The sequence below is a fragment of the Apteryx mantelli genome, chromosome 10 (genome assembly GCF_036417845.1).
Source record: "Apteryx mantelli isolate bAptMan1 chromosome 10, bAptMan1.hap1, whole genome shotgun sequence".
NCBI classification, from domain to species: domain Eukaryota; kingdom Metazoa; phylum Chordata; class Aves; order Apterygiformes; family Apterygidae; genus Apteryx; species Apteryx mantelli.
Window position 1 is genome coordinate 4,366,910 of NC_089987.1, and position 70,771 is coordinate 4,437,680.

The 70,771-nt window shown below is 44.4% G+C and overlaps 3 protein-coding genes across 4 annotated transcripts in view; 1 reads left to right on the plus strand and 2 right to left on the minus strand.

Moving 5' to 3' along the window:
- Window positions 1-13,706: 13,706 nt before the first annotated feature.
- MEAK7 (MTOR associated protein, eak-7 homolog) lies at window positions 13,707-29,238 on the plus strand. Of its 2 annotated transcripts, none has more exons than XM_067302417.1 (8): window positions 13,707-13,807; window positions 15,627-15,817; window positions 20,867-21,097; window positions 22,054-22,198; window positions 22,689-23,129; window positions 24,426-24,544; window positions 25,767-25,946; window positions 27,243-29,238. In XM_067302417.1, exons 2-8 carry the CDS (start codon window positions 15,650-15,652, stop codon window positions 27,366-27,368), a joined length of 1,410 nt encoding a protein of 469 aa, XP_067158518.1. In that variant the 5' UTR covers window positions 13,707-13,807; window positions 15,627-15,649; the 3' UTR covers window positions 27,369-29,238. The 2 variants fall into 2 exon arrangements, with proteins under 2 accessions (XP_067158518.1, XP_067158519.1); XM_067302418.1 differs by lacking the exon at window positions 13,707-13,807 and adding an exon at window positions 14,181-14,190.
- Window positions 29,239-29,297: 59 nt separating this feature from the next.
- ATP2C2 (ATPase secretory pathway Ca2+ transporting 2) lies at window positions 29,298-60,175 on the minus strand. Its single transcript, XM_067302416.1, has 27 exons — window positions 60,074-60,175; window positions 51,024-51,134; window positions 50,026-50,142; window positions 48,700-48,789; window positions 48,587-48,622; window positions 48,437-48,498; window positions 47,142-47,250; window positions 46,913-47,062; window positions 46,731-46,799; window positions 45,980-46,055; window positions 45,663-45,729; window positions 44,192-44,316; window positions 41,964-42,061; window positions 41,672-41,773; window positions 40,664-40,753; window positions 39,512-39,613; window positions 38,765-38,921; window positions 36,859-37,029; window positions 35,836-35,933; window positions 35,695-35,745; window positions 35,014-35,180; window positions 34,280-34,348; window positions 34,081-34,197; window positions 33,251-33,398; window positions 32,229-32,324; window positions 31,757-31,898; window positions 29,298-31,048 (listed from the first exon to the last, which is right to left on the minus strand). Exons 1-27 carry the CDS (start codon window positions 60,173-60,175, stop codon window positions 30,936-30,938), a joined length of 2,835 nt encoding a protein of 944 aa, XP_067158517.1. The 3' UTR covers window positions 29,298-30,935.
- A 5,833-nt stretch (window positions 60,176-66,008) lies between these two features.
- The window catches only part of WFDC1 (WAP four-disulfide core domain 1), a 17,935-nt gene continuing 13,172 nt past the window's right edge, over window positions 66,009-70,771 (minus strand). Inside the window, exons 6-7 of the mRNA XM_013957408.2 lie at window positions 69,753-69,827; window positions 66,009-68,732 (exon numbers count right to left, since the gene is read on the minus strand). Of these exons, the coding sequence (XP_013812862.1) occupies window positions 69,769-69,827 (59 nt within the window). The 3' untranslated portion in view covers window positions 66,009-68,732; window positions 69,753-69,768. The remainder of the gene's footprint in view (window positions 68,733-69,752; window positions 69,828-70,771) is intronic.

Sequence of the window (70,771 nt, forward strand, 5' to 3'; positions counted from 1 at the left end):
CAAATTAGCACAAAATCAATGATTGATTTGGGTGAGCAATATCCCAAGTATTTCAAATGCCATTGTTCAAAAGTATCTGTCTGTGATAAAACATTCTCATTTTAATCTTAATAAACTAAGAGACTATTTACAGTTTCCCTTGTACTAGAAGTAGGAGTTAAAAACCATGTGTCCCAACCAGCCAAATGATAATAATAATTTCCCACATTTAATTAAAAAAGATGAGATTGGTTTATTTAAACTGGCACTTGAAGTAAGCAATTAAGTGCTTCACTAAATAGGACTATGTTGTAAATCTGGCTTTTCATTACATGTACAGTTCCTAGCACAATAGGTCTCTAGTACCAGACAGGCGCTTGCAGGCATTGCTTTAATAAAAAGATGCTGTTTAAGAATATCGTGATGTATTTCCACTGTCTCTGGGGGACTTACATTAATACAGCCTATGATCTGTCCTTATTACACAGCATTAAATATGCAATTAATTGGCAATCTGTAGTGGGTTACGGAAATACTGGAGACAGGGATGTGTCACTGTATTTTTCAGCAGCAGCTACTGCAATTTCCTACGTTTGGGACACTGAATTTACAAGAACGCATCTCTCTCTCAGGTAGGTCTTCTCAGTGAGAATTTCCATTTCCTTTTGACATCACAGGCAACAGCTCAAGATGCAGCACAAAGCAGCTGTGAGATAACACAATATTGCCCCAGCAGACATTTCTTTGTGATCAGACACACAATAGGATGTGTGGGCTGAACGCTCCCTCAAGAAATGAAAATGCAATCAATTGACTTAGTTAATATTTTGCTCTGTGGGAAAAAACTCCATCAGCCTGTCTGGAGCTTCATTAATCTGTGGCACCGCGTTAGCTGCTGCAGCCTAAGCACGGGAAAGCTGCTGCACGTCGTCTTCTCCCCTACGCTCCCTAGCAAGCTGGCAGTGGGGGGCTCTTAACTTTTCAAAGCCTCCTCCTCCTCCAGCGCCACTGAGGAGATGCGGTTACAAAGCACAAAATAAAAGCGTCCCTGAGACTTCTGGGAGATACAGAGCTGACATATCTGAAACTGCGTCACAGCACACATTACTGCCACTGGGGCCTGGGGCCACCAGGAGGGAAAGCTCTCCTGGAAGCTGAATCCAGACAACATCTAGAGGAGGCCAGGGGACCTCGGCAAAACATCACAGACTAGGGTAGGGGTTTTGAACAACACACCACTCTCTCAGGAACTTCTCCTTAAGACATTCAAATAAGATACTGTGCACAAAGACTGTCAATATAATCTTTTTATTTAGGGGACTAGTAGGAAAATGTATGGGGAGCTCCTTCTGTTCCTGATTTTTTCAGCCATTTTGAATCTACTAGAACATGTTACTAGAACAGTTACGATGAGCAGTGTCTATGCAGCAAACAGAGGGGGAGACCACAGAAATAACCCTCCCACTGTATCACACTTCAAGGCAAATTCACACAGTTCCTCTTCCATAGTAGCAGTAAGAATTGCTGTTCTTTAGACTACCTAAGTGGGTGTAGAAAAAAGATGACCTTCAAATAATATTCACACTATATAGCTGCTCTTCCTCCATGGCCTCATGACTTCTATTTCGCCCCCCAACATAAATACACAAGAAGGCTACTAAGATGCATGGATAAGAGTTATATCCTTCTTGTTTGTCTTGGCGTACAATTCCCTAATAGTGAATAGCATACTGCTTTTTCTACACACTCAGCGAGTATCAAAATTCTTGTGAAGGTTTACAAATGCCTATTTGCATACACCACAGTACAGCAAAGTAACAAAATACTCATGTGAACTGCATCCCCTGCTTTAGGCATTTTCACTTTATGTAACTTAAGATATGCATCTGACTGTAAAATAAAATAGCATCCTATTCTTTCAGCTAGATCTAAGCCTTCTACTGATCCTCTACCTCTTTGGCACTTGCCACTCTCATTTATTTTCAAATTGATGATCATGCACCCTTTACATTTCCATCAACAGACCCACATGCACCCAGTGAATCTCCAAATTGCTTTTGCCATGTGTTAGCATTAATAATAAATGAAACCAGCTGACTGTTCCAAGTGACCTACTATCATGTCAGGGCAGAGATGAACCAGAGAGAAGATATCATTCATTTCTGAACCTCGAATTTCAGTATCAAGGTTCAACACCAAAGCACCATCAGCAACATAAATCTTTTTCTCTCAAGAGATCTATTTCTTCTGAGAGGTGTCCAGAACAGTCCCATGGCCTGTAAAGCAGATTTTACCACGCTCGGGGCTTTATAAACATAAACTATCATGTTCTCCTTCAGTATGTGACATTTCTCAGGGCTTTCTTGACATTTAAGTACCATCCAGGCACTTAATAATAGTCAGAAGGAGAAAGAGAATGGAAAAAGGAAAGATATATTAGCATGAAGGATTAAGGGAAATGAATATGTATAGAAAAAAAAAGAATAACATGCTGGGATACAAAGGGATGCCACAGAGCAGAGTAGGAGCGACTGTGTTCATTAGGTGTTGATATAATGGGTTTAAATAAAATTGAATAAAATCCAATTTAAATGCTAGAATAAAAAGACTTGAATGATCAGCTAGGGAATAGAATGGGTTTCTACCTCTGAGAGGTCAGATCATTGGCTGACCGACAACAGCTGCAGATGGTCTGACAGCAGAAGCCTGCAAAAAATAAAAAATTACAGGGTTAGTTCAAATCTGATGGTTCCTTTAAATCCCATTCTTTGCTTCCATTCCTATTCTTCCAGCATAAGAGTTATCTTCTAACACAAACAAAGAGCACTTATCACAGATGTCATACCAGGGTTGATATCTTACTAATTTTTACCATGTCTCAAATTATGTTAGCTTCTATGTGTGTGATCCTAAGACAGTACTACACAATTTTACAAGAATAATTAATACTTCAGCAACCAGAGAATATATTCTCCCACTGAGAAAAAGCAAACAAACAAATGAATGACAGCTCATAAATTTATTCCATGTCATGAGAAAAGCTTTACTGAAGAGCGCACTACAGAGCTTATTATCAGCCTCCTATTAATGTAAGGCTCCCTGCTTTCAAGATTATTTAAGGATGACTAACTCCATGTTATATATATTTCCTCTAAACTCGCCCTAGGCTACATGAAAAACAAGAATTTTTAACTATTTGAGGGAATTTTCAAACAGTGACACAAACAAAATGTAGTTCAACCAAATACTTCCTTAGGATGCAATATCACATCAAGTTGTGCCACAAAAAATGAAACAAATCCAAACCTGTAAAAATCATTTCTTTTCCCATGCCCTGGCATATAAAAAGCATGGAAGTGTTTGTGATGTGATGGCAATTTAGAGAAGCAAAGGTTAATATCTGAAAAGTTAAAAATGCAACACACAATAACATGTTACAGCATGTTCAATTAACAACCTTTGTGTCTATTTTCTATCTCCTCACTTTAGTCAAAGCGCAAATTCACTGCTCTTATAAATTTACAGAAGGCAAGAGCTTTCCTAACGGTCATACTGCATCCACAGGATCAGTACATTTTCAAGCAAATGACTCACTTTTTTAATCCCCTAGATCATAACAGTAGTGCCCAGAAAACAAGTGCATTTATATTGTTTCTACTTGGCTGCATAACTACAAATTGTACTGCTATGACTTCATCCTCACCAAGGGACTCACTGCTCCAGCAGCCTGATCATCACGTTTCAGTCATGACCAAAGGGAAAACCTGTGCATGGTTATTTAAGACGACCACCGAAACGCTTTTGCGTTGTGTCTGATATCGATTCACTCTTAACTGTGCTTGGCTTTCAATGATGCTTATAGGCAATTTCATCCTACCATGAGGCACGTTAGGCATTGCTTAGTTAGGGACAAAGCGTTCTTTGTTTAGGATTCAACGATTAGCCTCTAAGACAAGTTACAGATGTGATCTCTCTGCACGGGTTAGAATGGTGTGTTTTTTCATCAAAACACTTGTTCCTGCATTCTGCCTTGATGGGGAATATCTAACCTACACTTGGATGTTCCACCCCAAAAGAAGGGTTGGAAATTTCAGCATTCCCATTAAACACTTGCAGCAGCTCTGCACTAGTTCAAGGAACAGCTAGATGATCTGTCCCCCTGTCCTGTCTCAAATGTATTTCAGATTAGGATGTCATTACACAATGATACCTTTCTATATGGCTTCATAATGTCTTTTACTCTCCAACACTAGCATAAATTATGAGGAACTCTGTGGTAAGCAAAAAAGGAACGTTTCACCTGCAATCTTCATGAACTGCACATTTGGAGGTACCTATGAACCAGAAAGATGCAGGTATCTGGGTGATTCTCCTCTGCAAGGAATGGGAACCAAGACCCTCTCCAGGACTTTCTAAGGAGAAAAAAAAAGGATAAAAAAGTCGCAGAATTTCATGGACTACCGGCAGCCCTCTATCTCCTTTTTGCATAGAAATGTTAATAGTGCAAGAAAACACTAAAGAGATTATGGAAGAGCAGCTGTGGATTATTTATTTGCTACCCATAGTCTCAGACTCGCTGTATCAGATTGACATAATATGGCTGATCAGTGATTAGTTTATCAAAGAGACAGTCTTGGGAACTCAATACTAAAAATGGGTCTACTGAGGGGAAAAACAGATGAGAGTCCATTTCAAACAATAAAGAGCATTCAGTACCAACTCATCTATGAATTTACTATATAAATACACCAGCTCGATCTTCTTTGTTTGGTTATTGTCCTACATGGCAACGGAGTGTAATTTGGGGGCTGCTGGATCAGTTTGTAAGTGCATAACAGTGCGGCCCATGAATGCTTTTCCTGGAGCTACATACGCCCTGGACTTTTTGCATATGAAAAAGCTGACTCAAGCCTGTGGCAAGTCTGAAGGACACTCTTCTCACACATTCCTCGCTCACATTCCAAAAAAACCGCCTGAAGTTTCTGGTTTCAGGTCTGCAGATTTGCCTTCAAGACAATTGCTTTGCTTGCCCACCACACTGTTATGGGGAGGGGACAGCAACTCTTTCCCACCCAAGATGAAGAGAGGGGAGGAACAGCATCAAAAAATCAGACCTGTTGCCATGGAAACCAGAACAAGGGTTTTGGAGGCCAAACTAGATGTATTTATAAATCCTGGGAAAATCCTGTCCGTTTATAACAATACCTTAAGTGGCAAATGTCTTTATTTTGGGAAGTCAGATACCTAAGAGCTCAACAAATGCTGCAGTGTAAAGAAGCACGTAATTATTTTCTGTAATACAAGAAGATCTCATCAGACTCAGAGGCACTTGTGTTTGAGAGAGAGAGGCAGAAAGACAGTAGTAGCCATAGAAACAGCCTGTTCTTCCTGAGTGGCATAAAGCACCGTGTAACAGGCAGCTTCGGTGGTGGCCTCACACTCGCGCCAGGAAGGGCTGCGCGGCTGCTTTGGCGCGGGAGGTGGTTTCTGGTACACCTCAAGCTGCTGGAGTCCGGCACGTCTCATGTTGTCTAGCTGCACCGCTTGGCAGTGCACTACTTCCCAACAGAGCAGCCTAAAGGAGAGGGGCTCCTTGCACCGAACAAGAATAAAAGGTGGCTCCAGGGTTACCTGTAAGGACAATGCTATTTTTCCCCTGTTTTGTTACAATGCATATCACAAAAGCACTTAAGCAAAATCAGCGCCTTTGTGCCCTGCACTCTTCAAATACTTGCATGGGCAATCTCCGCCACAGCAAGCTTGCGGTGCGACTCAAAGAGACAAAGAGAAGAGATACAAGAGAAGAACCAGCACGCCTGAGGCCATACAGCAAGACAAGGACAGACCCAGTTCTCCCATCTCTTATTTCAATGCCTTATTTTACTTCCCTGGAGGCCCACAACCTCTAGCAGACAGGGTTTCACTGCTTCACCTTCCTTCCTCCCACCCTTTGTATCTCCTCATCTTGCACTGGGCAGCTGCCAGCCCATCCTAAAGCCTGGGCAGAACATGTCGGTTTGGACGCTGATCGGTGACATACCTCCTGTTTAATGTTGGAAATCACCACTTCCAGCTGCAACTTGAGCCCTGTCTGGGGAAATGCATGCTCTGAGTCAGCTCTAGGAGCAGGTGACTTACACTGCACTCTTTCAAAGGTATCACACCACTTTGGTGTAATTCTGATCTCAGTGGTACATTAGTCAGTATAAAAGCACGTTATGCCCCTTGCTTGTGTAATACATAATAGGGCCCAAGCTGTAAAAAGCCAGTCTGACCTTCAAGACTGCTCATTATGCTGCAGAGAATGGCTGGATTTATGGTTTAAGATCATTTGTTGTTAATGATGGTTTCATTCAAATAGAGCAGGTCCGTATAACTTGAAAACAGGAAATAAAGAGACAGCTGGTATGTTTTGCTCTGGAAAGCATCTGCGAGAGACAGATCTGCCACACTTGTTCTGTGAAGGTCCTGGACTACCCACACATGGGATAAAAAGAGAAGGTGGAAGCAATTTACTGTCCCACCTTCCTCCCAGGGCCTATGCTGCCCCAGCAGAGACAGCTGGACCACACAGAAAGCTGACCCAAAAGCAGTTTTTTATAGCCCAATGCTTTGAAATAAACTGTAATCAATTTGGGGTAACCTGGCAATGCTGAAGAACGCAGGAACGTGGCTGCATACTACTGAAGCAACGAGAACAGCAACCTCTGGGAAAGGGATGAGGCAGGAACTGCTTCTGCTCTCTCACTCTTATCTGGTATCTCACCTTTTACCAGATACTCTTGCAGCAGAGATCACAGAAGTGAGCAATCAGTGACAGCTGAGTGCTCCAATAATCTGCACTGGTTTGGCAAGTAATGCTCTGCACCATAATTTCATCCCATCAAGGGCACTTCTTTGCTCAGTGAAAGGTAAGCCAAGGATTTAGGACTCTGTTGGACTATGTTTGGAAATACACACTCCACTTGAACCCGGACAGAAATATGGGAAGCAGTCAAAAGATCAGCTACATTGGAAAATAAACTACATTGCACAAAAAGAAAATTAAGAGATAAAATCGAGCCCACATGGTAGAAATGAGGCTAGCGGTAATGGAAAAAAAACTGCAAATAACAATAAAATGTGTGCAATACTAGTTGCACAAACACTTTAAAAAGGCAAGATTTATTTAATGGCTCTTAAAATCTCACAAGCCCTGATCATGTTTCCATCACTTCTTTTCAAAACCTAAGAGTTCATCATGCAGCAGATGACAAAACACCGGTTTCTTGTTACATGTGGGTGTAAATACTCTACAGTGCCAAGAAACACAGCTGCCCTCCTGAAAAAAGACTTCTTTCACTAGTAACTACAAATCTAAGATGTTTGTAAGGGTTTTTCTCCCACTGTTTGAAAAAAGAGAGAGAGTCTGTGCGTCTAACAGAGGTGAACAGGGGTGAAAATGGGTTCAAGAATGTTACAGAGTTCTCCCATCTCCTACTCAAACACTTTCCATTTGCTGAATATAATGCTCTAAAATTGGTTTATTTCCTCACTGTATTTCCACCTTATTGTCTCCTCTGGCGTTAACACTTCCAGGGTTTTGGACCAGTAGATGAAACAGCCTGAGCCCAAGACCACTCATGATCACACACCGTGTGTGTGAAACTATGTTCCTATCCAGTTCCAAAAATCTGGGCCGCAGTGCTACTATGCATAGAGTTCTCTGTATTATAACAGATGAAATGCAGGCTCTGTTCTGAGGAAATCGGACCTTCTGTTTCCATCGAGAGCAAACAGATACTCTGCTTTTCATCCTGAAGTAGTGTAAATGGAAACAGCTACAGTTATGAATTGCAAGACTCTGTAGGAAACTTCCTCATCAGAACAAAAACCCTCAACAAATTCTAGAGGCGAAAAAAAAAGACTGTTTATATTCAGGCAGAGACAGAGTCCATTTGACTCTTTTTATCAATTACATTTGTAGATGCTTGCTCTGTTCCCCTACAGGTTTCTATTAAACACTGATTATAACTCTTTGTAAACAATATGAAAGAGTTAGTTAATGTAGTGAGCAATCTGGTGTATTTCATTCAAACTAGGCCTGGGCTAAGCAGAAAATAAACAGAAGTGGTTGTTTATAGTTTCTAAGCATCATAGATTGCATATTTCATGGAAAAGGTTCCCCTGTTAAGGATGATTTGCCTTGTTAAATTTACTCTAGTTTATACAAAGATTATAGCAGATGGTTTCTTAAAGTATAAGATCGCATACTCCAACCTGGGTCACAGGCCTTGTGATGAAATAAGTTATAAATACTACAACTATGTTAAAAGTGTGTTAACATGGCCAATGTAAGTATTAAAAACTGGAAATTGGGAAATGCCAGAGTTCCAGGTGGTTCACCAGCTAGTCTTGTCACTGGATGGACCTAGGGAACTTGAAGGCATTTGCCTTCAGAAAACTCAGGAAGAGAGACATCAAGCTATTGTGTTATTCATATTTACACAACTGAGAAATGTCAATGGACATGCACCATTACAGCTGAGCTGTCTTTTTCCCCCACCTTTTTAAATAAACAAATAAACAAAAAAAATTGATCATTTTTATCTCTATCTTTAGGATTCACAGCTATGGCACTTAAATGTCTATGTTTCTGAGCACACCCTCACTTCATCCCTTTTTAAGACCCACTCCTACCATGCAGACTCATGAGAATAGACTCTCTAGTGCTGCTCCAGTGACTTAAAAGGAGATAGCCTAGGCATGTGTTCGATCAAAAAAAGATCAGACTGCACGGAGATATAGTTGTGGCTTAACGTTACTTTTGTCCTTTCTGCGGGACTTTGCCATGCGCAGCCTAGACAGCGTAAGGGAAATGGCTTGCATCCTTTATCGTACTTCGGTATCATTAACGCCTGTACTGAAATACTTCCTTCCAAACACAAGGCTGTGAAAATGGTTATAGCGAACTATAAGCCCATCAATTTATACACAAAGATCCTGTAAGTATCAGTCTGGATTTTTTACAGAACTGTTTGGTCATACTTGCTGAATTACAAATAATAATGTATAGCACTTTTCTAGTGCTTGTGCCGTGCAAACTTCTAGTCCTCTCAAAATCCTAGAGAACAATGAGACAAAGGAGAGTTAAAGTTACTTGCTCAAGGCAACATGTGCTGCATATAATCACATCTACTGCAATTCTACTGATTTCCTATTAGATCAAACAACTGGAAACACAGTAAATGTTGACCAGTTGATGAGCGTGACACCAGTGATACAAGTTAGATTTACACCAGACTAATGAAAAAACCTGCCTATCTCATATGATTTTTATTAATAGAGAACTAAGTGAGAGACCCCCCTCCTATCCCCCCAAAACCTCTTTGTGATTCCTCCCAGAGAGGACTTCAGCAAGGTATCCTGCCAGATTCTCTCTGCTAAGCGAACAGGCTATGACATGAGGGGTTTATCCCATCGGAGGTACCTTTTCTAAGATGCTACATATTGCCATTTTTACTCACAATCAGAATCACCTCTACAGTGCACCCTTTTCTCTCCTTCCCTTTATAAAAGGGAGTTGGCTACTAACAGGCAGAGGTTTTTGTAAAGAGAAGTGCAAAGGCTCTTGCAAAACCCAGAACTTCCTTTATGACTACCTAAGGATGCAGTTCTGATTACAGTGAGACTTTTTTTAGCCATAAATGGCAATCTCATAAAAACAGGAGACAAATCAGGTAAGTAACTGCAAGGCTGCGGCTGTCACAGAGGAGCCAATTAAATGCAGAGTTGAACAATACATTTATAAAAGAGCATCAGTGTAAAGGTTTAGACTATACCTTTTATAGTCAAAGAAATTTTGTGCTGAGCTCATGCTACAAGATGATCAGTGGGCTGAGCCTACAGCTAGTTTCATCACATGACAACATTTTTGCAGGGTTTAATTTACAGTGACTGTAGGTGGTTTGTAAAAATGCAGTATATAACCAAAATAGTAAATACAGAGCCAAACGGCATTAAAAAGAGGTACAATGACTGTTGTGTTTACTAGACCCCAAAACATGAACAAGGTTCGTTTATAATTTAACTCCACTGTCTTCAAGAGATCAAGTTTGACTTCTTTTGCAAGTGCCAAAGTTCTCCAATATAATTTAACTAAGATACTGAGTAATAACTGAGAAGTTAAAAGCACCAAATGCATTTCTTCCATGTGATTTAAAATACCGCTCCTTCTGACTAAGGGTTGGAAGAGAGCTTTGAAGATGTAGCCCGACGTCCTGTTTGGAAGTAAAGTCCCAGTCTCCCCTTCCTGAACAGAAACCTTGTTGAAAAGTGCCGCTGATGGGATATCATCACTCCCGGGAGCTCGCAGAATTTCCCTGATGCCTGTGGCCTGAGGGCTGTTTCTGGGCTTGATGCACGCATTAATGCAGCTAATAAGTTTTTTGGAACAGAAATCACCTATATCTCTCCATCTGCATAGTCTATGCCACAACGGGGTCCCATTCTCAGCTGATCTTTAGTAACAAAAAAGCCAACAATGAAATGTGTTACCACATTAGGTGGTGTACTGCAGCAAAGGCAAATAAGAACGATTCTCTGTATCACTGCCACCAGAGAGTAACTATCTTAACATATGCATATAAGACTGATGAAGAGCAAAATTTACCTCTCTTCTGACTCAATAGGAAAAAAAATTTTTTTTTAAGAAAATAAAAGACAATCTAGGTAAAATAGACCCACCTGATATAAACACACAGGCTGCTAAACATATCATTTACATTCTAGGTTGTTACCTTGTAATAGAGAATTTCCTTAAACTGAAAAGCAGAACTGCTGATATTAGAATTACCTGGAATTAAGGCCATATAGGTTTTCTGTAGTTTTGGCAAATGAGTAAAACCATAACCACCCCATTATGTGGAAATCTAAAGTATACTTTTTAATATAGGGGTTTGGGTTTTTTTTCCCCCGACTCTGCAAACAAATACACATTTATCACTAGTTCACAACGCTAGCCACAAATGTTTCCAGAACTTTTGTTGTTTCTACTTTCTTCCTCTTTTTCTTACACCAGCATATCCTTGAATGTCCTTAAAAGGCTTCTTAATGCATTCTCTCTTTCTTACTGGTGGAAGCAAAGCGACTTGAGAGACCTAATTAGTTCAAGTAGAGCATCTGAAAATACACTTGAGGAAGTGACTAGTCATTTAAAGAGTGTTGCAAACTATCACCCTTATGGACCAGGTTTCTAGCTTGACAGTATACGCTCTTGGTAGAAAAAGGCTCTGAAAGGGTGTTACCCCGTGACCTGGAAATTCTCCCACAGTAGGTGAATCATCTCTGCAATTTAGTGTTAGTATCTTGTGGCTTTAAGAGCATGTCTACACTGCAGACTACAGTCTAGAGCTGCAGGCAAGTTACCAAAAACCATCCAGCAGTAGCAGCAGGCAGCTCAGTTCTGACTGACAGGCTGGGAAAATAAGCCCAGAGCCTGTAGAGTCACTTCTGTTGCAGACTAGGAGGAGACGAATGAAAAAGGGCAACGCATCACGCGCCGTCTTTGCAGAAGCGGCTGCTTGGAGCCATGGAAAGCTGAGTACCCCTCAGTAGCTTTCAACTGATTCTGAGCTCAAAAGTTAGACAAGACAGGTCAGGAAGTCATCATATCTTTGTGAAGACACTGGCGCTGCCGTCAGTCCCAGCGGAAGGTCGGTTAGACCAGAGTCTCTAGTCCTGTATTTCCAGACTGAGAAAATATCTTAAAGAAAGAGCTACAACAATTTAAAATGCAACCTGAAGGGAAAAAAAGCCAACTGCATGTGAAATAATACATTCACAGAAATATTGATCTTCAAAACTAAGTTAAAGAAAGAAAGAAAAACCTAACTTGAATTCAAAAATTTTGTTTTCTCTTATTTTATATGCTTCATTTTTTCCCATAGGCACCAGCTGGAAATTTATATTAATAATGACTGAAACCAAACCATCACAACAGACTTTCACCAGGAAAGCACTTACGTAGCCTAGGGAGGGAGAGTTACCAGGAACGGCGTTTTGTCCTCATTGGACATATTATGTTTACAGAGTTCATGTGAAAGAAATGAAAATAATTTCCTGTAAGAGTTTTTACTTCTATGCACACGTAGTCTACGAACCCAGAAATCTAAACACACTTTCAACGCTCAGTTGTAGGCTACGCACCTATCTTTCTTAACATACTATGCCATCTCGTGGACGAATTAGTCTGGAGCAGTTTCTAGATTAACTGCTGAATTTGAGCTTACATTACATCCACTTCCCATTCATTTAATCAGGTTTTACTTGTTATGTCCTGACCCTGCTGAAACAAACTGGTAACCTTACGTGATTCGAGCGATGAACACAACAAAACCAAACCAGTATCCGTTTATTCACACATGACTGTCACCCCATTTGTAATTCCAGGAATCCTGAACATGTGTTTCTAACTCTGAGTTGGCAACAAGAAGAATATTCTATATGGTTTTTATAGAGTTTTGAGTACTATGAAGATTTAAGAAAACAGAGTATTTGGGGAACTTAACTTTATCAGGATTTTTGCTTGGAGTACAAGAAGAAAACAAGTGGGAACTCTGCCTTGACTACTACAGACAGTTTTCTTTCTTTTGTACACAAAAAGGAACATAGACACTTTCTGCTGAAAAGACACTGATCTTACTGAAAGTTAAATGCCCAAGCTGCTAACCCACCCCAAAGTACCAGGCTGCAGGAATGCAGACAACGCCAGCTTTGTGGGGATCCGCACGTATTCCCCTCCAGGCTGGAAGGAGGCTTCGTGCGGAAACCTGGCAGCAAACACGTGGGAATTCGACTAACCCTGGGCACGCGAAGCGCCACGGCTAAGCAGGCAAAGGCCTGGATATATCAGGGCAAGGAAACCTGGTGGCTGAAAGTAAAAGAAGAGCACTGCTGAAGTCGCTTCGCCGAGATGAAAAGAGCCAGTTATTGATCGAAAAGAGCAAGTTCTGGTAATAGTTTTGCAAGCACTTAGCTGGTAATATTCTCACAAGCGTTTATGACTCCTGCTGAACAGCCGATACCAAAACACTGTCCCTGTAACCTTGCGTTTGTCTCTCAGCCTTTATCTTCCAGTCAGTGGAGTGGTGTTATCTTGCCAGCCGCGGCAGAGAAGTCTAACCCTTGCACTGAGCAATTTTTTTTGTATTTCCACTTACGAGAAAAATCTCACTTCAGTGTCTCATCCCTCTTGCTCCTAGTAATGTCCGTTGGTCCTCATTTGCCCTGTCAACCTTCTGTCCCTGTGTATATAAATATATGGGTGTGTATACAGATACATACGCTCCCTCCACCTCAGAAAACAAAAAAAAAGGGGAAAAGGAAAAGCAAAGAGCCGTTTTCCAGCACGGAGCAGCGCCGGTGAGGCCTTGCCCCAGGGGCCTGGGCTGGAGCTGCCCCAGCGCCTTTGAAAACCAGCCGGCACCAAGCCGTACTACGCTTGCTGGCAGGCTCTCCTTGGGCAGCCGGTCTGCCTCAGTGACAACGTGCTACTTTCTCCGACGCCCCCTGCAAAACTCTGAATTTTCGCCTTCCTTCGGAGCCGCGCTTTAGGGCCCGCGAGGTCCCCGGGCCCCCCCCCCCCCCGCCGCGGCCCTGCGAGGGGCGGCGCCATTTCCCGCAAGGGCCGAGGGGCGGCGCCATTTCCCGCCGCGGCCGGCTCCGCCCCAGGCGGGCGGCCCGCGGGGCCGGGCCGGGCCGAGCTGCCGCCGCAGCGGTGCTGAGAGGCGGGGGCCGAGCCGGGGGGGTGGTTGTACGCGGCGAGCCGGCGGCTGGCGGCGCCCTGCCGGTAAGGAGGGAGGCGGGCGGGGTTGCCGCGGCCATGGCGGGGCCTCGCGCCGCCCTACCCGGCTCTGCCCGGGCCCCCCGGGAGGCCCCAACCGGCTCCGCGGAGCGGGGTGGGAAGGAGTCGGCGCTCAGTGAAACGGGGGAAAACGCCCCAAACGGCTGCTGGGGGTCGGCGCCGTGCTGGCCCTGCCGCCGGGGCGCGGCGCCGCTTGCGCTCGTTAAATTCGGCGTTAGGTGGTGGCAGGAGGCTGGAGCGGCCCGAGCCGAGGCCTTGTGGGGCCGCGATAGGGCCCTGGCTGGAAAACAGCGCCAGCGGGTCTCCCCCTCCGTGCAGCTCTTCTTCTCTTCTTTTCCCTTTTTCCTTTCAGGAAACAGGAGCAGACGGTGGTAATAAACGAGAGAAGCAAGGGCTACACTGGAACCTCGCTCCTCTAAACTTGTCTTTTCCTGCTAAAAAAGGCAGCTAATATTTTAAGGGACTTTAAAGGACAAAATTTCTGCCCGACAAAAATCTCCCCGCAGCTTAAAAAAAAAAAAAGTTAAAATGAATTTCTGGCTTAATATTGTTAATTTCCGATGCCTCGTCTCCTTTATTTTTTCTAAATTATTAATAATTTGGAATTGTTTATTAAATTCTGTTAATAAGTATTATTCAGTTTAATAAAAAGGTGAAATATTGCTTATAGCACTAAGCAGGGCAACATTTCTGTGAAATCCAGCCCCTTTTTAAACAAGGTTGCTGTACAAGGAGATGGGGCAAACACCTTGTACCCTCCAGGTCCATTTATTGAAGTGTCTGCATGTACTTTCTCCTCCTCCTGTTTCCCTTGGTTTTGCTATGAAATCTTAATAGGAATAGATAAAACCTTCAGAACAAGCGCTTGGATTGCTAATGTACAGGAACAGTGCGTATAATCTGGTTTTTCAACTTTGGCATACCACTTTTCTTGGTTCTTATTTCAAAAACCTATCTTCCATTTTAATAAAAAGTGCTCATAGCTAGTAACCGTTTGGGATCCTGGGCAATAGATTCCCTGCCTGAGGAATGTACAAATTTATGCTAAATTAAACTGGTCTGCTTAATGCGGGTGAATCCTGGTATAGTGAGAGAAATCATAGTTGTACTATTAAACTTTTTTTTTTTTAAAACCCTAATTCTGTGGGTGCCAGCTCTCACAATTTATCAGCATCATATGAAGCTGTGCATTTTTGATGATCTTGAGTCCTCTTCCCAAATGTTTTGGTTACTTTGTGTTTCTTGGCAGCCTTTTGAATGATTTCTGAATTGCGTTCCTAGAAAAACATTCTCATGTGGTCTTGAGGCTTACGAGTGAGGGTGTTTTAGTGTCACATACTTTAGTATTAGCTTCAGTCCATTAGTGCGTCAGAAAGATGTAGCATAATCTGTCATAAACAATCCATAATCAGGCTATTCCCTTCGTGTTACTGATGTATTCCAGCTGACAGAGTAATGGTCACTTTGTACAAGCTAATTTAATCATTAAATCATATTGGTTTTTCCATTTGATGAGACTTGAATGATGTTTGAATTGGTAGACAGGGTGGTCTTAGCAGAGAGCTGACAGATCATCTTTTTTTTTTTTTTTTAAACTCTAGTTAATGTTCACATGTTTCTCCTTCAGATTCATTTAGCCTCTGTATTCGTGGAGAATTATCACCAGTTTTAATAGCTTATTAGAAAGCTAGTGATTTGCTGCTCTCACAAAACTTGCACAGGTCTGATGTGTCTGGTGTGTCTTTTGCTGCCTTTGTGGTTTTTCTCTCTTTACATTTTTTGTCTTCCTTTTCTTTTGTTTCAGGTTTTCATTACCTTTTATAAAAGATGGGAAATGCAGAAAGCAATGCCTATCAGAATCACCTTTCCAGATTTCTTCCAGAAGAGCAGACTGACATTGATGGAATGTTTGATACCTTATCAGGATCAAGTGGCGCAGCAGGAGCAAAAAATGGAAAAGCTACGAAAAAAACTGTGACTCTGGCAGCACTACAGGCAAGAAAATCTATTACATCTGTAATGTAGTGTCTAGAACATAATTCCAAAAAGGAATTAGAGATGTGCCAGTAATTGCTTTTAAGGGTTGTTTGTTTCAGTTGAACAGTTAATGATATCTAATATTTTCTTACAGTTTAAGGTGAATAATGACTATTGAGTTTGAATTAATGTGTCTCTTAAATTGCACTATTGGATCCATCCACAGCTTTCCCGATTCTGAAGTAACTTGGGAGGTATGAAAATATTTTTACAGAAACTAGAAAATAGGAGAATAGTCTTCCCCCGCAAAGTCCGTAGCGTGTGATTATTTACAGATTTTCTTGCAAAGCTGTCATGAATTCAGTTTTTATTTGATTATATCTTTCTCAGTTGCACATGTCTGTCTCTAATCTTTTCACTTGCATCAAAAGGAGATAATTTAATTTTACTTGATTAAGCGGCAGCTCCCTGTTTTAGTTAATTAACATATATTATGCTCTCTGATTAACTTCGCATTCATTTTCTAATCAAGAAAGATGAGGAAAATGATTCGTTGTAATGTTTGAAATCTTCAATTAGGCAAGAATCAATATGGCCAAATGAATGCAATATTAAAAGTGCACTTTTATATACACTGCACAGTTAAAAGAATCAGTTAAATTAAAACTCTGTGAAAGAGGCAGGATGTTTTAGGGTACAGGCATACCTTGGAGATATTGTGGGTTTGGTTCCAGACCACCGCAATAAAGCAAATATCGCAATAAAGTGAGTCACATGAATTTTTTGGTTTCCCAGTGCATATAAAAGTTATGTTTACGCTATACTGTAGTCTGTTAAGTGTGCAATAGCATTATGTCTAAAAAAACAATGAACATACATTAATTAAAAATTACTTTATTGCTAAAAAATGGTAACCATCATCTGAACCTTCAGCGAGTCGTAATCTTTTTGCTGATGGAGGGTCTTGCCTCGATGTTGATGGTTGCTGACTGATCAGGGTGGTGGTTGCTGAAGGTTGGGGTGGCAGTGGCAATTTCTTAAAATAAGACAGCAATGAATTGCTGCATCGATTGACTCTTCCTTTCATGAAGGATTTCTGTGTAGCATGCGATGCTGTTTGACAGCATTTTACCCACAATAGAACTTCTTTCAAAACTGGAGTCAATCCTCTCAAACCCTACCTCTGCTTTATCAACTAAGTTCATGTAATATTCTCAATCCTCTGTTGTCATTTCAACAATGTTCACAGCATCTTCACCAGGAGTAGATTCCATCTCAAGAAACCGCTTTCTTTGCTCATCCATAAGAAGCAACTCCTCATCCGTTAAAGTTTTGTCATGAGATTGCAGCAATTCAGTCACATCTTCAGGCTCCACTTCTAATTCTAGTTCTCTTGCTGTCTCCACCACATCTGCCGTTACTTCTTCCACTGAAGTCTTGAACCCCTCCAAGTCATCCATGAGGGTTGGAATCAACTTCTCTCCATGACCTCCTTCCATGAATCAGGAATGTTCTTAATGGCATCTAGAATGGTGAATCCTTTCCAGAAAGTTTTCAGTTTACTTTGCCCAGATCCATCAGAGGAATCACTGTCTATGGCAGCTGTAGCCTTACAAAATGTATTTCTTAAATAATAAGACTTGAAAGTCAAAATTACTCCTTGATCCATGGGCTGCAGAATGGGTGTTGTGTTAGCAGGCACGAAAACAACATTAATCTCGTTGTACATCTCCATCAGGGCTCTTGGGTGACCAGGTGCATTGTCAATGAGCAGTAATATTTTGAAAGGAATCCCTTTTTCTGAGCAGTAGGTGTCAACAGTGGGCTTAAAATATTCAGTAAACCGTATTGTAAACAGATGTGCTGTCATCCAGGCTTTGTTTTTCCATTTATAGAGCACAAGCAGAGTAGATTTAGCATAATTCTTCAGGGCCCTAGGATTTTTGGAATGGTAAATGAGCATTGGCTTCAACTTAGTCACCAGCTGCACTAGCCCCTAGCAAGAGAGTCGGCCTGTCCTTTGAAGCCAGGCATCGACTTCTCTCTAGCTATGAAGGTCCTAGATGGCATCTTCTTCCAATAGAAGGCTGTTTTTGTCTACACTGAAAATCTGTTGTTTAGCGTAGCCACCTTCATCAATTCTCTTAGCTAGATCTTCTGATAACTTGCTGCAGCTTCTACATCAGCACTTGCTTCTTCACCTTGCACTTTTATATTATGGAGGCGGCTTCTTTCCTTAAACCTCATGAACCACCCTCTGCTAGCTTCAAACTTTTCTTCTGCAGCTTCCTCACCTCTCTCAGCCTTCATAGAATTGAAGAGAGTTAGGGCCTTCCTCTGGATGAGGCTTTGACTTAAGGGAATGTTGTGGCTGGTTTGATCTTCTATCCAGACCGCTACAACTTTATCAGCAATAAGGCTCTTTCGCTTTCTTATCATTTGAGTGTTCCCTGGAGTAGCACTTTGAATTTCCTTCAAGAACTTTTCCTTTGCATTCACAACTTTGCTCCCTGATGGCGCAAGAGGCCAAGCTTTCGGCCTATATTGGCTCTCAACGTGACTTCCTCACTAAGCTGAATCATTCCTAGCTTTTGATTTCAAGTGAGACATGTGACTCTTCCTTTCACTAGAACACTTAGAAGCGATTGTAGGGTTATTAACTGGCCTAATTTCAATGTTGTTGTGTCTCAGGGAATAGGGAGGCCCGAGGAGAGGGAGTGAGACGGAGGAATGGCTGGTCGGTGAAGCAGTCAGAACACACACCACATTTATCGATTAAGTTCACCATCTTATATGGGCATGGTTCATGGCACCCCAAAACAATTACAGTAGTAACATCCAAGATCACAGGTCACCATAACAGATATAATAATAATGAAAAGTTTAAAATATTGCAAGAATTACCAAAATGTGACACAGAGACACGAAGTGAGCACATGCTGTTGGAAAAATAGCGCCGATAGACTTGCTCGACACAGGGTTGCCACAAACCTTCAATTTGTTTAAAAAACAGGCAATATCTGCGAAGCACAATAAAACGAGGTATGCCTGTATTGAGTAATACGTTTGCATACAGAGAAGCATTAGCCTTGCTCCAGCCTGGCTTTTCATGAGCTGTCACCAGTTTGGAAACAGTGTTGCTGCTGCCCAGCCTTTTAATCCTAATACATCTAAAACTGTGGCCCTTTATTCAGTTGGAACCTGGAAGAATTTCTCTTTCAAGCTTTGCCCCTAGCTTGATGTGACACTTGATGAACTTTTTTCTTTTTGCTGCCTGCCTTTTTGCTTTGCCTACTTAAATTAAAATCTTTTAAAAGACTGTCTGTATGTGCCTAATTCCTTAGTACAGGGACTAAGCAATTGCAATGACACACCTGCGTAGTATGCATCTGTGCTCATGCCTGAGCTAGGTGGATATGTGATGGATTTAATCTAGCAGCAATCTGATAGCATTGACAGGGCACCATCCCCAAGCCACTGTGCTCTGCTTAGGCTCAGCACTTAACTAGAAGGAAACTGCCTGGCTTCTGGACCAGAGTGCGGGTGGCATTGCATAGCTTGGATAGCAGGTAAAACAGGAATCTCTAGGTACTTACTCCTTTGAAGGCATTTGAGACAAGGATTTTAAAATGTCAGAGAGGTGAGTTTGTTAAATGTTTATTAAAACTTCCCTTTTTGCAGCCCTCCTTCCCTCCCCCCACCAAATCTACTCACTGGAATAGCTCTGAGCATAACAGAACAGTGCAACAGAGTTAGTGGAGGGTGGGAAAAAGTAGGGAGTAGGCAGGTAATACTGCAGTGTCAAGTAAAAAGCCCTGAAGTGTAGTGTGTGTAATGATTTTCCCTGCTGTTTATCTTACTTTAGGCTCACGTAGCACTTTTAGAAAGCCTCCTGAAGACAGCTGTACCCCCTGTGACAGTCCCTCTCTCAGTATAAAGCACACCAGTATCTATGGCTGTGGCTGCCAGTTCTGCTCCTACTGAAATCAATGGGAGTTTTACCGTTGACGTCAATAGAAGCAGGCTAGAGGTGGGCATGTTGGATCACAGCCTGTGCGCACAGCAGTAACCATCAACATCAAATAGGAATAGCCCTGGTGGCTTCAGTAAGAGTGGTATTGAGCCAGCAGTGGGTTGGTAATGGCAACTCCATTGAATAGATCTAGAGTGCTTTTACGCAGGTGGGGCTCCATTGATTTCAGCGCAGTCCCCATTGGGCTACACCTCTGCATATAAGAGTGAGGTCAGGTATTTAGCATGTTAGGCACAGTCCTTTGCACAGTGAGGATACTGTGTAATCATATTCTGGTGTATGGATGTGTTTTGTATGATTTATTTTTATATCCTGTAATTATCTTGAATGCTGTGAAAGTTTCTTGAATAAAGAGTCAAATCTTCCCCACAGTGTTGTGATATATAATGATGTATACAAGTCAGACTGCAATTCAAAGGGCCAGTCATGCAACTTGGATGAATAAACTTTGATTTCAGTCTTAACATCAGGGATGCCTTATGTAAGTCAGGTGATTTAAATTTAGTTTGATGCTTGAATTGGATGTTGCTATGCAGTGGGAAGCTTTTCAAAATTGTTTCTACATCTGCATTCTAGTTAAACACCTTGTCTGCATTTTCATGAGGCCAAAACTGAGACATGCAAAAGCTTTACTTCCCATTTGTTTTTAAATAGCTGTGAACTCCACTACCAAAATCAGAGTTATTATTAGTGTAACATAATTTTAAATCCTGGACTGCCAGAGTCGTAAACCTTTGCAACAGTCATCATATAGAAATCCTTTGCTAGTATCCTGTTAATGCTTTGCAGCTTTCTTCTTAAAGTCCATGGCATTTTTAGAATAACTGTACCAATTTAAATCACTAAATTGCATTGTAAAGGAGATACTGTGAATATTTGAGTTTTTTCTCTTGGAAAACCCATCCTTTAACAAAAGTTTGTTTCTGTTAGTAGATATTTGGTGTATAAGCAGTATACCTCTGCACAGGTTAGCTGGAATATATTAACTATTCTTCATTTTTAAAATATGTTCTTTGTTATTTTTCTACTGGTAGGCCTATATGCGGGAACCATTACCAGAGCAAATGACTGTTCGGTTGTACAATGGAATGAAAAGTATTGACCTAACTGGGAAGTCATCTGGACCAAGTGAACAGATTGCTAAGGAGCAGTTTGTAATTTTTATGTCAAACCTCTTAAAAGGGAATGCAGATGAGAAGATTACCATAATAATGAGAATGATCTCCCAGACAGAAGGGCCTGTGAAGGGCAAACAAATCCAAGAGGTAAACAAGCAGTTAAATGTGGTCTAATGAAGGGGGGCTATAAGGGAGCAGAGACTGCGGGCTGTTAATTTGAAGGTGATCCTTAGACCGTGAGATTCAGAATAGGGATTTCTGACTTTTTTTCCTCCACGTCTCTGCCAGTGACTTGCTGATCTTGGACAGTGTAAGCGAATCAGGTTATATAAGATGACCATTTTCAAGCATTTTCCATGCCAACCTGCTTACTTGAAAATCAGGAGCTGGATTTTTAGGGTCCCCCCTGACTGCTTCATCTGAGAGTTCACAAGTGCACTCTGAAAGGTGCAGAAAATGGCCAGAGTTGAAAGCTAGCAAATGTTATGGTGTGGCTGGCACATGATTCCTGGAACTGAGGAAAAAACACTTTCCAGAGCAATTATGAGGCAGTGTGACTCCACATGGGAGCACAGCCTGAACTGAGGGGGAACAGTCTGACCCCTTATCTGTGTCTTAGCTCATCCAACTGTCAGAGCTGTTTAACACTTTAACAGCTGTCCAACTTGAATGCAGGCCTCTGCTCACCTCACCCGTCTTCCTGCTGTGGTGTCACTGGTGGTGACGTGGTCCTGCAGGGACAGGCTAGATGTGTGAATCAAACGTGTAGCTTGCAAGGTGGGGGAGTGGGGTCTCACAAAATATTAATTCAATACTGGCTCCTGTCACTGCAAAATTTGCCCCCAACCCACCACTGTGTTTTACAGAGATGCTTTGTCAAGTAACATTTGCAAAGTGTCTTGGAAAAGGGTGTTTTTCAAAATCTATGACACTGAGATAGCGCTTGTGTTCTTTCTGACTCTTCATGAGAAGAGGTTTCTGCCACTGGGAGTACAGTATCAGTACCACTTGTCTCTATTCCCGGAAAGTGTGTGGTAGTCTTTTGAAGCTCTTAGCAATTTTCTTGAAAAAATACCATAATGGTAATGTTTTAACCTTTTAAGTTCACAGAGGATCTGATCATGTCTCTAGTCCATGTACTGAATTACAGGAAGGAACTAAAAGGTTGGAATTTGGAGAATACTAGAGATTCTGCAAGTGGAGTGAAGGCTTTGGCTTCTCAGCTGCTATCAGAATTGAAGCTTGCAGGTGAGCAGTGGTGGTGTAATATATCCCAGAATGGCACAGAGCTTGCAGGATCACTTATCTCAGAAGGATTATGCTCTTTGGGTCATATTTGCCTTGAATTTAAACAGTGAGATCAGGATTTAAAACCTGGTAGTTTGAGAGTGACTTAGGAATTTTGGTTATTTTACCTTCCCAAATTCCTTATCTAAATGCTTTTGGTTTGAAGTCCCAGTTTAAATGGGCTTGCAAAGCTCTTTGTCATGGAACATGTGTGTTTTACAAATGCCTAACTTGCAGGTGACTGGTATTTTGATGGATCTGCATATATTTATGATTATATGTGCATTTGCAGAGCCCAGGATTACCTTTGCCTTGTTGCGATAGTAGATTTCACTATCTTACAAAGAAAATCTCATATAATTAGGAGTTCATGTTTCTTAGGCATGTTAGCCCAACCAATGGATAGCACTTATGCCAGCTAATTAATGTTGCCATGTGTCTTGTTATTTAGATGGGAAGAAACCTGTGGGTCCTCAGCTGATGGAGACCACTTTTGACCAAAGTGTCATTGAGGACTGGGTGTACCGAGTTCCGCAGATCTCAACTTTCCTCAGTGTTGTTATCAGACAAGGCTTCCATGTCTTGCATTCTCTCCTCGATCAAGCCAAAGACATAATCAACTTGGTTCCAGGCTGCAAAGGCATCAAAGGAAGAGGACTCATCAGTCTCTTTGACATCCCATCCATCATATACATCAACTCCCATCTGCCTGCAGAGCTACAGCATAAGTGGCAGCTTTTATTTTCTTCTAGAGTTCATGGAGAAAGTTTTTCACAGTTATGTGGGCATATTGTGAACAAAGGTCCCTGCATAGTGATCTTAAAGGACTTAGATGGTTATATCTTCGGTGGATTTGCATCTCACTCCTGGGAGGTGAAGCCACAGTTTCAAGGCAAGGCTCACTTTTCCTTTTTTTTGCTAATATCTCATGGCTTTGATGAACACTGTTTCTTCTGTACAGCTACAACAATCCTGTCCCCTTAATGGATACTGTTATTTTGCTTATATAACATGAAACACATTTCCTATACTTTAGGAGTATTTTCTTATGGCAAAAATAACAGTCATTTTGCAAGCATGGAAAATACATGCCAAGTTATTCTTTCCTTGTACCTAGTCAGGCATATTACTTATGAATGTTTGTCTGTTATTTGATAAGAACTTTAAAATTACAGGACTTAATGATCATGGAACAAGTTCTCTTTTAAGTGAAATCCGTCAACCCCTAGAGTTGCACAGGTGAAAATGAAGGAAATACAGCATAGCAGATGAATTAATGTTTAAATAACATGTCCAGCAGATGGCAATCTTCTATCTCGGAACAACTGAGCCAAACACCAGGCTAAGCCTCCTGGACTCTCCTGTTGCCTTTTGTGCGTTTACTCTGCCTTTGTTTCCCTTTTAAAATTCTGTAGCAGGTTCCTTTGGACAAACTGAACTTTTTGTTCCCTTGAAAACTTAGAGGACTTTTTTTTTTTTTTTTTTTAACTCTTTGGAAAGAACTCTTGTGACAGTTTTCAGGAAAAAAAAATCTATGGACTCTGAATATCAATCTATCCTGCTGAGAAACCTCACTTTTGATAAATAAAGCTCATCAGTTCCTACACTTGATCAATATTTGATGATTATTGCTTCACTCAGTTAGTATAATATTTCATTATGTTGACTGGACAACATTTTCTTTTTCTTTTTTACTGATAGGATAACATGCAGGGTACAGGACGATCGTGTCACAGGCCCCTCTGAATACAAAACTGGGCATAATGAAAATTGTTCTCTAAATCATTGAGCCCAAACTGATCTCTATATCTATAGAGTCAGAATGAAGGGAGTCTAGACTGGTATCGCTTTGCATGGGTCTAGCAGTAGGCCAGTTTTAGTGATACAATGCAAGCCTGTGATAGATGTACCCTTACATAGTAATGTAATGTACTAGTCATGCCTCTGACTCTGCCCTTGATCACAGCCATGTAATCCCATTGATTTCTGTGACCCTGCACAGAGTTAACTGAGAGTAAACAATAGGTCTAGATCTTGATTAGACCTCAGGATTGGCTTTCGGAGATTGCGGATGCTGCCTTTGATTTATTCAGCTGCATTTCTTCAACATTTTTTTTTTCCTATCCTGTTTGTAGGCCAGTTACTGCTTGGCCAATTGGCTGACCTCAGATTCTTTTTCTGTTTGCAGGTGACAACAGATGCTTTCTGTTTTCTGTTTTTCCCTCTCTTGCTGTGTACACATGCACTGGATACAATGACCACTACATGTATTTGAACCATGGCCAACAAACAATGCCAAATGGACTTGTAAGTACTAAGAAATGACAATTTGGAAATTGGATTCATGGCTGATATTTGAACGTGTCCCATGTTTTTGCTTCTGCTGTTTTGAGCACATTTATTTCACTTGTTATTCTCAGAGAAAGTTTTCATCCTTTCTCTGTGCTATTTGTGCCACTCTTTTACTAGGAGGGTTAGTTTGTGGGGGGGGGGGGGGTTGTTTTGGGGGGGGCTTTTTGCCTTTAAGTGTCTTTAATGAGCATAAAATGTGAACTATGAATAGCTATGGAGAACTGCTTACAGTACTGGTAGAGTTTTTACTTTCCTTTACAGTTGATATTTATACTGAAGTACTAAATCAGTTAAGATAGAATATATTTGTAGCTGACCCAAGTAGTTGAGCTCTGTGCAGGTTTGGTTTATGGAGATTCTGGGAAGAAATTTTTCTCCAAGTTTGGTTATCATGCAAGCCCTTCAAGTAGTCCTCCATTCCTGTTGTCCAGAAGAACTGGCTGCACATATCTGCATCATTTAAACAGAGTGAGCTAGCTGATCTGTATAATTGAAGATTCATCCATGGGCTGTTCTTGCTGCCACACTGAGTGCTTTTTAAAATATGGAAGACAGAGAAAGCCCAACATAGTGTACGCGAGTTGTACGTAGGCTGCTGCTATTGTGCAATCTCAGTGGCAGAAGTTCCCCTTACTGAAATCCACAGATGAGCTCTCCAGATGCAGAGGACTTTCTACACAACCACAGCACACCACCTATTTTTAACATTTTTCCAGGATTATGTGCTCATAACTCTGGGACTTGCAGCAATCTAGAATAAATTTGCTCTAAAAGTAGAGTACATCAAACTACTTTATCCTTTAACGTGGATATTTTTTCTAAACAAAAGAGAGGCAGCTAAACCCAGTCCCTCCACCCCATTTAAAATGGGACTGTTAGTCAATAAACGAAAGCCAGCAAGCTAAATTTCTGGAACAAGATACAGCTGAAGTGCTTGCAAATACTGATATTCTGTAAAGCATAGAAGGAGGGCAGTAGCACACAGGTAAATCCTTGTTTGTCTTCAGGAATACTTGATTTGAGTACAGAAGCCCATGTTCACTCAGAATCCTTCTTCACCTGCTCGTAGGTGTGTGGAGTAAATACTGGAACTAGCAATTTGTACTCTAGGTTTCATAACTTGCCCACTGTGTTTTATAAGTGTAGCAAGTATTTCATGTGCTGTTCTGATTCACAGGGTATGGGCGGACAACACGATTACTTCGGACTCTGGATAGACAGCGACTATGGGAAAGGACACAGTAAAGCAAAACCTCGATGCACCACCTACAACAGTCCCCAGCTGTCAGCGGAAGAGAATTTTACACTGGATGCTATGGAAGTTTGGGCAGTGGGAGACCTCCCAGAAAGTGCAGTGGTAGGTGACAGAAATTGAAACCTGTGAAATTGGGTCCTAATTGGAATGGGAGATGTGAATAAAAAACTCCCAACTGCAATTTTCTCATTAAACACTGCCTTGTCTATTGTAATGAATATATCTCTATATATGTATATATCTATAAATATCTCTATATATTTCATTCATACATACATACATATATATATATATTTTTAATGGCCCTGTGGTGCCATATATTTTGTAGCAAGTAAATGGCAAAACAGTAGTGGCATTATTGAGGTTGCCAGTATGAAAGAACATCAGGAACCATGAGAGAACAGAGTCAGAAGAGCAATATTTTATTCTGAAATTCCAAAGGCCTTTCTGACATTGAGGAATGGTCTCTGAGAGGAACCTCCTTGGAGGAGTTCAGTAAAACCCATTATGTGCAAAACCGAAACCACATACTAGAAACTCACAAGTAAAGCGTAATCTGTAGTTCAGGAAGAGAGCTGAGTGACCCAAAAGATTTTTTTTATCAGTAACGTTTATAATTTACTATCTTTTTACAGTAGATTATCTGTTTGTAATCCTTGCAGCTCCAATCCTAGCACTTTTTTTATATGACAGGGGACTAATAAAAACACAGGAGCTGCAGTTAAACAGCTAATACTCTGTATAGAACAGGAATGTACAAAATTTCTGGGAAGTCTTGTTTCTGTAAGGATACATAGGGAGAGCTTTGTTGCTTAAATTGTGTGTGAATAGATTTATACTACTCTTTCTGTGTCTGTTTTGTTTCTGGGAATGAGTAGGAGGCCTTTTTCCAGTCTCCTCTGTCCCTGTAATTTATTCTCTTATTAAACTGTCTGCTCTGCACAGGTGTTTTTTTTTTCCTTTTCATACTAAATTAATGTGTTCTGTCTATTCAGTGGACACATAGCTGTAAATAGAAACAGAGCTAATTGTTTACAAAAAATACTGAACTATACTTGAATCTCTTCTTCAGAAAAAATTCACATCTGTACTTGAAATTGAGGTCAGATTAACCAGTGTGTTCTGGCTGTTTTTTAACCTGAATAAATATGAAATAGTCCACTGTCCCCTTAGGAAGATTTTATGACCATTTTATGTTACTGAAGCAATAACATCACTTGATGTATCCCCATGAATCTTAAATGCTGTAATTGGGAAGTACGTATGCTTCATAGTGATGAGCTTACAAATGACGTTACTTGTGGACTTTTTTGAGTATGACTGTTGCTTGTGACCTGCTATTGATTCATTTGTAATTACAGGTAAACTAAGTAGATCTTATTTTTTTTCATTTTTAAGATAAAAGGTAAGAAGAGTATCCTGGATGTAGATCCTGAGGCTCAGGCATTATTAGAAATGACTGGAAAAAGTCGGCAGAGTGATGGTTTACGAGAACCTGTTGAAGATGATGATGATGGTAACTAAAGGAATCACAGTATCTTGAAAAACTCTTTTTACTCCCGAATGTTAATGTTCCTTGGACAGGATATTTTTCCTCATATTTTTTCCACATTTACTTAGGTATCTGGGACTAAGCTTAAGTCTAGGATTTACATAATATTTAGATCCAAGAAAATACCCTGCCTGAAGGGGTTTTGTTTGGGAGGATAGAAAAATTAACTAGGTAATTAATCATTAGACATCTGTAAGTTCCAGCTGAATATGAATTTGCTAGCATTCCTGATAGATCCTGTCTGCATACACAGTTAAAACCAAGGAACAAGTTATTGACAAAACTGCTTGTTGACCTAGAGTTTGATATGTATTTATATAAAGACCGGTCAAGACATCGATTAAGCTTCTCATACCTCAGCTGAAAGTATTTATTTGCATGCGATGGAATTTGTCAGTGAAGCTTGCAAATTGTTAGTACGTCTTACTTTTGTACATGTAGAACAGTCCAAGTGATTCCATATAAAGGATGCTACTGATTTGCATTGCTCTAGTTAAAGCTGTAAATTTCAGACTTTCGAAGTCTGATTTCAATAAGGTGATACCATATGGGCTGTGAGAAGTACAGAATGCTACATATACAGCATCCACTTTTATAATAACACACTACACTTGCATGAATTTCACTTAATATTTTTCTGCAGAAATCAGCCTATTGCCTTTTAAACTTAGTAGAACAGAGCTGTCGGAGTCATTCAGTCATATTTGTCTCAAGAACAGGCCAACCCTGTGATCCTTGAGCAAACATACTCCAGCAGAAATTCCTAGGCAAGATAACTTTCTTTAGTAGCCTCACTTGAGATTGGAGTAAAAGATTAGGCTGTAAAAAGGAATAGGTAGGAAACACCTGTAGTTAGTTGGGAATAATATCTGCAGATAGCTTGAAAAAAATCTGAGGTTGTGTCTTTAACTTGTTTAAAGAACATTGCTGCACACTTTATTGCCACAGAATTAATGATCACTGTGTTATTGATCACTGTATTATGAAAGAAATGGCTGAAGTCTGAAAATTAACTAGTGGGTTGGGGTTTTTGTCCCTGTTCTGTTGTTGTCTGTTCACCAATCAAGGTCAAGTTGTGTAAAGTCTCTTACACTCAGGACTTTTTCTACTTGAACCCATTCACATCTATCACTAATTATTGGTCTCACATTTCTAATTCTCTGTGTGATTAACTTGTCAAAAAACCCCTAATTTCTGCCAGGGATTGTCATTTCTAACTTAGCAAATTGTGTTTGGACTTGGAGGAAAAGAAAAAAATGCAGTGTTTATTCATGTTGTTAGTAGGTATGACCATCAGTCTTTCTCCTAAGGAAAAGGACTTTTTTGTACTAGAGTCAGTTTGTCATAGAAGAGGTCTGAATTTCCATGAAGCTTAGTGCAAAAAATGTACTGAAACAGTGTATACAATTATTTATTGTGATTCCTGATCCTGGGGCTTTCATTCCGAATGCTATCCTACAGCACTTTCTTGTATGCACTCTTTTTTTCCCTCTGGTGCTTTTTCATAGGGCGTTGGATTTGAACATTTTAAATAATCTGCATTTGTGCCTTAATTTAGAGCCCACTTACTTTTTTTACAAAATGAATTTACCTTTGAAAGGAGATCATGAAGAAAACACTACAGCCACAGATCCTAGAAATGAAAGGTGCATTTTATATATTATCTGGGCTAATGGTTGGGGCATATAAGTTACATGTTCCAGTATAGAGCATGCTGGGAAAGGCCTGAGCTAATCTCCTTGTATGTTGTGTCTATTTGAATAAAACAGTCTCCAAAGTCTGTAACGTAGGAAAATGTAAGCATTAAAACTATCCTCAATTAAAACTGATCTTCTTATGTAATTGTTTTCTCCTGTGTATATTTTTAAAAGAATTTTAAATGTTATACAATAGAAACTGCTATAGAAGACAATTAAGTGCATGATGCTTTCCATAAGTGGGGTGGTGTTGGCTTTTTCTTTTTTAAACGTTGTTTCCTCTAGCTTCCACCATAAATTTCAAAAATATTCTTCGCTTACACACCTAATAACCTTCTTAAATACTGCTGAAGTGGGGTGGCATATAGAAATGGGACATTGCTGAATTTCTGCAGTTGCACATTAAGCAAACTAACTAGACTTCTTTCTCCCATAATGAAGAGACTTTTCTTTGAGGACTTGAAACCCTTTGCTCATTATTAAAGAAATCCTTGTAGAAACATTTGCAGACTGTTTCTGGGAAGGATGAATTGCAAAAAGCTCTTCACCAAAAAATATTTCAGTGGCTGATTTTCTCTCTGTCTCAAAATAAGTGTCAGTCTAGTGGGTTCTTTTCAGGATATCAGTCCAAAATGTAATCCTGTTTAAATATCATCTTGAAAATCAGTGTAGTATTTTGACCTCTGTAACTGTGATAAGTTTGTGTCTGAGACTCCTATCTTCAAATTAAGGTGATGGTGTTAAGTTGGGGCAAGAAGAAGAAAAATAACAATATGGTGCTTTTAGTAAATGTATCCAGGAAGCAGTATTTACTAGGAAACTACTGATCTAGCCAGCAAGTGGGATTATTCAGATTTGCTCTTTAGATGTAGAAGATAGGCTTGATGGACCTAATGATTAAGCAGTCTTTCAAGCCAATCTGTGCTGCATGTTCATGCACACAAAGATGTCAAGAAAGTGTTTGTCAGTAATGGATTTAGCTATGGTCTAACACCTCTCTTAATCATTTCCATGCAGCTGCTATTCCAACTGTAAAGCTCAAGATCCCTCTGCTGTATGTACATGAGTCATCTTCATTCTAATGCACTTGTGAAAGAGTCTCCTCTCCATTAAATCCCTCCACTGCTGTGCCCGTTTCTCCCTCTTGCATCCCATCACATCAACCATCCGCTCTGCTCCTGTTACTCACCTGGGTGCAGCAGCTCGTGACACAGGGCTCAGGTATAGCCGACAGCTGAGGGCTAGCGTTTTTGCTCTCTACTCTTCATTTCCTTAAGAGTCTTCTTAAGAGTCTTGGCGAATCAAGGCCAATTAGCAAGGAATCTAGAAACACTATAAATTGCCCATAGGAAAAGAACTGCTAGTAAAGGCAGGTCTTGTACATTCTTCTTACTTAAAAGGAAAGAAAGGATCTAAATCAAGAGTCTCACTCAGATAATTCTCTGTAACATTTTAAAACATAGATTTTATTAATAAAAATCATTGCAATAAAATAAATAAAATTTCAGTTTATGCATAATAGATTTTTCTGTACAGGTACGAAACTGCATTGTTTTATCTGGTGCTATCATGCCATTCTTGACATATAGATCAGTGTGTTATAAAAATATACATGATCTTGGTTTAAACAGGAGCAGCTCTGGAGGTCCCTGCAGACAGCTCAGATAGCTTAGGTAGAGCATGTAACAGAAACAGACTCTGGAGTAGGAAAGACTGTCGGCACAGATTCACCTGAACATCTTCAGAAAGGACGTGCATCATCAGGAAATGGTGTGTTTGAATTAGCCAGCATCACAGCTCCATTCCAAGTATATCCCTAGAGGAAGCCTGCATCTGTTGCGCTCAGTTGTGGTGTCCCTTTGTGTGCTCCGGTCGACAGCAGCGCTTTTCACAGAGTTTGACGAGCTCAGACACAATGAAAACCGATGAAGCCAGTCCAGTGAGAAACAGCAGGTCTGGCAAGATGAAATAGAGCAGAGTGGAACACAGGGGGCAGCTGCGTTTTGTGCTAGGCAGGAATTCCCAGGTAAGGACCTTCCTACAGCAGGTGTTTGTACTGATGTAATGACATAGCTGCATGACCAGGCTAGACTTTTGCTAGCTGGTGAATTCGAGAAGTGACTGCAATCGACAAGGAACGCACATACAGCTGGTTGGTATGGTCCACCTGATGGGTGGTGACTTCTGCATTAATCATTTGGGATCACTGAACCCTGCTTCTAACAATGCGCCTAATGTAGGTACGATACCAATATAGTATGGTAGAATTTGCCTAGACTGACTGAGATGGTAAAATATGCATTGTATTTCAATGAGGAAAACATTTACCCTGCTATTTCAAAATGGAGTGACTGTGTAATGATCTTAGATAGCTTTCTTTACGCAAGACAAAGATCACAATACAGAGCTTATGGTAAATCTTGGCATGTCTGCATTTACATTCATTTATGTGCAGTAATTCAAATTTTAAGACCTAGACTGGGATAATATCATTAAATATTAACATTTGTGTATAACTATGTATATGTATATAGGTATATGAGCTGTTGATTGATTTCTCCCACCAGCGTTCTCTTGGGAGCTATCATGTAACAACTGGGCAAATCTCATCTGCTTTTTAAAGTAGCTTTAAAGAAAAAAGCATTACTTATTTTGCAACTTACCTAACACTCCTAAATTCTCCGTCTGGAAGATCTTTTGTAATGGAGGAACGTATATAACAGCCAGCTGTCCCAAAAATGACCCAAGCACAGAATACAAGAACATGCGGTTTCGAAAAAAGCCTATCTCAGATATCAGCTTTGTCTAGGGAGGGGAGAAAAAAAAGGAAATGTAATATTTCCCAGTCTCCTCATAGTACTTGTATTTCAGGCTGTTTCTGTGAAGATAAAATCTATTGCTTTTTTTGAAAATTGGAGTTACATGAATGCTAGCTCAGGCAGAGCTAGATACAGTTGAAAGTGTAGTTACAGTTGAACTATGATGGTTAGTTTTATTTCAAAAGGATGATACAAATTGTGCTGCTTTAAAAGACATTAAAAATCCTCTTCCTAGGCAAAATATTTACATGACTAATATTCATGTTAGTGTATTGAGACAAAAAATTATTGCTGACAGAGCAGTCATTCATCTTACCTGAGAGCGGCATGTCAGGGCATTGAAGAGGTCAAAAAACACAAAACATGTAAAAGTCATTGTTGTGGTTCGGGGAGTTATGCCACTTTTTGGATTCTGAAAGCATATGTGAAAATTCAGGCGCTATTTAAGGAGTGGTTTACAAAAAATATGTCAATACAATACATGAATTAAATATTCCCTTTAAGGATCACAGTCAACTTGAAGTCTAGTAAAGCAAAGGAATAAGTCTAGTTCTAGCTATTACGGGTAGCATTCATTTCTCGCTGCTAATTGAGTTGATGATCTTATCAATAGTGTTTTAAATTCTTAATGTGGAAGTTGACCAGAGAGTCTTAAAACATACTGATGTCTTATACAAAGGAGTGTGTGCAAAAGACAATGTTGTTACAGAGGAATACTTCATATACATCATAAATAGTCACATATTAGCTGGTTTAATAAGAGAATTTTTCACCAGAAACCTGGCCTTTCCTATAGCTATCAATTACATAGCTGCAATAGCAGTAATACTGTCTCAGGATTCATGTTCAAATTTCAGTGTTCCCAGTGTGATCACTGATGAACACTATAATTAATCTGCAAGGTGTTACTTGCTTATCTTCAGAAGTATAATGTTGATGTGTGGTTTATCAAAGAAAAATAACTTAAGTAATTTAATCAGAATATTATTTAACTGTTACAGTACTAACAGTCTTCACTAACAGTAAATCATTGTGCTTATGTACTTGGTACTTTCCACTTATATGGAAATCTAGAGGTGAAAAGTACCTTAAAGCCTTGTAATGATATCAAGTAATAGTTTTCCCATCCTAGATGGGAAGCTCCAAGACAGAGAAGGGATGAGGCAACACAGGAAGGCAGAAGCAGAGCTAGTAGCTGACCTTGGTTTCCTAACACTGTCCTTCCTAATCCTTCCTCACTGAACATACTTCAGAAAGTACCACATGTACTTCAGAGATTGCCCTTCACTTTGTTCTCCACCTTGATGAAAATAAGATACGATTTCCGATTTTCCTCACCTCTTTCCAGAAGACAAAGAGGGTTCCACTGATGATAATTATAGCTGACATGAAGATTTTCAGGATCAATGATTTGCTGAGTATTGTGTCCGTAATACATCGAGGGGGCTGTTTGATAGTATCCTTGTCAACAGGTTCAACTCCCAAACTGCCTCAAATAGAAGCAGAGGACCATGCTTAATTAATGCGGATCATCCCCGAACAATACTGCTGATGAGGGAGAATGGATCTGGAGGATGAAATCCTTTGAAACAAAGCATGAGGGTGCCAGTATTGTGTGGCAGGGCTACATAAGGCCCAAATTTGCCTGGGAGACCCATGATAAAGATCTTTTGCATAACGAACTGCTAAAATGGCATATTAGCCTACCACAGTGCATTATATTAGTATTGCAGCCCAGAGGGAGAGCTAGTTGTAAGATTATGGCCAACACTCCTTCCAAAATGAAATAGTTCTAATTAGCAGCTGAATGAGGTCCTAATGTCTTGTGATTTTGGGGCACGCATACCCATTCGTACCCGGTGCCTTATTGCCAGTCAGACCTGCAGGGCTACTAGCAGGTACTGCAACCAGGATAATGGACCATTCCCAGTCAAAAAGTGGAATACTTAAGCGACACCACCCCAAAACAGGAACATCTAAAAATCTCAGGACTTGGAGTAAATGATTTTGGAGGGAAAGGGAAGAGAAGAGCAACTTGTCTTATCTAACTACCAAATGATTGGTTCTTTGATAAGAAATCATAACAGCTTGTGTTTCAAAGCCAAATTCAGACATCTTAAAATCAATGGTTGCATCAAGAATATTTTGCTCATTTGAGTCTTCCATACCTCTGGGCTGGAGGCCCATCCATGATGATGTTAATCCATAAAATCTGCATAGCATTGAGTGGATTTGGTAGATTGAGCACTGTAGACAGAGTAATTAGGCTCAAAGCTGAAATACTCCTGCAAATCACAGAAGAGTGTTATTCTGGGTGGCCTCACCCAAAAGGTGCTTCCACTGAAATCTAAGCAAACAAGAACTTACGTGCTAAGCTGGAACCGCACAAAATTTTTTATGTTGTAAAATATTCCCTTTCCCTCTTCTATTGCATTCCTGGAAGGGAGAGGAGAATTTATTAAATAACTAGCATTCACACTATTTTAAATTGCGCTCCCTGTGAAACTTGAAAGACAAGTGCTGTTTTCCAGCACTTATTTTAGGTGCAATTCAGACCGTAGCTTAGGAGAGGGACACCAATGCAGCTTCTTAGTTAAATGACTGGTAGTTAAGCGTGGTAGACCTGGAAACACTGGTTCTTAAAGCCAGGTCTTGGTTCATAAAGCAGGCATGCGACCTATTTATATCTTTACTCTGCCCACTGTTGTCTGTTGTTATGAACCAACAGAGCATTGCAAATTACACATCTTTCCTCTGAGTTTCCTGGATGAGGCAGACAGAGCAACTTATGAACTACCAAGACTTCTAGGTGCTTTCAAATCCCCACAGTCAGCTATAAAAATGAGAAAACAGGGCTTTTGGATGAAAAGTAGCTTTGTCATCACCACTTGAAACAGAAAAGTCATTGCAGTGTTTGTAACTGAAAATGAGACAGTGCTGCACTGGGGTGCCTCCAGCTACTACCTGCTGACTTACATTACCCCACAGCATTTGCAATATTTTCAGGGCTAGTCACATAACAAACTCATTGCAATGGAAAGCAAGAAAGTAGCTGAAATAAATAAGAGGGTTCCTGATAGTAAGAAAGTAGCTGAACGTACATTACTGTTGAGAAGTCATCATCCACGAGGATCATGTTGGCAGCCTCTTTGCTGACATCTGTACCTGCTTGTCCCATTGCAATCCCAATGTCAGCAGACTTAAGGGCCACAGCATCATTAACACCATCTCCTGTCATTGACACAACAGCACCAGCCCTTTGCAAAGCCTGTGGGGGTGGAGAGATGAGAGACTGAAGCCAGGAGAAGACAAATAAGTTCTGTTGGCAATCCCAGGATTTGCACTTAATATGCAAAGAGCAGAAGGAATGCTACTCTGAGGGTCAAATGGACTTTAGCAGCCCACATCTATATGAAGTGTATGGAGCACAGGTAAAAAAAAAAATCAAATAGACTGAAAATGAAGAGACTGGATTTTCAGGAGTATTCAATATCTTAACTCCAGCAGGAATTAAAGGGGACAGAAAAGTCATGAGAAATCAGTTTCCTGATATTATGCTTCAATAATATCTTACTAGTATCTGCTAGATGACCCAGACCAGGTCTGCAAGAGAAACGCTAATGACTTTGGTGTAAATAGTGCCAATGCTCTAGCCTGGGTTTTATTGCCCTGTAGTTTGAGCCAACCTTTTCTTGGAAAACCAGGTGGTCTGGGGAACTCCTGAGGCCCCCTCACACCTTGGTATTGTGAGGCATATAATGGAGTTGAGAGGCTCTTCGTACCTTTATGATTTTTAGTTTGTGCTTTGGACTTGTTCTGAAGAAGATGGAAACCTGCATAACAAAGAAAAAATACAATCGTGTATTAGACGGATGCTGCTGTAGATGAAACTGGACCATGTTATTGTAATCAAAAACCGTTACATTCTTGACAGTGGATGTTAGCTCTGACTCTGCCAGTTGTTCGAGCTCTTCCCCAGACATGGCTTTCAGCTTCCCATTGCAGAGACCAATATTCTGTCCTGCAAAGAAAAGCCCGGAATGACATCTGTCCTTCAGCTCTGGAAGAGGACACTTACCTCTTGCCTTGAAGAACAGAGGCAATGATTTAAGAATTTACTTGGAAATACTTATCAATCGGGAGCACCTGGAGGGGCACAGGGCCCTGTGGCTCTGAGCTGGGCCAGTCCCGCTATCCTTACTCTATTGGAGTTACGTAAGCAGTATGATACCCAGAACTTGATCTAATACTAAGGTACGTTTAACAACAAGAATTCAATTTTATTCCAGAATAACCTGCAGAAAAATTTAGAAACTTCACATTTCCAATTGCAGTAACCTCCCCCCCCATGACATCTGGAGAAAAATAGGGCAGTAGTTAACCCCCTCCTGTCCTAAGTCATCCTTCGTGACTTTTTTAAATTAGAAAGAACAGGAAAAGCATTTCTGAGTCAACACAAAACACAAACTGCTCCCTGGGGCAGTCTGTGCTCTGCCACTAATTGCAGGAGAGCAGGGCCAATGGCCCCAGCTGAGAACTCAGTCCTCTCCTGGCTGCTGCTTGGATGGTTTTCTTCTAACCGCAAAATGCAAAGAATGGAAAGTGCGGAGATGCTTGCACTCACAACATTAGCAGGGGCCATAATCCCAGCAGTGCTATTTGTCTCATCATGGTGTATTACACTTGAGATTTTGCCATTTATGGTGCTAAAATAGGGGAATTTAGATTCCTGGAATTTGACCCCTAGTTCTTAGTTGCTTTATTACTGCATTTAATATAAATTGCTTCAATGAAAAAGTAAGAAAGACGTCAGTTAGTGAGACTGAGATTTAAAGCCTATACTGCACATATGAAAAGAATGATAAAGATGATCATTGTTAAGTAAATAACATTTGACTGACCGGACAGAAAGTATAGATTTGTAGGAGTGAAGCTAATTTTGATACCTATAGCCACGGCAGTTTCCAGAGCATCTCCGGTTATCATCTTCACTGATACGCCAGACTCGAAAAGGACTTGAACAGCCTCTCTCACTCCAGCCCTTGGGGGATCAATTATTCCAACCAGACCTAAAAATGTTAGTCTGCCCAGTTCTGGACCTGAAGCCAAAGCAAGTACTAGAAAAAGAGAAAGAAATGAAGACAAGAAGGCTGAATTATTTATTATTCATTAAAAAAACATTAAAATGAACATTTAGAGAAGATCCTAAGTTTCCAGTTTTTCAGCTGAAAAAGTGATTAAACCAGATATTCAGGTCTTGTATAGATACAAAAATTTGCTCGACTTCAACTAGCACCAGTTTATCCAGATCAGTGCATTTCTGCTTCACATTTATTTCTCTTAGGATTTATGTCTGTCTAGTTTAAATTTATCTACCAAGTCTTGCCTAAATATAGATGGATTAAATAGGGGCAGTGCAACGTTAGGGCAGACACTATTGAACAACTATGTTAAACAGCAATGCCTCTGCAGAGACTTACTTTTTTTATCTAAAAAATATGCAGTGTAATTCCAGTTAAACGAGTGCAACTACCATCATGTAAACAACAACGCTCTGAACATTTTGTTTCTCTTCTTGGTGCCTAACCATATCATTCAGTAGTCCCTAAATAACCCAAGGATATTTTGCCAGGGGTTCGTGTCAGCGTTTCTTTGATGACTGAACCACAAGCTCACACCAGCTACCTGAGCTAATCGCTTTTCTTCAGAGCGGTAATTTGCCATTCACTACAGCAGATGATTCTGATACTGTCAAGCAAACTTCATACGTGAGCTACTAACCGCAAGACACAGGCCTGGAGAACATACATATAAACTATACCTTCTTCCAGATTCTACTGCCAAGACTTGTTCTCACCTATTTATATCCTGGGAACAGGCACAAGAGAAAGTGTCTCTATTATTGTGTGAAAAGTCTAAGATGTTTTTGAAATGATGTTTCTAGTGATGAGGGCAATGGCACGTGTATAAGAACTTCAGTGGGTTGTGCACTGACATGAGTTCAGGATCAAAAAAAGATCATCAGATTTGGTCCTAATAAAGAATTGAACCAAACTTCAAATAAAAATCTCAGTGCCCAAATCCATGTTTTGAGCCCCTCCCCAAGTTGCTTTTTGTTGCTCTTGAAACAGCTTCTCTAAAAGCAAATCTTGGCAAACCGCTGATTAAAACAGGTTGAGCGCAAAGTTTTTCAGTGCAACATTCAGACCGTATCCCAGACAATCAGAACAGTTCGTGGAAGAAAAACATTCACCATTTCCAGTGTTTATTTTCAGCTCTTTTCAATCTCACTAATTTAAACCTTGCAATAACAGATTAATGGAAAGCAAGCATCCAGCAAACCGAAGACAGCGCCCTTGGCCAATGCTGACAAGTGATCGTGCATGCCGGGCTACGGACTGAGCCTCTGTCGATCCTAACCAAAACTCTCCTCTCCGCTTATCTTCACCCCTTCCTACCTGGTGGAAGCTCAAGCAGGTAATTTGCCTAACACCGCACAGTGAGTACATAACATAAGGCAGGAGAGCAGATCTCAGTCTGTCTTCATTTTCCGGGATATGCTGCTTTGCTTTGGAGCCCTTTCCGTCAGTGAGAACACCCTGACCAGATTTTTTCTGCTCGCCAGTCTATCAACAGTTTGCATCCAAAAACAGTTAGAGAAGAAAATCAACATGGTGAAGGTAAGGGGAGGAGGGAGGCAGCTCCGCTAGACGTGCTTGCAAAAGCAGCAGCATGCACACAGCTGTACACATGCACGCACGACAAAGTACAGAAGCAGAGACTTAATAGAACTGGAAAATGTTAGGGCATGACAACCTGTAAGCTTAAGGGACATAGACCGTAAAGACTGACCCCGTAGACCTGAGGATCCCATTCTTTTCTCTTCCTGCTGGTAGAAGGCTTTCTGCTGGGGCGTAAGTGATAATGAAATGCCACCACTGTTATACATAGTACAATATCGAATAACTTCTTCAAATGCTCCCTTCATAAAGTAAATATCTTCCTCATCCTTTAAAGTAAGGAGACAATAGACTTTATCAAAAAAAGAAAAGAGAACATTTTTAAAATACTGATAGCATATAAGGCTTTACATCTTAGATAAAACAGCTCTTTTGTTCGCTCTTTTACCTGTTTTGTGAAATACCCATATGCATGTATAATTTATAGGATGTGATATTTTTGCTATAGCCATTTTTCATGCTGGGCCATCAGAGGCACAGACAGAATGGTAATGAAAAAGGTGGTGTGTTTTTAAAACGGAGTACAGTATCAGCTAAGATTAGCTCCTTAATCTGGTAAGGGAAAAATGACTAACATTTTCTTCCAAACATTGTGCTTTTCTTCCCCTGTGAGTTTTCACAGAAAAGCTTTTGTTTTCCTGTTCAAACCAGTAAACGATAAGTATCATCTTCCCCCATTCAAATGCAGAACTGCTAGCTAGAATTACACCCAAGTTGGGAATTTTGAAGTTTGCTCAGTTTTTCTCCTGACATAGTTAATTTTTGAAAACCTTATTTGCTAAAGAGATACCATTTCATACCCATTGTTGAGTTGCACAATTAGAAACATGAAACCAGCTAACAGAACTGTTTGCTTTACCTGATTTTTCAGCATGCATTTTACAGCCATCCACTTTTGTTCAGAGCTAAACGGAATTTCCTTCTTTCTTATATAAATATCTTTTATGTCAGTTAATTCCATCTAAAATAAAGTAAAACAAAAAGAGCGCTGTAAGGCTGAACCATACTTGCATATATTTTCTATGTCACAGTATATTACAAGCACCAACCATTGACCATGTACTTTCAGGCAGTCGTACTTCACAGAGCTGCAGGAAGCATGGGGAAGATTAAAACTTACACTTTCAAAACTGTGTTCTCGTTTCGGTGCCTGATAAGGGGTAAGTTAAACTTCAGTTTGAAGCTTGCTACCTATTGCCTTCAATAAAAAACAAGAACCCCCTCATATTCTGCTGTTGCTTGGCTAATGCAGGAGGACAATTTTAATTTAGCATTTAGAGAAATACAGTGTTATTGTTTTACAAAAAATTATGGTTTCACTGTTACAGCTGCACACTTTAAAATGAGGAACCGACAGATGTTTGCAGGTAATATTTCGGTGTAATCATTTAATCAGCTAACTTTTGTGCTTTACAGCCCTCCCGAGGTCTGTGAACCACAGGCTGAGTAACGCTGATTAGATGATATCTTGAGGTGTTTTACAGCCCTCTTTCTTTATCAATGAGCATGAATACAATATTCAGCAGAAGTGTTTGTTTTACATACTCATGACTAGAAAAAAGTAGAAAGCTAGCAGATGACCCAACTCCAGGATGACCGTATGCCATGATTTCTAGAATGGCCTGTTCTTGCTCTTTTCCCCACTCTCCTCTACTCCTCCTGAACTCTTAATTGGAATTGCAGAAAATATAAAAAAAAAAAAAGCAGTCTGATTTGAGCCTAGAAGAAATCCATTATGCAGAGTAATTGCACAGATTAACCAAGCAAAACAATTATTATTATTAATACAGAAGCTCAGGGAAGGTGTTTGTCTGTGACAGCAGGTTTATGTGGGAGAGATGTCCATATATGACCTTGGGGAGAAGAGACAAAGAAAAACTAAAACCAGTGTGAAGACTTTAAAGGAGACTGCTCACTGCTGTCAATCAGTTCTAACAATTGCAGCTCTTTTTTTTTTGGGGGGGGGGGAAGGGGTGAAATTTCTGGAAAATTTATATCTTAGCAATCTTACCTTCATTGCAAGGGCAATGAGAGCTCCTTCTGTGGGCTGTCCAATTACGTTATTTTTCCCAATAATGGCATTATTAACTACGCAGCCAGCCTAGAGAAAGTGACATATTTATGTAGGGTTTTTTTTTAAACTAAATTCATAGTTTTTTCATCTCTTTTAATGAAGTAAATGTAGATTGAAAGCAGCCACATCCCAAAAGAAGAAATGTCACCAGATTTCAGATAGTCCAAATTCCAAATAGCCTTTGTCAAAAGGAGGAGAGTCAAGCAGTGAGTTTGGCAGAACAGACATTTCGGAGCCTCAGAACATCTTCATGCCCAATAACAGCGTTCTCTTGAGATCAGTTCTTGGGCTTTCTAAACTCACTGAATCCATAGGACACACCAAAATTTCAGTAAAATGTTATGTTTTGGAGAAATTAACATGAAGCAAAACCCAAAACATATCTAATCGGCTTGACAAATCATGATAAGGAAAACCAGTCTCTCTTACTATTGCTTCTGACACGCAATATGGATACCATAAGGCCTAACCTTACTCTGAGATTCCAGTTCAGATCATTTGACTGCCCAAACAGTCTGCTTTAGCTTATACTTGAATGTGCAAATTTTATTTAATGTAACATAAAAACTAGAGACTATTGCTGTAAATTTTATATATTGGCTACTTAGCTGGATGAAGTTTAGAACCTGGCTACATTAAAAACCTGAACATGATCATAGTAATTGTTCTCTCCTCTATCAGAACTGCATTTTTACCCGAGACTTCAATGACACTTCAAGCTGACGGCTCTGGCCTCTCCCTAAATGTCTTATGCTTGCTATCTTTAACCAATAAGCTTCAGATATCTTATAATAATTACGCAAAACCTTTCTAGAAGAATGCTCTAGCAAGGCAGTTCATTTTAGAGTTATTAAAGTAACGTTTTTCACACTCATTACCCAAAGTGATCTGTGCAAGTTAAAATTACATGCAACTAGAACAGGCTGGTTCTTAATTTATACTTACCTCCACTAATTTTCCAACTGAGACGTTGGAAAATTCCTTGAGAATCTCCCTCGATGGCAAAAGATAAACATTTCCTTCTCCGTTGTAGCCCACCCCACTAACCTGAGGAAAGGAGAGAGAGAGAAAGAGCAAACTTCTCAGTATCAAGCAGGACTATCCTACTATACTTTATCTTTATACAGGGAATATTCTTGGTAGCTCAAAGCAATGCTTATAGTAAAGGTTGAACTAAAAGATAGCTGGGCCCTGGTGGGTCTGAATAGCAAAGTCCATGTAATTGCATCGTCCATACCTCTGCCTGGAATCCATCTGAAGTTACGAGCTGTGTCACTGTCATCTCGTTGGCTGTCAGAGTACCTGTCTTATCGGAGCAGATGACATTGCAGCAACCTGATGCAAGAAAGTTTTTAATCAGAACTAATCAGAACTAATCAATAATCAGAACTAATAAATATTGCCACTGAATGAGATTCAAGGCCCCAGAAGAGGGAGAACATGTTGCCCTGATGTTACTTAAACTGCACACGGGCATAAAAGCAAAAAACTACCAAGAAGTGGATGAGTTTCCTAAGAGGACATTGTTAAGGAAAAGATGAGGGGAAAAGAAATTCATTGCACATCAGGGTACCATGCACATAATTTGGATGTGAGATTTGGTAGAAGACAGCTGAAGAAGGCTACGTTGTACTGAGCATCATATCTTGGGCAGTCAGAGAAGGCACTGATTTCCAGAGAAGTGACCAGTGTTTCTGAGCTGCAATATTACACATCAGCAGAACAGCTATTATATACTGAAAAGAGATATTAAATTCCCACTCTGCCACATACTTCCTCAAATAGTCATTTAACCCTTGCTTCCCTGTCTCTAAATCAGAAATAATAGCACTTTCATATCTCACCAAGGGGTTGTGAGGGTAATGTGTTAAAGACTGCAACAAAAAGTACTTACAAATCAAGTGCTAAGAGCAGCAGTTGCCCCATTCAATCTCTGCTTTTTGGCAATACTATTTCAGCAAAGCACATAACAATTTGGAAGCCAGTTCACATTTGTTCCAGAGTCCATTTACACCATAATACAGCAAAGGAGTGAATTAGCACAGGGGCCTCATTAAGTCTAGTTTACACTCCCCAAAAGGGGGGAAAAGGACTTTAACATAAAAGAGAATCAGAATCCAGCTCCCTTCTAAGTCTGAATTTCTCTCGTGGTTCTGGAAGTGACCAAAGGGCTGAAGCACAGACCCTGTTAGCATGACCACCACTAGGTAAGAGCCCTGGGAGAATGAAGCAGATTGGGCTGTGATTAAATTAATTGCAGTTTTGAAGGATTAGCACAGAGCAAAGCCATCACCTCTAATATTTCATTTTTAATTATTTACAATTAAGGAATCAGATAAAGAAGCAGGATTATTTTTCTTCCTTTCAAAAGTTTAACAGACTTGGTGCAATTACTGTGCAGGAGAATACAGCTTTTTGCCACACTTAGACTGTCTTGCAGAGAAGCTGGGCATCTTGCCGTGATGTCTGTTTGGGTGCAGGCCTATTCAAATGAAATTTTAATGAGATAAGGCAGTTCCAGATGTCCTGGGTCAGGGGAGATGCAATAAAATAAGGGTGGTAGGAATTCTTTGCTGCAGAACAAACAAGGGCAGTTCAAACAGGGGCAGCATTTCCAGGAAAGACAAGTCTTAGCTGAAGGATCAGGCTCTGCAGCACATATTTGAAATTGCATGGGCCAGACCTGGAATTTAATTGCGCTTTCTGATTAGAATGCAAATTAGTATTAAATACACAGCGTGTCTTCTCCTTTCTGTAATTCCCATACTGACCAAGAAGGTCAGAGTAGCAGAGACTTGAATATGGTGATCTGGGGACAAGGGCCAAATTGGAAGTAAGGGGAGGCAGAAGAATAATTTCATTATAATCCAGCCCGCCCTGTGGCAGTGAGGATGGTCTGGATGTCTTCTCAAGGTCCTCTCTAGCCCTATTTTCCATGACTCTTTGGATGTCAGGGAGATGGCCACACAGACTGCAGAACAGCAGATGGTTTTGTCTATGCCATTAGGCTTGACTGGAGGAGTTGTAAGGTTTTCTATCCAGACACAAAAAAGGTGGGCAGGATGGACCTGCAGGATTGTCCCACAGGGTGGGGAGGAAAGAGGAACCAAGGAAACCAACTCAAGCAGGCACGTCTACAGAGAGGCTCCGGTCCCCATGGGCCTGTGCCTGGAATTGGGTTGCAGCAGAAAGAAGATGCCCCAAGTGTTTTATCTCTGCACCATTTCTAATGGAGGTTAGCTCCTACCCATGTTCATAGCACTAAAATAAAGGAAAAGGGAGAGAAATGTAGGGCAGAAAATGTATTTAAGACTGAATGGGTTTCTCTGGCCCCATAAGCATATCCCCCCCCTTTTTTTTTTTTAAATCTAATCAAGGCCCACCTGGACAGCCTATAGCTATTCAGTTCAGGCTTTGAAGAAGCCAGGCAGGTGACCAAACTGTGTGGCCTGTTTGCAGGCTTACCTAAGGTTTCTACTATGGGCAGCTTCTTCACAATCACTCTTTTCTTGGCCATCCGGAGAACACCCAGCACCAGCGTTACGGTGACCACGATGGGGAGGCCCTCGGGGATGGCAGCCACCGCCAGGCTGGGGACAGCGGAGAGAGACAACAGCTTCAATGGACAGGTCAAACCACAAGCATCTACCAAAATGTGGCAAATGGACATTTCCACGGCAAGCGCGTTTTCCTGCTTATCTGTGCATGTCTGGGAGGGAATCGACTGCCTGTGCAGCACTAACCACTGGAATTCTTGGCGCACTGTAAATACAAAAGCAGGATATTTATCCAGCCCTTCAACCTTCTTCTGGGTGATTTTGACAGAGCAATTACTTTTCTTCTTTACATTGCCAAAGAGCATTAACTTCTGGCTAAGTAGGGATTTAGGGGTTGGGTTTCATTTCATTTATTTAACTTTCTGAGGATGGAAGTTCAATATTCCTCAGCGTCACTGCTCGTTTGTTAGCTGCTGGCCTCTGGCCGTACCTACCCCCTCGTGCCCTCTCCCACACGTGGGTGCAAGCTATGGAGACAGGGAGCAAACTCCCCAAATGTCCCTATGCTGCAAGGTGAATTGGAGCAGCATTAAAAACTGCAGCTGCTGGCTTGCTAGAAAAATCCAGACACTGTCTGCTTCTGTCCCTCAGTTATTCCATGGATAACTCCGAGCACTTCTAGAAGGGTCCAAAAAGTAATCACACAGGACTTTCAAATCCATAGGCTGTTCTCCAAAGGTTAGACTTAACCGGTTTTCTTTTTTTTGCCACCATATCCCCCTAGGACACAGGCAGGTGGACACTGAGCTAGTTTGGCTTCTCTGTTGTTCCCTCATCTGTGGTCTTATTTTTATTTCCATACAATCTTTTTCTTTCTTTTTTTTTCTTTTTCTTTTTTTTTTAAGTGAATGATTTTAGCGCCACGACAACACTGAACAACAGGTTTTATTGATACTACTAAAAACACATGGTTTATTATGTTTGCCTAAGGGGTTGAGCATGCATTTTATGTCACATAAAATGCACATTCTAATCTTTATATGTAAATGCAGTAAGAACAGCAAAGGCTAATATTTGCTGTTGCTACACTCCCACTAAATTCATAGTGCGGATAGTTAAGGACATTCACAGCAGGATGAAGTGGAAACGGTTGTGAAGATTTTTCAAACTACATCATTCAAAGGAAATAAACAAAAAATAAGATCTGAATTTAACATATCTCCAAGATCTGATAAACTCCCAAACTCTAGGTCTTTTTTCCTACTAAATTCTATAGTAAAGCTCACATTAATTTTGCCAGTGCAAGATCAATATGTATTTATGAAGGATCTTACACAAGTTCTTTTTTGGGAGGAGAAACGTCCATTGTTTTTGAATAGAAAAATCCCTGGGACTTATTTCATTATAATACAAAGAGAAAGGTACTTTCTAGTCCTCACCTAACTCCGATTGTGAACATGCTGAGAAGATGCTTCCCTTGTAACCAGCCAATGAGCATTATTAAACCTGGAGGGGGGAAAAAAATAGTTGATTAAAAAAACCTTAAGAAATTCGTATGTCTCTAACCTGCTATAGCTGTTGTTGGGGAACTGAGTATGTGATGAGGCCCCCAGACCTCTTCTTCCCAAGCATCCCTGCTTGGACCCTCCAAAATCCAGGTCACCCACATCACCAGGTACATTTGAAAAAAGTGGCCCTGGAGCACAGCGGGTTTTCACAGCTGACCACACAAATATGAGCGTTTCCTTCAACTCACCAATTATGCCGAAGGAGAAAAGAGTGAGTTGTTTGCCCAGTCTATCCATGCTTTTCTGGAGAGGAGTTTTGGGAGTCTGGAAACGTTAGAAAATAGTTATTTTTCTCTGCTTGTTACATAAGATGAGAGGAACGCAGCCTGCGTGGAACGACTGACAAGCACCGTATTGCTGTTATCATTACTGTGGTCCTTAACAGCTGCCCGATACACCCCAGTGCTTAGCAAGCCTGAACCCGGCCCGGGGGTCCACCCGGCGCAGAGCATCCCGCAGAGCAGCTCTGCCTCCGAGCAACCAAGGCAGCAAGAGGCCGGAGAAACAGGAGGAGGCGGCAGTCGCTCTGCTTTGCTGCGATTTCTTGTGCTAAAGGCTCAACCACCTCAGGTAAGGGCGTTAACTAGTTCCTAGACCCTTATCTGTGTTCGCTCAGAGAGCTGGGCCATGAAGGTTTGGCAGGTGTGGAAGTAAAATTTTGGATACCTAGTGGAAATTGCGGAAACAAAGCAACCATGAAGTTTAGGTGACTACAAAGTTAGCTGCAAACTGAGCCTCAAAAGTTTAGATTTAGAAACCAAAATGCTGCTTAAAACCTTCTTTTTTGGCTATGGCCCTTTGCTTGTCCCTCAGTCACATGGGAATTTCAGAGCAGAAGGGGAAAGAGACCCCAGCGCATTAACGTGCAGAACTGCTCCTGCTCATGAGCTTTCAGCTAGGACTTCCACCATTGCAAGAGTGACATAGAGACTTCTTTACCTCTTCAGCTTGCATCATTTTAAACACCTCGCCAAACTGTGAATTTTCACCTGTCCCAATAACTACCCCCTGAAAAGAGGGGAAAAAAAAGAGAGAGATTAAAAAAACTGGTATGATATCAATCTTACTTAGAAGATTCTGTAACTACTGTGGAGGAAAAGATGGAGGATGGCAGGACTCACTTTTCCCTTCCCATACCGCACCAGCGTTCCCATGAAAACAACATTGCTCAGCGTTGTTATGTCTCCAGCTTCCAGTACTACACCATCCGTCTTGTTGCAAGGCTCAGCTTCTCCTGTAAAACTGGATTCATCTACCAGCAGATCTGTAACCTAATTAAACACATGCATTTCTGGCACTGTTAAGACTTGAAACTTCCAAAACAGGCTTTTGGTGTATTACTGTATTTACCTCTATCAGTCTGAGGTCTGCAGGAACCCTATCTCCCACAGAAAGATGTATGATATCTCCAGGCACAAGCTCCCGTGCTAGAAGGTGCTGCAGTTTTCCTTCCCTTAGGCTGCATTAGGCAAATGGAAAAAAAGAAACAAAAAGCAGGCCGTGAGCACTGTGCCGTGCTCTTTCTGCAGGCCCGGGAATGCGACTGGCAAGGAGGTGAGCGCCCTGCCCCAGAGAGCTTCCCATGCAAATAACAACGTAAAAATCTGCGTAACAATGAGGAAAGATGATTATGTTCCCTTTTGGGCTGCTTTAATTCATAAACAGATGGGCAGATTATGGAAGATTCACATTTCAGCAATTAGTGACTTAAATAGCATACAAGCGGTAGGTAGAAAACGCAAGCCGTGCTTTCCCCTGGCTCGCGCTTTAAATAATGCCAGGCAGATTGCTTAGCTTAGGAGACTTGAGAAGCTTTCCGAAGGCAGAATCACTCCTGGCATTTTGCTATTATATTAAAAGTGCAGCTTTTTGAATGCTTAGATGCTTACACTGTCATATTAATTGCAAAAAATCCAAACAGTGGCGTTAGCAAGATCCAAAGCTGGGTAATCTTTGGAACAAGAGCGAGCCGCACCGCTTTACAGGTACAACCTTCCTCCGAGCCTAACGGCTTATTTGTGTCGGTCCTGACGGAACCGATTTGCGAAGACACAAACGCGAAAGCATCTCCTGTAACCCGCCACGCCGGTACCGCGCGTCAAAGCGATCCGGCACGCAGGACGCGATGCAGCTCTTCCGCGGAAACGCGGGCCGTGGCGGCGCCGCGCAAGCCCCCGGCCAGCCGGCAGCCGAACGCCACGCGGGCGCAGCGACAGGCGGGCGCGGGCGAGGAAACGCGGCCCGCGCGCGCGAGCGAGCCGGGCTGCTCAGCCCCCCGCGGGCGTTCGGCGCCGCTCCGCCAGGGCAAAGCCGCCCGATGCTGGTGGAGCTCCTCCCGCTGCGCGGGGAGCCAGCGACGCGGCGGCCGGCCGCGCGGACCCCTGCGCCACCGGACGGCGAGCGGGGCATCTCTAGGAGCTTTGCGGCGCTCAGCGTTTGCCCCGTTCCTCCGGATGCCTCCGGGCAGATTTGGAGCCGGTGGCTCCGTGGAGATGCAACCACCCTGCCGCGCTTCACGTGGGGCTGCACGCGCGCGGGCTGCCTCCTCCCGCCGCGGCGCTTGCTCCCCGCTCCGTGCCCAGGGACCCGAAGAGCATCCTCCTCCTCCTCCTCCTCCTCCTCCTCCGTCGCTTGGCGCGCCTTACCAGTTGCACTCGGGGGGCACCAGCTTGTTGAGCTCCTCCAGCGATTTTTCGGAGCGATACTCCTTGGCAAGGGGAAGGGAGGACAAAGGGGCGTCAGCGGGGGGCGGCGCGGCGGCTCGCCCCGCGCGGCGCAGCGCAGCCCGGACGTACCTGGATGAAGGCCACGGTGACGACGATGAGCACGGCCTGCGAACAAAGAGCCGTTACCGCCGCGGGCGCCGCAGCAAGCCGCGGGCCGGCCGGCGGGCGGGAGGGCCACCTACCATCGCGATGCTCGCGGCGTCCTCGTATTCTCTCGTGACAACGCTCACTAAGGCAGAGGCCAGCAGCAGGAGAATGAGCGGATTTTTAAACTAAAAAAAAATAAAAATAAAAATTACAACAGATAGTGAAACATGGCATCGCTGAAGCTGAGCTGGCATCAGGCATCTATAGAAAGGATTGCAAACGCGGGCCGGTCTCTGCAAGCTGCCTGGAGGCACGAAGGCACACACAAAACCTTTAATTGTCTTTTTAGAATCCGAAACCAGAAATCCTCCCCCTTTTTTTGTTTTTTTTTTTAAATCTGCTAAGCTCTTCCTTGGGCACAGGGCTGCTGAAAGGAGCACAGCAGCGGTCAGGCACTTCAACCCGATCCTCGAGGCAGCCCTGGCACCGCGGGCAGGTTTCACCGAGTCGACAGGTTCTCAGGGAAAAGGGAACTTGTGAAACTTTGGGAAAGCTCCTCACTTTTTGTCATTTTAAATATGAATTTTACGGCCCTTGCTCCTACTTGAGAAAATGATAGCTCTGCTCAGCTAGCAGCACGGGAATTGGTGTCACTGAATGAAGTCAGGCAAAGACAAGACCACCTCTTTTGGACAACAGGACTGCGGAGATGCACGGTGGGAAAATCAAGGCTGAAACATATTTCCCACTGAAGGCGAAGATGAAAATCCCCTTAGTTTCTCTGTATAAAGACTGGATGAAAGTGGATGCTTTACAAAAATAGCAACTGGAAGAAGCCGCTGGAAGGGCCTGCTGGGAGGCACTGCCCAAGAGCCGGGGAACGGACTGCGTGGTCCTGCAGGCGGCACCTCCAGGGAGACCAACAGGTTGTGAAAGGCACTAAATATGCACCCAGTAATTCGTGTGGTGTCCTCGGAGCAGAAATACCTCGTTACAGGAATTAAGGTTTAGTGCTTTCATTAACTGACCACTGTGGCAACCGAAATCGGAGGGAGTTTCAGCTCCCGCTGGTTTTCCCAAACCTTTCACGATTTTATCGCTCTTCTTAAAGGGAATAATTGTGCTCCAGAAATCAGGTCACTGATCCATAGCTTTTGATGTGTGGGCTGCATGGAGTTAAAAGGATGTATTTTTATTTTAAGATGCTATCTCCCAATTAAATGAACCCGCATCTTAATTCACATCAGCTTTCCTGTGGGAACAGAGTGTCTCTGTACCCAGGACACATCCTGTCCCAAGACTGAATCCGTGGAAATAGAAACCATCAATATTTCAATGTACCGAAACACTCAGGCCCATTCAAAGCAGGGTCCGCTTAGCAGGTTCACCAGGAAATGAGCATCCGGGCAGAAAATCCTCACCTGGTCTAGATATTTCTTCCATATCGGCTCCGCGTTATCTACTGAAAATTCATTCCAGCCATGTCTTAACCTGCGTTGCAGCACGGAAAACTCAGACAGTCCAGTTTGCAAATCAACCTAGAGGGAAACAAAAAAGCCAGCACGACACACTGCACAGTCGTCACAGAAAACGACTTCAGGCAAATCTAGTTATGTTAGAAAACTTTTAGTAAACTGGGCCGGATATTCATGATTCAGTTCTTACAAAGTCCAGTGACTGCTCTTTCCCTGGCAGAGTGCATAGCTTTGCTCCCGATCCAGCATAGTCCTACAGGAAAAACAGTAAAGCTACCCACTGTTTTTCTGTTTATGGACTTATTTCTATTAAACTATAAAGCTTTACCATCATCCATCACAAGAGCCCATAAAGCGAGCACAAGTTAATTAACAAAACCTATTTCCAGAGGTGGGGAGCCATATAGTAGAGGGCAAATTAAAAATCTGAAACAGTAAAGGAAAGAATTGATTTCTGGTTTCACCGTACGTTCCAAGGAGGGAAAAAAAGATCGTGCCCTGACGAAGTTCAGAGAGGACAAATGGAGAAGGGGCAAGACATATTTTGCCTGCGTTAAAAGACAGCAATGTCAGACACCAAAATAATACCGAGCGTTACACACTTCCTTGGTCCTGGCCTTTCTAAATTGCCATCTACTTTTCCTGTCTCTTGGCAAAGGGCTGGGAGCCCTCAGGTTTCTGGTCTACGCAATTTAACCCTTTCCGCTGCAGTCAGGGGTCGCTCAGCCACTAGAAATCCTCCCCCAGCACCAGGCGAAGCAACTGCTCCGCGCCGGGTCTCGGACGCGGTCGATCCGAGGCTTCGCCCTACAGCAAAAGCAGGTGCACCAGGCGCCCCAGAAGTTTGCACGTGAAACCAAAGACCAATTTTGCAGCTCGGTCTCTTCACCGAGTCAGATCACACTGCCTGTGTCGCTGTTTTCACAAATACTAAGAAGCCTCACGTTTAAAGCTTTTGCCAAGTCTTCTTTCTGGCATTTACAGGCATCTTTGGGGGGCAGAGCAGCCACTTCCTTCTCTTGCTCGATGCTTTTCAGCTCACACTCCTCGTAGGTCTGAGGAAGAGAGATAAAGCAGTTGTCAGGCAGCACCATCGTTAATAAAAGCATTTCATTGTCTCTTTGGTTCTTCTTTTAATCCCGTTCCTTTCCCTTATCTTTTCAACCATGTGATTTCACAATTAACTAAAACACTTCCTAAATCACAGCCCTTTATAACATTTGCTAATTAAGCTTTGTTACTGCCTCGAAGCTAGGTGCATCTTCTTATCTCTTTGCAGCAAGGAATATGCACGTTAAGTGACTTGTCCAAGGCGTGGGGACCGCCAGCAGCTGAAACAGCAGCTGCAAGAGGCTTCGTCCCCTACACGTGCAGACACACGTTTCACAGGCCGGGGGCTTCCAGGGAGGGCAGAGACAGCGTTCACCTTCATTTTGGCATGCACGTTAGATGGGAGAACAGGAAAATTGCTATACTCTCCTGACACGGGGGGTAACACTTGCAAACCCACTGTTAATCCTGTCTTTAGGGCGAACCTTCAAGAATTCAGAACAGATGTGGCTGAGAAGGGAAAAAAGGAAAAGAAGCAGAGGCTTTTACAGAAAGTCAGGAGTACAAAACCTTCTTTTATAGCCGGGCAAGCTCAGGAGTCCCAGGCAGGGATTACGGGTCAGCGATATTTTCAGGGGACACAGAAGTACACGCCGCACTTGTAACCGTGCTCCAGCAGAACTGCACCCGCGCCGTCTTTGGGGGCTTGTGTGTGGGTTTTGGTCAGCTATACCATTTTGTCCAGATTTTCCAAACAAGTTCAATAGAAAAAGGGTCCAAGATCAGCCACAGCAAGAGAAATGCCCAGCAAAGAAGGACTTGGGCACAGCTGCAGTTGTATTATGACCATGATCAAACAGCAGAAAGGGCTTTTTTTAAACATATATGCATACATTTTCTATACCTATATATGTATATATAATATTTACATATATAATATTTATTTATAATAGGGATAAATGGGAGGCATAACAGAGGAGGCATGAAATAGCTCCTACTGCAGAGTGAAGGCTGAAGACATTACAGGCAAGGGAACGGAGACTGATCCACCGGCTAGTCACAAAGCTTCTTTGGTGTGAAATGCGGCAAGACCAGTTAAAGTCGTGCAACATCAGTTGGAATCCAGCTCATGGGTCACTTCCATTTATATGGAGAAGCCTAATTCCAGGCCACGGCAGGAAGCTCAGAGCGGCTCCCTGGAAGAGCCAGGGGTCTCGTCGCGGAGCAGGCCTGCGCCGTCAGGGAAATAACGGCGTTTTTCCCGTGGCTCAAAACCCCCCTCGGGGCCCAGCGACCTGCCGGGTGCGGGTCTCGGCCCCGCTCTGCGCCTTTGCGGGGGGACGCGCCGTCGCCGGCCGCCGCCGCCGCTCTGCTCTCCAGCCACGTTGCGCTTCAGCTGGCTGCAGTTTTTAGGAGATTTCGCTGCGATCTGAGATTCGCCGGGCTCGGCTTTCGTTATGGCTTGCACCCAGCAGTTTGCCTGAAGAAATGACGAGCCCACGAACTGTTTAACACTGAGGCTGGGGATTTCTCAGTGGACCTGGGCTTGACGAATATCCGTTCTCTTCATCATCTTCCTGCCTGCAAAGTCTGGGGATGAGAATAGCTATGATTTTTTGCTCATTCCTACAAATCTCCAAACTACTCAATGACCAACAGGGGAATCGGGCTCCTGCCCAGTTCAGAAACTTCTCAGCCGAAAACACCAGGTATTTCGGCCGGCCCCGAGCTCCCTTCCCCGAGCGCTGCGGACAGCGAGGCCGCTGGCACGAGGTCCTGCCCCGCGGCCGCTGACTCCCACCTCCGCTTTTCTCCGCGCCGCACGGGGCTGCGGGGGAAACCTGGGGTCACGCAGCCGTTTTCCTATCGAGCCCTTACAATGATTCTGATGCCGCCTCAGCCGAAAGGTCGAGCCCGAATCTCATTTGCTATCAGTTCACGGGAAGAAAAGCGATTAGGAGCTGGGTTACCGAAAAGGCAAACACCCCCTGCTCCCCCCCGCCGGTTAGAAGGGAGCTCGGGGCTCTGGCGCGTGCAGGTGTCCTGCTGCGGACAAGGGCTTTTCCCTGCCAATATCTTGCAGTCTGCTGCACACGCGACGCTCAGAACAAGGAAAACCTGTTTTTCCTCATTAAAAACATAATGGGCTTAAACTTGCGAGAGGGGAAAAATGAACAGCAAATGGGAGCTAGAAAAATTTCTGAGCCAGCTGGAGGAAGAGAAATCAGACGGGGGGGGGGGGGGGGGGCCAACCCGCTCGCGCTTGCTCCGGCGTGGACAGACCGCGCTCTGCTCTGCTCCTGCCCCGGCCATGCGCCGCGAGTCGCCGCCAGCCGGGCCCGGTCCCAGGTACCTGGGCAGTATAATAATAAATAAATAATAAATAAAAGGCCCTCCGTATCCTTTTTTTTCCAATGCTCTTTGCAGCGTTCCCCGAAATCCCGGCCGGCCACCTGCCGGAGGCGGTGCGACGGAGCGATGGTGCAGCGCAGGGACAAGGAGGGAGGAATCTCGCCCTTCCCCAGGGACGGGAAAACCCCTTCACATTTACCCTTATTCACAAAGCACAAGAGCGTATGTTAATTAACGGCGCATTTCTGTGACAGCCACCTCCTGACCCACGGCTATGTGCCAGGCAGCCCCCAAAAAAGGAGCTTTTGTGTCCAGCTTTGGGAAATACAAGACCGTCTCAGTGCAGCTTAGGAAACAATTTAGCCCGATGCCACTGCAGATCACCAGAGCTCCTATCTGAGGAGGCATACGCAGCGCAAGCCTTAAAATCCTTAACTAGGGGGATTTGGTGAGCTACCCTGGTTTTTCTTTGCTTGCTTGTAGCAGCAGGGCCCTGGGTGGCCACGTTGCTGCTCCGGCCCTGGAGAAACCTCTCTGACCATTCGCACGTGCTGGTAATAACCAGAGGTGGTTTCTGCAAGCTCTTGCTGGATGCGCCAGCGGCATTGCTAAGCCCTGCTCCTTAAAAAGTCTCCTGCCACCTCCTGGTGTTGCAGGCCTTTTTTAAAATCACTGTTTATTGACCCACAGCCCCGCTGGTAACACACGCGATAGCGGCAGGGGCTGCTACCCCTCGCTCTTCCCTTGCTCCCCGGAGCAGCAGCGGAAGAGCTGGGCCATCTGCACCTGGCCGAGCATGGCCGGGGCTGCTGCCACCAGCCCCGGGTCAGCCCCTGCTCTGCGCAAACCCCTTTGCTCAGTGCAGGAGCCGTTTTGCTCCAGGAGCAACCTGCCTTCCCAACACCCCGGCAGTTCACCCCAAATCTCCAGGAGTATTTCTGCTTACACGTGTCCCTCTGCCTGCTGACCACATTTTGCGGTATTTCTCCGCTGCTCTGAGGTGTATTAGCATAGGACATTGCCCTTATTCTAACATTTGCTCAGCAAGTTGCCTTAGAAGTGACCCAAATGTCCTTCTGTGTTTAAAAAACAACACCAACGATTTATCCCTACTTTGTGTCTCCCAACTCTGCATTACACCAACAGCCAGGTAAACTCCCAGTTCATCTCTTCTCCGTGACCTCATCGACTCCCACGAGCGGCGATACCGAAAGCCGCCCAGGCGTGCAGAAAGACGGACAAATCCGCTAGGAATAAAACACAGGACCGTCTCGTATAGAAACGTGCCTCGCATTCATTACTGTGCTGGTTTGATTACAGCAGCTTCCGCGGGCTCCCCGGTGCTGCTGACTCTACATACATGCACGGAGGCGCAGTTCCTGCCCCCAAAAAAGCTTATATTCCCATGAAAAGAGCCAAAGGGTGGGAAGGGAGGCAGGCGCGGGGGCACCGTGCCTGCGGTCACCCGGAGTCGGGGTAGGAGCCAGGTCTCCTAGGTGCCGGCTCGGCACGGCTGTTTACCTAGGGAAGGAGCGGAGGAAACGCGTGACAGCGCTCGCAGGGGACAAACGCGCCCGGGCGGGTTTGCAGCCGGCTCCATCTCGGAATCGATGGCTACGCCGGGAGCCCGGGCTGCTGCAGAACAAGCCTTTGCCCCCTAAGAGTTAATTTGTACCGATTAGCTCCTGCCCGCAGGTGGATTCCCCCCCCCGGCTTGTCCTGCCCCTCGCTCCGGCGGTGCATGAGCTGGGATCGCGGCTGCCAAACCCGAGCCACCTGCTGGCATTCGGAGCAGCCCAGGCGGAAAAGGCGAAAGCGCAGGGCTTGCCGCAAAGCACACAACCCTAATTGCGTATTCTGGCAGAGGGCTGCGGTCAGCAGCGCTGGGGATTTCCCCCCCCACCTCTGCCTTCACCGAGATTTTGCATATTTTTTTCCCCCCATCTTAGATCACTTTGGACACGTTATGACGTTGTAATCCGGTCAAGAGTGGCCTGAGTTATTTAGTCTAAAGAGCCCTTTAGAACATTAAAGAGAAAACCTGTTCTCGTAGATTCTTCACAGCCGCTGAGAAAATAAATCCCGCCAGCCCCTAGAAAGCCTTTAAGGTCCTTTTCTTGCGCGCATGGAAGGCGATGGCCCTGCGGCCGCATCTCGGCAGGGCCACCGGCACGGGACACGGGCAGGTGCCCTCCCGGCACAGCCTGGGGCTTTGCGTGCAGAGGGGCTGGCGCCTCGGGATTTGCCCCGCTCCGCGCCCATCCCTGGGCGCTGCTCCTCCTGCCGCGCGGCCACGGCCCCCGGCACGTTCTCGCGCCCCTCTCTGCTTTCTGCTCCTCTGGACCTCGGCACCGCATCGTTTTTTGCGTGGGCTAGAGCCCCCGCTCACCCTGCTCGTGGACACAAGCCTCCAAATCGGCGCCTTGACCGTTGGAAAGCCAAGGGTTTTGCACAAGTGCCGCGCTGAGACCATGCCCTGCGTTTGAAGTCGCCCCTGCGGCTGCTTGAAGGCAGAAGCAAGGTCTGCCTGGCTGCAAACCCATCGCCCCTGCTTGCGCCAGACCCTCGTCGTGCAGAGCTGCCAAGCGCCGGCACGCTCCTCCTCCTGCTCGAACTCGGCTATTTGTTTTTTAAAACCTCCCAGCTCCCCAAAACTAGAAGATCGCATTGCTATTCTTGCGGGAAAAGCCTTATGCTGCCGCTCGTCTTTCCCACGAGCAGACAGACAGACACCCTGGAGGAGGAGGATCCCCTTCACCCACCCAAACCTGCCCTACCCAGCACCACGACAGACAAGCCCACAGCAACTCAGGGCACCTGCTCATACCCCCGCTCTGCGGCAGCGAGGGGCGTCAGTCCTCAGCCCTGCTTCATCACTCTGGCCCAAAACACCTGCGCGAGAGCGGGGATGGCCTTAACTCCTCGCCTGCTGGAAGCTTTTCAGAACTGATAAATTTGGTTATTCTTCCTGAGACCTCTGTGGGTTCAAAAACACACACACGGCGGGGGGGGGGGGGAGGTGAAATGTGTTGATTTTGGTTTTGTGATAGCATATTCCACCATCAGTGATTGTGGTAGCAATTGAGAAGGTCTGAGGACAGGACGGCCCCTAAGGAGCTAGGATGCGTTGGTCGGCTAAACCCTTCTCCTTCAGCACTCCTGGACCGAAATCCCTTACGGGCTGTGTAAATAAATGTCTCGGGCACTGCTGACGTGGGTGCGCAGAGGCAAGCTCTCACTCTCCTTGCTTGTACCTGGAAAGGGAAGTTGTGCTACTTGGTTTCACTTTGGGGACATATATAAAGATAGATACCTGCATGGTAATAAAAATGTTGCGGTACAAATGCTCGGCATCTCTGGGAGGATACGAAAACGGAGCCTGTGAAACCCTCTGCAGGTAAATGTTCATTGGTGTGAATCCAAAAATGGAAAAAAGCCTAGATCCAAAAGGAATAGTAACTTAGCAGTGAAAATAGCTCAGGGCTGGGAGAGATCTGCCCTCCCTTTTACGAACACTGAGCCTGGCATGGATCAACGGCAGCAGGGGAAAAGATCGAGAAGGGTTTTGGTGCCTAGAAATGGAGCGATTGCAAAGAAGAAGTCCCAGCATCTTTGAAGAAACTCTGAGGAAGATCTTAATATGCCAAAACCTTCTACCCAGATCTGTCTGGACTAGAACCCAGATCCTTCCCAAAGTGAAACCTAAGAAGAGAGAAAGATCCTAAATCATAAGAGGTCCCCGATGAGCTGGAGGTAGATCCAGGTGGGGAGGTCTTCTCCAGTCGTGGTGGCCTCTGAGACATTGGAGATGTTTCCAGCTTGCCATGCTCAATAAGAAAGGGAGCCGCGTCCTGGCCGGCGCAAAGGGCTTGCACCGTGCACTGGTGACACCTGCGCCCGGGACTCCAGACCGGTGCGGTGGCACCCGCAGCAGCTCTTTTCCCCCATGAACTCCTCATCTTCTTCCTCCTCCCCTCCTACTCCAGCCTCTTCCAGCTCATTTCCACAGCTGCTGTTGTAAACCCACGTAAGGAGGTTAATATGCCTTTTCCTGGGCAGCAGGATACCCGGAAGGGAGCTCTTTGGGTATTCTTCACCCATCTCTCCATGAAACACATAGGTCCTTCTCTTATGAGCCATAAACTGCCCAGAAATTCACCCTGATTCTGAATGTGTCACTGTAGAAAAAGATCTGAAACAGCATCTAGCAGAGCCCAGATACTGGCTATATTTGAGCTTTGATGAGAAAGTTAACTATTCTGCCATCTCCAGATGGTAACCACCAGCAGAGGCTGTGAGCTGGCGATCACCTTTCAGTTACCAAAGTTGCAGCTTTTCCTTCACTCACAGTAATTTTTGTATTTATCCTGTCTTCAGTCTCATCGGATAACCTGTTCAAATTGCATTTCTGATTCGATCATTTCTTTCTGAGTTCTGTCTTTGCTGAAATCACTATAAAACTAGAGATAATGAAAAATAAGAATACAGTCTTAGTGCTGCGATGGATGCTGTAACCCACAGAGTAGCTGCGATACTCAAGGTTTTATTTTGCATTGTAGACAGAAGAAACAGAGCGTGGATCATAAGTCTCATTTTAAAGATGAAGACAAAAAGCTGAGACACAAATCAAAGGATCCACTCAAGGTCACATAGGAGACTAGTTTCAAGGGACTGAACTCACATCTTCTAAGCACCAGGACAACCCTTTTACCAAAATACTGTACGAAGTACAAGATTGAAAGTGTTCTGTAGTATTTTCAAATAAAGAAGTGAAATAACATCCTTAGAGGAAGTGTGAGTCAATTACCAGCCTATAAAATAACCTGGGAATATGTTCTTGTTTTATCAAGCTTCTTAAGTTGTGGTACAGTTATTAAGATTAATAATAATAGTAATTATCAGTGGCAAAAATATAAGGAAGTCTTTGGTGAACTTTTATAGAATAAATTAGAAACTTTTGGGGGTGTAATAGCTGTGTTAAACATTATGCTTTCATAATACAGTGTCATCCTCAAAAATCCCCCTGCTTTGAAACTGTTTCGATACGTTCAAGCCTTACTGCGATGGCACTGTAAAAAGATCTTCAGGTGTGCATTTAAGTGAGTCTAGTATCCATATAAGCCTTGGATTCAGGTTATTCTGGAGCTGTCCTTGCGTCTCCGCAGGACATTGCATTTGCATCAGAAAGGGGGCCTGCCTGGAAGTCGTTTCCCATTGAAATTTCCCATTGCTTCCCATTGCTTCCTGCTTCCTAGGCCTGCAGTGAAAGTGTTGGGCATTTCACTGGCATATTTTAAATGCATCACGCTCTGCATAGACTAGAGCTCAGACTCCAGAAGGCCGTACATTTGGAAGTAAATATCATATATTATGGTGCAACAAACATGGTACTGCCAAAGGACAGGCCGGGCTAATTGCCAGTGGCTTCCTGACTGCGTAAGATGAGAAATCTTTGCTTCGTGTCAAAGCAAGAATACAAGCACTTTCTGGAAGCCCAGCAAGACCTTCCTTTTCTGTGATTTCGAGCTACGTGGAAGTAGCGTCTCGCAGCATCACACAACACACCGTGCGGTGCGTGGGGTCAGGAGCCGAAGGTCTCCCGTCCTCCTCCCTCCACAGCACTGAGCAACCACCGCGCCGCAAAGACAAGACTAGCAGAAAACCAGAAGAGAGCAGAAATGGCTGAAATGCCATCTAGAGAAAGACCGGAGGCACTCACAGGACGCAAGCCACAGCCAAATGGCCATGGAAAAGACCACAGATATCTGCAAGAGCATGGAGGGTGCTTGTTGGGATGGGAGCAGGGACTAGCCCTACGTGCCGAAGGAATGGGACGAATCAGGGTCACGCGGGAGGGCGCCCTGATCCATCCGTCACGTGGGACGAAAAAACAAGTCTTGAGCAAAACCATGAGTTGTGGCAGTGGCAGCGGCCGCAGTGGCGATCCCACGCTGCCGCTGCGCCGAGCAAACACGTGATGATGAGCTTATCCCAGCCCGAAAGGTTTCGCGGAGTAAAGAGAAAAGAAAATGGGACACCTAAAGCACCACTGGCCGCTCCTTGATCCGTCTGCAGCGGTGCCAAGGAGGGGTAGTGAAGGGAGGGGGGGAAAAATCCGCGTTCTTACATGAGCATTTTTCAAGAAAAGCAAACGGCGCTCCGAAGCGGGCTCTGCAGGGCTGAGAACTGCTGTAAAGCTCTTTTTCGGTCGTTCATCGCGAGGTGCAACAACAAACAGCAACGCAGAGGAGAACCGGGGGGTAGGGCCGGACATCGCGGCGGGTGGCCGGGGCACCCGTGGGCCGGCGAGACGCCCAGCGCCTCGCACCAAGCCCACGGACCGCGCTGCGATTGCACCAATACGCGTTTCTTTGGCTTTTAATTAATACCCTCAGCGCAGAGAATAACGCCACCGGTCCGGAGCTTGGCCCGAGCGATGCGTCCTGGAAGCATCACGCGCAAACAGGTCACCTCGCCTCGTCCCGCCGCCCGGTGTCGATTAACGGCACCGCGGGCGTCCCCAGGTGGCGGGGAGGAAGGGGGGCACCCGCGGCACCCCGGGGCGGACCAGGGCGGCGGGGGGGATCCTCACCTCCTCCTCCGGCTCGGCGCTGCCCAGCGGCTGATAGGTCTTCTGCGCCAAGCGGCAAAGCGCCCGTTTCTGGAAGAGCCGGGAGAAGCCTCCTTCGACCATGGTGGCGGCGGCTCGGGTTCCCGCGGGCGCCGGCGGGGAGAGGCAGAGCTACGGGCGCCGGGGGGCGGCTGGGCGCCGTCGCCCTGCCCCGCTTCGCCCGCCCCGAGCCCGGCCGGCGGGATCCTCCGCGCCTCGGAGGGCGGCTGCGGCTGATATAGCGAGGCGGCGGCCGCCCGCCCGCCCGCAGCCGGGGGCTGAGCCGCGGGTCGAGCCCTCACCGCCGCCACCGCCGCCGCCGGGCGTTTCCCTCCGCCCTCCGGCAGCAGGAGGAGCATCGCCGGGTGCCACCTCGCAGGGAGGCAGCCGCCACCGCCACCGCCGGGGTTTCGTCGCCGCCGCCGCTTCGCGCGCGGGCGAAGGCGGCTCGCGCTCGCTGCCGAGCCTGTTTGGGCACTTCCCGGCTGGGGGAAAAACTCCCGCAGAAAAGCCGCCGTCAGCGCAACGCCAGCGCTCGCAGGTCGGAACGCCAGGGAGGCAGCGCAAACGCGTAACGCGCGTGTCACCCGCAGCCCTGCCCCTCCCGGAGGTGAGCCCAGCTGCGGATTTGGGGCGCTTAGCTGTTAAAAAACACAAATTCTTTCTCATTCGCTGGAGGGGAACATTTTCACGATGCAGCTTAACGTACAGGCACGGAAGTTATCCGGTTACGTCCTTTCGGAAGATTTCTATCCAGCTGCCAGGGAACGCCGTGCCGCAGCTCGCAGCAGGGCGCCTCGCTTCTCCCCCGGCACAGGCGCTGCCGGCGCTACGTGAGCCGCTCGCGCTTGAAGCGTCCCGTAGGCGTAAAGCCTGAAGTTGAGATTTTCCTTCGCCAGGTTTAGGGAATAAATGTCATTCCCAGGCAGGGGGAAAACATGTGTGATTTTGTTTTTCCCCGAGAGGTCGGGGTGCCACGCTGCCGGCCCAGGGCCGCAGAGGCGGTGGTGTCCCGATGGGGCCGAGGTGCCGGGCTCCCGCCTGCGCCACGGCCCGGACCGGGCCGGCTCCCAGCAACGCGGGGTTTTCCCGCAGGCCGTTTCGGTGCCGCACGTTCGCGGCTGCCGGGTGCCACCAGCTCTCGCGAACGCTGCCGTGTCCCTGGGGAGCCGCTGCCAGTGGCTCCGGAAAACACGCGTCACCCCGCGACGCGGCCCCTGGAGCCGGCGTCTCCGGAGGCAGCGCTCCTTCGGAGAGGCTGCGGGGAAGCCGGAGCGACGGGGGAACGCGCCGCGAACGGTGGGGCCGTGGGAAACCGCGGCCGAGGCTTTCCGGCCCACGCCGCTCCCGATTGAGAAATGCCCCTTCCCGGCCTGAACGGGCCGCGGCCGCAGCTGAGGGAAGTTCCCGGATCGCTGTGATGTGGCAACGCTCCTTCCCACGGGAAGGTCTCAGAGGATAACGCCGGGCACCGCCTTGCGGCACGCCTCCGGGCCCAGCCCGGCGTTCAGCAAGGGCTGCGGCCGTTAGCGACGGCGCGAGGAAGGCCCGGGCGCCCGGAGCGACTTAAACCTCCTCGGGATCTGCGGGAGCTCGGTGGCGAAACCTCTGCGCGCTCACGTACGCTTCTCAGCCGCTTCCTTCTCCCCGCGGCCTTGCGAGGGCTTGGGCAGAGGCCAGCTGGCTCGGCGTCCGCCTCGCTGCTGCGGGCCAGGTACGGCCTGGCAAGGGAACAGCTTCTCCTATTCATCCGAGGGCGCCGGCAGCCGTCACGGGCCCGGGATCAGGCTGGAAGCGTTCCTCGTGCCCCTGATTGATAGGAAAGTGGTGAAAAACGCCTGCCCCCCCCCTCTCCGTGGGGAGGAAGACGCCCTGCGCCGTTTCGCTCTCTTCCTCCTCCTCGTCCTCCTCGTCCTCCTCCTCCTCGCCACCCTCCCCGGCCCCCCGGCAGCGGGGGCTGCGGCAGCCCGGCGGGAGCCTGCGCCGCGCGGCCTGCACGGGATCGCGCCGTCCCCGCCGCGGGGCTCATTAGCCCAGCGCCGACGACGGCACGGCTAATTGAGCAGCAGGCTCTTGCTGCCGATGCCTTATTTAGCCTCCTCCTCCTCCTGGCCAAAAGCTAAATCTTCTGCTTGGGGAAACGGGGGCAGCTCTGAATGAAAAGAACAAAAGAAAAGAGCAAAAGAATAGAACAAAATCCAGAATATCCGTAATGGGGACATGAGGCCGGTGGGTGCTAATGCCGACGCACCCCGGATGTGCAGGAGTTGCAGCCCCCCTTGCTTTTTACTAGCTTAGATCAATGAGCGCTAAGGAGGCGAAGCGATACAGGGAGGGCAGCGACAGCAACACCGAGACGAACAAAACGTAGAAAAAGGAGAAACATGACTCAATCGGCATAATAATATGTGCCATGGGATTCAGGTGTCATGGTCTACCATTCAGCAGGCCTGCACTTTGATAGCATTTCCTGTTTAATTAACTAGAAATGTCAATATTTTAAATATAAAAAATTTTTCCCTCTGCTACTAACTTCCTAATTATTTAGCATCTTGTGGGTCAGGAGCAGACTTTCCAGGCAAATATTTGCGCTCAAAGCGGTCACCACTGATTGAATAACGAAGGGCAGGGTCAGACTCCAGTTCCAAGTAGGTTATTTGGAAAAACCGTTTTTTTGTTTTTAATAAAAAATAGCTAGTAGGAAGGGGCATAACAGCAAAGCAGCTGTAATCTCTGACTAAAAAAGACCAAAAAAATTACGGCTGTAAGGGGAGGGTGCTCTTTGCCTTTCAAAGCTCCCGGCTCTACTCGTGCAGAGCTCAGGGGAGGCGCGTGCAGCCCCACGAGAGCCCTGCGGCCCCACGCCGGGGCAGCCCGAAGGTTTGGCTTTTTTGGCCCGAAGCTGTTGAAGCAGAGGGCTCAGCACCCCGCTGCTCCAGAGGGCTGCTCCGGGCACGGAGGCTTCGCCGATGGGCACGAGATCCCTGCGTAGCGCCGGTGCCCCACTCGGGGTTCTGGCACCTGGTTCCTTCTCCGTAACCAGGGGCTGTTTTACACTTTTGCTCCTCTTGTGCCACCTTGAGGGAAAAAAACTCCGGTGCACGGGCAGAATTTGCCGAATTTGCTGCAGTTCCCGTGTTCTGCGTTCGTACGCAGGTCGTGTCCTTCCCGTGCAAGGTATCCACCGCTCCCGGCGGGAACGTGGCCCTGCCTATAAGGAGGCCTCTCAGCACAGCTTTCAAATGGAAAAATCTCTTTAACTGGGAAAAGGGCAATGCTGTGCCGTGCATGTGGGGCACGCGGTGGTAGAGAGTAGAGTTTTGTGACCACAGGCAATTCCAGAAGCAAGGAACTAAGTTTTGGGTCGCGGTTCCTTTCCATCGTTTCAGCGCTACTGATAAAGGCTGGATAAAAAGCCTTGCTTTGCTAGCACTTGATGGCCGGCCCTAGGGGTGTCATCAGGAAGGCAGAGGGAATTTAGCTAAATGCCTCGGTGTCTGCTAGCGCAGCCTTTACGGCTGACATTAGGAGACTCATCCGGTGGGGGTGGCTCAGGCCGGGCGATACGGGCCCCCCCAGGCACATCTTCAGGTTACAGAAACTGTCAAAAGGCCTTTTTGCTTCACACAGCTTTTCTCATGGTTCGTGCTACTTTGTCTATGTAAAAAGGTAACAAGAAGGAGAAAATAATGGCAAGAAGTACATACTGACCAGAAAAACATGTCTTTCTTATTTGTCTTCAAATGATGTTAAAAATCCTTTTCCATTCTCCTTGCCCTATCCTGTGAGCCTAGCAAGACATCTCTTCTGAGGTTAGAAAAACTGGAGCCACTCTTAAAACGAAAACTGCCTCACTAGCAAATCTCCCAGGTCTCCTCTGCTTGTAGAGGAATGAGGAGCAGGGAGTATTTTGACCAGCTGAGCCTCTTCTGCTGTTGCCGTCCGCCATGGACAGATGATAGCTGCTAACCTGACACCATCTCCGGAGAAAAGTCTAACCTGAGTACACAGTGCGACGTGGGAGAAGTAAACAACCACATAAATGAACAAATCCCTGCCGTATAGGGTAGGAAGAGAAACTGCCAGTCTCCAAAGACGCTGCTACGGATTGTCTCAGCCTTGTAGATGTCTTCTCTGCTCACGAAACTATGGGACAGCTTTCGCAATGTAACAAAAGCAATTCTCCGTCATGGAGCTTAATGGAGCTTAATCATGGATGAGTGGAACGAGACAGGTCAACATTACTTTTTTTTTTATTCTCTTAGCTGCAAATTCTGCAGATTGCTGATCTAGAGATGCACTCTGCAGTTTCAGTGCAGACCCCCGGCAATGACTCCTTGTCAGGGCTGCAAAAGCTACTTCAAGAGTGAAAAAAGTCTGAGTTGAAGTGCCAGCATCTTCTACTCATTTGGGCCTTTTGCAAGGAATCCAGAAATAAATACTGTTGCTAAAGGATGCTGTAGCACTCGTGATCTGGTAGCTGCACAAGATTCAAAAGCAACCATAATGGCTAATGTAGTCTCCTGAGACCACCAGCTGTTTTAAATCGTATTTGATGCACTGACCTGAATGGAAGTGAACTGAGTTAGACCAGCTGAGATATAACTCTTTCTCTGTTGATTCCAGCTGCTGAGTTCATGGATGCGCTTAGAGCACTTCAGTGTCTTCTGCGTGAAAATGCAGTGTGATGAAAGATGCAGCCTCCTGTGCCCTGAGGCACAGAAGAACCTTTTCCTGAGCCTTCTTTTCATAAGCAGCCCAAAGAGACAGTAAGAAGGCCACTGAAGGTGATGGCTTAGATCCCACAATGTTTTCTACAAAGGCCATGAGCCAGCTAGACCAGCAAAAACTGTATTTGCTTGCATTAAACTGGAAGCAAGCTGAAATTAAAACATAATCAAAACATTAAAACGAATAAATCTTAGTGTTCAAAGCCAAGATACTTAGTCCATCTCACACTTCACAGCAGGAGGCATGAAGTACATACACACATCCAGTAGACTCACCGTCCTAACAGGCCAGATGACACTTGGCGTGGCCATGATAAGCTCAGGTGGTTCCAAGGACACTTTCACAGCAAGACTGAGCACCTACCACATCACCTATTGCTATCTGCCCTACTCTCATAGGCTACATAAAGCCTTTTTGAAGCGATTAAAGATACCATTCCTCCCTCTTTAACCAAAGCACAGGTAGTTGCTCTCTCTCCCTGTGGCTCCTCTGTTACCATTTCAAGGTAGACGGGAAAGCGATGCAGAGGGACTCCCCGCTGCACCTGCCTAGCAGGTAGAGCAAGAACAGCATGGGTGGAGCTGCTGGCAGGGCAAAGTCTCGCCTGCACCTAGAAACTCAGTGCTTAGCAGCACACCGTCTCAGTGCCAGTCTTTTCTTTCAGCTACGGTACCCTGCAGCGAACACCCGCCCCACTGCTTACCTCCGATCTGGTCTGCTTTCCTACCCTTTGAACAAGGCCGGGTAAAACAGTGCTTGGTCTCCTGCAAAACTGTCTGAGCAGCTGCTTGCGCAATGCAAACCCACCTGAGCTGACAGCTCCAACCCATCTGGCAGTGACCAGCGTTTTATGAATGAAAACGGAGGTAGCTGGGACAAGTCCCCAGCGCAGGCTGCCCTCCTCGCAGTACTCTCCATCAGCTCCCCTTAGAGCAAGTGAGAAGAAGACGCCAAGAGCTGAGTGAGCTTCTGACCCACAGAGGTGGTCCATCTTGAGAGGACACCGGCAGCGGCAGATGTGTCTTGGAGGGGGTCTGTCATCGCCCTCCCAGTGGAAAATATGACCTGTGCCTCTCTGTGCCTATGTCCTCCAAGCTTTTCCAAAGACTGAAATTTAAAACCTTTGTCCTTTTTCACATAACTTAAAGCCAGGCTTATGCCAAGAATACACAGCTGAAACCAGGCATAGTTGAAAAATATACTGGACACTTTTTATTGAGCACCAAAGTTGCAGAACCTGTACATGTGTGAACACGAAGTGCACAAACAGGTACGGCCTGGGTCGGGGCAGCGGATCCTCAGCTGCCGTAAGGCAGAGCAGCTCCACGGACGCTGCCGTAGCGCTGGAGGATCCGGAAGCCCACGAGCATTGCTAGCACACAGTGATACATGGAAAGTTTACTGTAGCACCAAACACGCTTTAAAGTGTACATGGGAACATTAAAAAAGAACCCTACATTAGTGATTTCCTACTGTGCTTTATAAGACTGATGTTCAGCCACTTTCTTTGGAGAAAATAAGATCAGGAGAATTCATTTGGTCTGCATCTTTTTTTCGAAGTGCGATGGACTTCAATGCTGAAAACACAGCATTGACACAAGTTTCTTCTGTAGATTTTGTTTCTCAGTTTGGCAATTAACAGGAACTTGAAAAGAAAAAAACCCCAAACATTGTAGCACCACTAGGAAGGGTGATGATGTCTTTGATAACATCCAGTAAACAGAAATTCATGAACAAGTTATTAATTACCCAACTTTCCTTTTTTCTTTTTAAGTCATTTTGTAATTAGAAGATATCTTTACCATTCCACCCAGCAAGGCAGTCAGGTATGTGCTTTCTGTAGCTATGATAAAGCAGCCACTGAAGAGAATGTGTCCACTGAGTTAAGCGTATTTTTGGATGCTTTGCAAGATTAGGCTGAGATCTGAAGTTTTAATCTTGTAAATTCATTAGCGCTCAAAACATGTTTTTGAACTGGATTCTCACGTTTTTTCAGACTCTGAATGTTTTATACTAAAACAGAACAATTTTGCATTTACTCTTTGGTGACCAGCAGTAAAGACTGAAAAGTTTTGCTAATTTTAATCAGTCTGATTTCCTGCAAAAAAATATTGCTGAAAAACGCTCAAGCTGTTTCACTGAGCAGCATCTGGGAGCAAGGCCTGTATTTTTGGTTACAAGCTGCAGCGTTTTAAGACGTCAGGTAGTGTCAGTCCAAAGAAGGCAAGTTCCTGGCCTAAACTAAGACTGGGACTATGAAATATGGACTCCTGCCTTTTAGCAGGAGTTAAGAAACCATTGCGTTAAGTTGTATATGATAATATTCTAGAAATAGGCCTGTGCAAATGCGGTGTTGCACTTAATATTATAGAACTTGGAAAAAAGCACGGAGAAATGCATGGAGTTTAACGAATGGAGATATTCAGGGAAAGGCAGAGCCCTTCATTTGTTCCTTTGCACTGTAAAGCGCTGAGGAATGTGTCTGTGTGTGAAAGGAAACGGAAAGAGCAGTTTGGCGTCTTTTATCTCTCCAGCTGCAAAGGTCATTTGCAACGTATCAAGTGTTTTATAAGCGCCTTAGCTTTGGCTTTAACCGCGTGGTGAATGGAAAAAAAAACACCGTAGTTTGTGGGTGAAAGCAAGCGCTTGCATTTGTGAATCGGGTATTTACATACACCACTACTGCTCGGGACATCAAAATGCTAATTCCATGAATGCAGAGGGGGACACGTAGTAAACAAGCGAGTAAAAATGACTGCTTTTGCCTGCTGATTCTGACAGATACGTCAAAACAAAATGCTACTGTCCCTTTAGGGAGCAGCCATAGGAAAGGAAAACATTCACAGAAAATTTGTTTTCCATTTTATAATGCTAAGCATCTAAAAGAAGATGTAAGGCCCAAATACAAATAACTTATCCTTAAGGATTTGTGGAAGTCAGCATAAAGGGCCAGGACTTCTAAAGAGCAGCTGCCCGTCTGCCAGACAATCTTTTCAATCACGCATTTTTGTCGTGCTTTTGCTTTTCTAATATGTGCAATAAATATCCAGGCTTCAGTCCTCCCGTTGAGGTTTTGCAGGTACAAAAATACAGATGCACGCTTTGTGAGTATAAACTGCACGGGCTAAAAATAGCAACTTAAAAAGGCTGGCATGTCTGTGTCTCTGACTGCTTAGATATTGTAGGAAGAAATCTATTCCATCATTAGCTCTTGATCTACAGCTCACCAGACTGTGGGATTTAAGTAAAGCAACTGGATAAACACATGATAAAATTTGTTCTGCTCCTGGCTCAGAGTTTCTCAATTTTTAAGATTTTAATCTTAGGCGTGTAGTCTGGGTGTAAATCTGGTGAATCCCAGGCATAAACAGAAAAAGAAGAAGCCTGCAGGATTATGTGAAGCAGTTGTTTGAGACGGGCAGGGACTGGACTCGACCCAGGGAGCAATTCAGTGTTACAGTCTTGCTTATTTACTACAACTTAGATATAATATTCAGGTCTGATTCCAACACCACTTCCTCCATTTTTATACTACCGAATTACATTTGTGATAGGGAAATCGGAATCGGCCACCTCTGAGCTGGCCACCGAAGACGTGTCGAGGGCATGCTCCGTTCCCAGAGCCTGAGAAGGATGCCGTGGCTTGCAGAGACCAGCGCGACGCTACGCACACGTCACCTGCAGAAGGACGGCTCATAAGCGGTGGGGTTTCTTTCGGGGGATCATATTTCTCCCCCTTAAAATCCAGACTCATGCTTTTTCTTGCATAGCGAAGTCTTTTTAGCACTGGTGGGCAGGGAGCAGGGTAATGCTGGAGATGTGCTCTTGGAGATTTGGGACCGGAATTCTTCCAGAACAGACAACTAGTGGGTAAATCATTCCTTGAAAGCTGCTTAGCGGAGTGGTCCAGCTGGATGCAAAACAAAAAAGGAATTAAAATATTTATCCTCCCTGGGATGTTTGCACAGAACTTGTCCTTACGCAGCCGTGTAATCTTAACAGTCAGCCTGACGCAAGCACAAAAAGCACATACTTAACTGCTTTGTTTTAGTGACCGCCCGTTAAGCTCAAGTTTGTTTTAGAATGGAGCTTAAAGTGTTGAGAAAACCATCTTAGGACAGAATCTTTGGTAAAACAAATATTTTCACTTCTGCCTAATTCAAAGCCTGATAAAATTAATGGAGCTCTTTCAGTTAGCTTTGGTCTGGTCAGATACAACTACGGTTACGCACAGGAGCGGGCCACACTGTTCAGTGCAGCTGTCAACACACGTAAAGTTACCCCATGAAGTCACCCATATGCATAAGCATTTGCAAGATTGACCCTTATTGCAATCAGTTTTTACTGAATTTACTTTAATTTTTTACTTCAAAAGTTTTTTACTTAATGCAGATATATCTGCATTAGAGTAAGGCCCTAAACATGTCATCTGAGAACTAACTAAAACACCCCCAAAACCCAACTGACATGCTGTCTGGATAAGACAATCTTCATTTAAATGACTTTTTTTTCTAATTTCTGAGGCTCACAATGTTTTACAGCATTTAAAATCATTCCATCCTCTAAAGCCCCAGAAGGCAAGGGTTTTTCAAAGAAATCAGGTGCATTTTATGAAATCAGAATAAAAAGTGGAGGGGAGAGGGGAAAAGATGGGAAAGACACAGACTTCTCCCTGGACAGTTTGCAGACACCCATCTGCAATGCCACAGGATCCTAAGGCACTTTTACAGCACCAGCTGCTTGCCTGCACAGGTGTTTCAGCTCATTGCACAGAGACTGATATGCACCTCTACATAGTGTTAAGGTGCTGTCCTTAAGCTAGCTCTGCGATGAGAGGTAATTTCACCTCCGACAACTATTTCTTTAAATAATTGCATCCTAAGCACCAAGTTTTTTCACCTAGCTGTCCCTTTATTCTCAGGGCACTTACCCAGGAACACCTCCAATTAGCCCAAATGCTTCTGCTGGTTTTTCACATAGCCGACCACATTGTTGGAACTGCTGCCTGCAAAACAAATCCCAGCAGAGTTAGACTTTAGGTTTGTGGCAAATATTTTCACAAGGATTTCTAAGCACTGTATTTTTAGTGGTCTCAATACGTAGCAGTTCTCTGGTAGAGGTGTGCTAGCAGGCTGCACTGAGGAATGAAAATCCTTTTATAGTTTCTTAAAATAAGCCGGCCAAATTTGGCTGTTTGTAACTCTGGTCACATCAAAGATGTTGTCTAGTTAGATTGGAATAACACTTCCAATCCGATCTGACTATTCCCCTCCAGATCCAGAGTTAGCACAGGGCAACTACAGGTGAAGAAGAGGGACAAAGCAAAATGAAAGCTGTGGAGCGGAAGGAAAAAACAAGGCACTGACACTTCCACCCGCCCAAGACCTTGAGGCAACTCTGATTAGACCCACTGAATCACTGTGTTATCTGCTTTCTCCAGAAAGTACTTTGTAGTTTCTCTCATGCTCTCCCTTTACACCAGCAGCTTCCTCCTGTATGAATATTTACACAGTCATTTCCTATTCCTCCTCTCGTCTCTCCTTCAACCTCTTTTGATATGGTGCCTTCAATAAAAAATGAGAGGCTGCTGGTGTGCCGAGACTGATCCATTTCTAGAGGAGCAAGACAGTCTCTTTTGCCCCCCCATTGTCTGTATCCACGTGTTTCCTCTCGTCTGTACTTTGAATTCATAGATTGGCCATGAATACATTTAGATTGGAAATCAGGAGCTTTCCAGCCACAAGAGCAGAGAGTTTCTGGAAGATGGTCCTACTAGAGGCTGGGGGGCAGAAAAGCTAGCTGTCTTTGAGATCCATCAGTCTGTGGGAGGGACCTGACGCCTGGTGAGGTTGAGATAACAACAAGGGACTGACTCAGTGGGCTCTGGGCTTCTTTTATCCTACATCCCAATACTCGTAGCAAGCTCTTGGTAAGAGACTCTGTTTTGAC

Bases quoted from the DNA above. Each gene is read 5' to 3' on its own strand.
- ATP2C2 (XM_067302416.1), bottom strand. From the start codon at position 60,175: ATGGTCGAAGGAGGCTTCTCCCGGCTCTTCCAGAAACGGGCGCTTTGC. The intron at 44,317-45,662 runs GTGAGGACTAGA...CGCTGTCCCCAG, and splicing joins ATGTTCACAATCGGAGTTAG to CCTGGCGGTGGCTGCCATCC. The intron at 31,899-32,228 runs GTAAGATGAATG...TCCCCTCCCTAG, and splicing joins CCCTGACATGCCGCTCTCAG to ACAAAGCTGATATCTGAGAT.
- MEAK7 (XM_067302417.1), top strand. From the start codon at position 15,650: ATGGGAAATGCAGAAAGCAATGCCTATCAGAATCACCTTTCCAGATTT. The intron at 22,199-22,688 runs GTGAGCAGTGGT...CTTGTTATTTAG, and splicing joins ATCAGAATTGAAGCTTGCAG to ATGGGAAGAAACCTGTGGGT. The intron at 23,130-24,425 runs GCAAGGCTCACT...TTCTGTTTGCAG, and splicing joins GGTGAAGCCACAGTTTCAAG to GTGACAACAGATGCTTTCTG.